Source organism: Durio zibethinus, chromosome 2, assembly GCF_047325235.1.
Source record: "Durio zibethinus cultivar Kanyao isolate XHJ-2024 chromosome 2, ASM4732523v1, whole genome shotgun sequence".
NCBI lineage: Eukaryota > Viridiplantae > Streptophyta > Magnoliopsida > Malvales > Malvaceae > Durio > Durio zibethinus.
Window position 1 is genome coordinate 12,767,200 of NC_143163.1, and position 71,886 is coordinate 12,839,085.

A 71,886-nucleotide genomic window follows, 5' to 3' on the forward strand; every position below is an offset into this window, starting at 1 on the left:
ATAACCAAATCAAAATGGCTTGGAAAGATATGGACAAAACCATATTTGTGATGATGTGGGATATATTTTGCTACAAAGCTATGCATTTTGGGCATAAAAATGCTAGCACCACATATCAAAAAGTGATGGTTACTCTTTTTCATAACATGATGCACAAAAAGATAGAGGTGTATGTTGATGATATGATGGCAAAGTCTAAGAAAGGAGAAAGTTACGTAGCTAACCTCAAAAAACTATTTTAAAGGTTGTAAAAGTATCAGCTCAAGCTGAATCTGACAAAATGTACATTTAGCACCAAATCGAAAAGATTGCTATGTTTCGTAAGGTATTAAAGTAGATCTTAATAAGATTCAAACCATTCAAAATTTAGCCACTCCTTACACATAAAAAAAGTTAAGATTTTTTAGGATGATTGAATTATATTTCTTGCTTTATATCCTAACTCATTTGGGTATGTGATCTAATCTTTAAGTTCTTATCTAAAAACAATCCTGTTAAGTGGGATGAAGAATGTCAAAAATGCTTTTTAAAAGATTAAGGTGTATTTGACAAATCCATCGATATTGGTACCATCCGTAACAATAAAGCCATTAATCTTGTATTTAACAATATAAGAGAATTTGATGAGGTGTTGATTGGGGCAAAAAGATGAAACTGGTAAGAAAAAATAGGCTATTTATTACTTGAGCAAGAAGTTTATAGAGTATGAAACTAAATACCCCTAGTTGGAAAAAATATACTGTGCATTGGTGTGGATTACTGGCAAACTTAGATAGTATATGCACTATCATACAATCTGACTTATATTGAAGTTAGATCCACTCAGGTAAATGTTTGAGAAGCCATCCCTTTCAAGTAGAATAGCTAGATGGCAAGTGATGCTTTCAAAATATGATATTGTGTATGTGTCATAAAAATCTATAAAAAGAGATGCGATAGCTAATTTTTTTATCAATAGGGCTACAAAAGATTATGAGCCCATAAAGTTTGACTTCCTAGATGAAGGTTTAATGCCAATCTTGTAAGATGAAGGTGAAAAGCCTATGAGAAAGTTGTGAATGATGTTTTTCACTTAGATATCCAATATAATAAGGCATGGCATTAGGGCAGTATTAATATCTTTATAAGGGAATTATTATCCTAGCACTGCAAGACTATATTTTAATTGTACAAATAAAGTAGCTGAATACAAAACATGTGCCATAGGATTACAAATGGCCATTAAAAAGAAGATTTATATATTAAAAGTATATGAAGACTCAGCCTCAGTAATTTGCCAACTGAAAGGTGAAATGGAAGACTAGAGACTCAAAATTGGTATTACATCAAAAGCATATAGTTGATTTGATTAAGCAATTTAAAGAGGCCCAGTTTCAACATGTTTCTTAAAAAGAAAATTAGATTGCTGATGCATTGGCTACTTTAGCTACAATGTTCAAATTAAATGCCAATATGGGAACTCAGCCCATTAGCATATAGATGTGGGATTCACTGGCTAATTGTTCAAATATTTAAGAAAAAGTAGATCATTGACCCTAGTATCATAACATTGTACATTATATTAAATATTGAGAATATCCTAAGTTAACTTCAGATAATGATAAGAGATTATTTGAAGATTGGCAACAGGGTTTGTGCTCGATGAAAAAATCTTATACAAGAAAGGTCAAGATCAAATATTGTTGAGATGTGTAGACATTGTTAAAGCAAGAAAGACACTAGAAGAAATCCATGAAGGGATTTGTGAAATACATGCCAATGGTTATATAATGGCTAGACAGATAATAAGGGTAGGTTATGACTAGTCTACATTGAAAAATGATTGCATCAATTATGCCAGAAAGTGCCATAAGTGTCAAATTTATGTAGATAAAAGTCATTTCCCTCAAGTCCTACTACATATATTGGCACCTATATGGCTACTTTTTTATGTGGGGAATGGATGTGATAGGGCTGATAACCCCGAAAGCTTCAAATGGTCATTATTTCATCTTTATGGTAATTTATTACTTCACCGAATGGGTGAAAGTAGCAAAGTTGTTAATATCATACTGGATAACATTTTGATTTTTCAAAAAAAATATGATATACACCAGTAGTAGTTGTTTTAGTATATTATTTCAAATTTTTTGATTTAGTACAATTATATTTATAAACATGCATGAACTTGTACATTATAATAGTATTAATAAGCCACAAAATAAATATGTGATATATTCAAATCAAATAAAAAAGTTTAAAAACATGAGAAATGATATCATAAATTTTTAGTGATATTTTTAAATATTTAATTTGATCATATGATATTTAAATAAGTATTTTTTTCATATAAATATTAAGATAAAAACAAAAAAGATGAAAAAAATTAATGAAAGCTTTATAATTTTTAAACTTTATAAAAATAGTATAATTGTTTTATTAAAAAAAACTGAAATACATATAAACTTTGGTTTAAAAAAAATAAAATATAAAATTATAAACTTTGGTTTGAAAAAATAAAGTATAAAAAAAAATAAAGAAACTCAAGTTTTAAGGATTATTTTTTCAAATAATTTTATTTTTATTATGTTAAAAATAGTTAAATAACAAAAGATAAATATAAATTATAAATTATATTTCACATTCATGTACTAGTTGAAACATGCTATTCCACCAAAATTCACCAAAACAAGTCGAAAATAATGAAAACAACTAGTATTACTTAGTACCAAATTTAGTACAAAAAATCATCCTTAGGTTTACTATATTTTGATATAACTAGAGCGTATCGATTGGTACGATCGGTACCAAAATGAAATTAACAACTATGGGAAGTAGCCTATGCTAGTGTTTCATGGTCAGTGGTATGCAAATTTATAAAAAAAAGAGATAATATGTCAGCGTGAACTCCTAGAAAGAATTATCTCTAATAACACTAGCAACTTGAATAGTACAATGATGAAAGAGGTGTGTTCACAATTCAAAATAAAACATCATTATTCAGCACCATATCATCCAAAAATGAATGGTGTGGTAAAGACTAAAAACAAAAATATAAAAAGAATATTGAAAAAGATGATTGACACATACAAGGATTGGCATGAGAAATTACCTTTTGCCTTGCTCACTTATAGAACATCAGTCCAAACTTCAATAGGGGTCATCCCGTTTTCACTAGTATCACCGATTGAGATAAAAATTCTTTCCTTAAGGGTACTAATGAAAATGAAATTGGATGAGGCAAATTAGGTTCGAGATTGCTTCAAACAATTAAACCTTATAAAAGAGAAGAGGCTCTTGGCACTTTATCACAGACAAATATACCAAACGAGGATGATGCAGACGCATGACAAAAAGTTATAGCCCCAATATTTTCATGAAAGAGAAATAGTTTTAAAAAAGATATTACCAAATCAAAAAAATGGTAAGGAAAAGTGGGCACCTAATTAGGAAGACCTACATGTGATAAAGAAGACACTTTTCTGATGGAGCCCTAATCTTAGCAGAAATGGATAGTGATGAATTGCCAATTCTAGTAAATTCTGATACTGCAAAGAAATATTTTGCTTAAAGAAAAAGAAAAGAAAATTTTGAAAAAAATAAGAGAAAAGAAAAAAAGAAAAAAAGAAAAAAATAAGAGAAAAATAAAAAGAGGATTTGAATTGAAAACCCAAAAATGGTAATTTGAACCAAAAAGGGGTTATTTAAGTTGGAAACCTAAAAAGGTGGCTTCAACGAAAGAGAAGTTAAGGGAAAATCTTATAAAGACAAAGCAAAATAGCATAAAGTTGGATAGATTAGAGACAAGGCCAAAGGAATAAGTCTGGGGCAAGTTTCTATCAGTTATAAGTCGTGAGGCAAAGATTGGTTATAATAGTTTAAACCTAGAAAGATTGCAAGTGTAGTTTTTTTAGAAAAGATCTTATCTGAATGGGCTTAGGTTGTTAAGTGTTCATTATGTAAATAAATGATATTTGATTTCCCTAAATACTTTTTTAAATTTTCTAATCCTCTGTGTTGTATTCCTTTCTAAACCAAAATAAATTTTCCATCATTGATTAAAGTTCATATCCAACTTTGAACTTTGAAATCATTGCATTTGTTACTAAAAGTTGGAATAATTATCAATAATGCTCATAATAGACCTATGTGTTGCTCAAAAGGAATACTAAAAGATAACAGCACAAGAAAGCAAAAATCAATTGACTGGTAAAAAGGATGACAAAGAAAGAATTTGAAGGAAGCTTCTAGATAAGTAAGGTTCACAAAAGGCATTTGTTAAAAAAAAAGAAAAAAAAGAGAAAGAAACAAGATGGAAAATATTAAGGTAGCCTCTAGGATTTAAAAAAGCTAAACTAATCTTAAACTTTGAGTTAATATGATAAAAAAAAAGCATGATATAAATCATTGATTGCATTTCTATCATTCAGATTCATATAGTAGTCACATGTATTACATACATTCTTTTGATAAACTATAATGAAGGTCTTTTATGAGATGATATTAAATGGAATCAAAATATTTTTCAAAACAATGTTGCATTAACCTTGGAAAGAAAATTTATCCCTAGTCATTTTTATTTCCTAATTCGTGGTTCAATCATGGTCATTTTTATTTTTTGACTCATGAAGCAATTTTAAGTTATTATTATTTTTTGACTTGTGGTTCAATCCAGGTCGTTATTTATTTCTTGACTTACAGCTTAATCCTAGTCATTCTTTACCTTTAGACTTACAACTCAATCTCGGTCATTCGTATTTCTTGACTTACAACTTAGTCCTGATCATCTTTATTTTTTAACTTGCAGTTCAATCTCGATCATTTTTATTTCTCAACTTGTGGCTCAGTCCTAGTCATTTTTTTTTATTTTTTAACTTGTAGTTCAATCTTGGTTATCTTTATTTTTTAACTTGCTATTCAGTCTCGGTTGCCTGATTTACGTTTCAGTCTCGATCGCCTTTATTCCTTGACTCACAGTTTAGTTCTTGTCTCGCAGTTTAGTCCCTATCATCCCTATTTTACTTGCGGCTTAGTTACGGTCATCCTTATTCTACTTGTGGCTTACTCCTAGTTATCTTTATTTTTCGACTTATGCTCAGTCCTGATCGTTTTTATTTTTTAACTTGTCGGATAATCCTGATGTCTTGTATTTTTTGACTTACAGTTTAATCTCAGTTTTTTTATTTTCAATTTGTGACTTAGTCTTGATCATTTTTGTTCTCTAATATGTATCAATCTTAAAAACAAAAGAAATAAAAACAAAAAAACCTTAGGAAGTACATTAGGAAATAGTATCCAAACAAAATTGGTGTCTACGTCTTTACATTATTCCTGATCTTCAAAAATATGTAAAGAGAGATAGCTATAAACACTTAATTTTTTTTTTAGATATTTTATTGTTTTAATATGGGCTCATTATACAGTTCATTTTAAATGCTTCAATATGAGACCCAATATAGGACCCTTAATAAGGCTCATTGCATAGGCCGATTAATACCTAAAATGGCCCAACAAGTGGTCGATCAACAATTTCTTTTTAAAGCCCATTAATGGTCTATTTTTTATCATTAAACGAAAATCCAAATAAATAAAAAATATTAAAAAATATCAAATAAAAAAATAAAAAATATAATAGTAATATAATAATAAAATAGTAAATAAATAATAAATAACAAAAATAAAAAATAAAAAAAGAAATGGGCTTGGCCCAAAATTAATTAAAAAGCTAAATGGCACAAGTCTAGGCCCAAACAATAAAAATTTAAGGCCCAAACAATAAAAAAGAAAATAAAATGAAGAAGGCCCAATATATGGCCATAAATAGATAGGCCTATTTGGTCGTAGGAGAAGATTTGGCATAAAAAAAAATTGAAATGAAAGTGCCTTGAAGCCATACACAAAAAAGGGGAAAAACATGCAAGAGACGTACAGAAAATGGCAAAGTGAAGATGCTAGAACTAATGGACATGGAAAGAGCAAAAACTAAAAGGATATGTTTAGTTGCAAGAGGAGTTTTTAAAGAGAAAAAAATGGGGGAAGAGAGATTTAACAAAAAAAGAAGGTAAAAAATAAAATAAAATAGGGAAAGAAGAGAACCAAGAAAAAGAGAAAAGACATGGGAGGAGAAGCAGACAATAGCATTAAAAAAAAAATGGCAGCACCAAAAAAATAAAATTGGTAGCAAATAAGAAAAAAAGAACAAAAAAAAAGAACTTGTAAAAGACAGTAGCAGAAAAACTAAAAAAAATTATAAAGTAGAAAGCAGTGAGAAACGCACAAAAAAAAGGTAAAATAGAAAAATGAAGAAGAATAAGAAGGCATTTTGGGTGAGCTAGAAAATTGGAAAAAAAAAGTATTGGGTGTGTAAAGAAAGAGAAGATAGCAGCCAAAACAAAAAAGGAAAGGAAAGTAGAAATTAAAAAACAACAACCAAATGAGGAAAAGGCAAAAGTGAAAAGATGCAGAACTAGAAAAAAAGGGAGTGGTAAGAAGCATTAGCAGAAAAAAATAAAAAAAAATGGTAGCAGACGTTCGTAAGGAATGCAAGAACAGAAAAAAGAAAAAAAATCAAGAAAAAGAATGAGGAAAGGTAATCATTTTTCATCATCTTCAGGCATCTCACATGTATTGGACAACCTTTATGCACATTCTTTCTACATGAATTTTGTCTGCAAAAGAAAACCAATGAATAGTTTAGTTCAATCGTGTGTTACTCTTTCTTCACTTCCCTTTGCATGTGGTTTGTGCTTAAGGGATTATAACCTCCTCACTGACATGCACTATTATTGTTTTTTCTTTTTTTTATTTTGTCTACATATTGGTCGACTAGGTTGTAAATAATATTGCTAGTAGTATATGATATATGTTGCATCATCCATTCATGAAAGCTTAAGGATTCACACATTTCATGGCTGCCAGGTATATTTTTGGAAAGCTTAAGACTGTAGTTTCTTTTGCTCATATTTTTTAGTACTAACAATTTAGGTAGCTTAGGTTTCATGCTCTTTAGAGGATTAAAAAAAAAAAAACAAACCCCTCCAAATGCTTTCGAGTCTCACTATGAAAAAGGGAATGTTTTGTTCTAGGGGCAAGGGACCCACGAAAGCTAAGAATAGGGTTCTTTGTTTTGCTTGTTGATTTAAAGTAAAGGAGAAATCATCATACCAAGAAGAAAACAAATGCTTTGCTAAAAGAGTGTGGAGAGTAAGGCTAAAAAGTGGTCTATTTTTAACAAGGTTTATTTTGATGCATGTTTCATGTCATTAATGTTCATGCGAAGTTTTATCATGTTGCTTAAGTTTAATTGCAATCTAAATTTCATGCATGCTAAATTTTCTTATTGGTTAAGTTTATATGCTTATTTCAATTCAATTTCTAATGTTTTAATATACTTTTGGTGCAATTCATTTTTCATAAACTTTAAATTTATTAATTCTATAATGTTTTAATAAAAATAGAAAAAAAAAAAAAAGGTAATCAAAATCTCAAGATTTCTGCCCAGAAGTTGAAGGAAATAAAAAATCATGTTTTAAAAATAATAATAAATAATAATAATAATTTTACCTAGATGTTAAGAAATTATTAAAAATAAAAGTAAAATTAATAAAAGATAAGTAAATAATAATAATAATAATAATAATAATAATAAATAATTTTAATGAAAAAAAAATTAAAATCCTAAATCATAAAAGAAACCTTAAAATTAAAACCCTAAATAAAATCCTAAAATTAAATTCGAAACCCTAAGTCTTAGGTGAAGCCCATAGCCCTAGGCCTTAGTTGAAATCCTAAATAAAACTTTGAAACCCTAAACCTACCAAAAACCCTAAAATTATCTTAAATTGTTAAGGACTTGTATAAAATTTTTTTTGAAATAATATGTTCCCGAATGCTGCCTAGATAATGGGGTATTTAGAAAATTTTATTTTATTAAGAATTTTCATATAATTTCATATTTTAAAATAAAAATAAGATTAAATAAAGAATAAAAATAAAAAGGAGATCTTAAATATAAATAGTTGCACCCAAATTTTACTTAGAGGTTGGAGAGTCTAGGTGATCTTTTTATATATTTAAGAATCACATCTTAAATTCACATCTCATCATCATTTAGGACACACATTTACATCTATATTTGCATTTATTACTTATATATATATGTTTAGTTTTAATTATTGATATTTATGGTTGCCAATTTTATTTAATTATTGTTTAAAAAAAAGTTTAATTTCAAAAGTAAATAAATAAATAATTTAAAAAATATTTCGAAGAATATAATTTTTAGTATTTTGCCTAAATATTAGAGAGTCATTAATAATTATCTTTTTTAAATAATATTATTTTTATTTTTAAGGAAATATTGTGATAAATCTTAGTAGCAAAGGATTATCTTCAAATTTTATTCTTATGTTTGAGAATTTTAAGGTATTATTTTAATTTAAAGATTTTCACAACATTTCAAAATAAAAATTTTTAAATAATTTTATTTTTTAAAACTGAAAGAAATATTAATTAAATTTTATATAAAAATCCTTTTTGTTCAAAATTATAAATAATGCATGATTAATTGGTATCAATTTTTATGGATGCTATGGGTGCTAATCCTGCTTTACATAGAATCGACTTTTGAATTCAATCATGTTTTCGTAAACCAAAACTATCTTTTTAATAAATTTTAAATATGTTTTATTGTTTTATTAAAGAGGTAAAATTTTTTTGTGACCAATCACATTTTAAAAAAAGATTGGTGGCAATTTCTTGTGTTTTTCATAATTTTAAAATTTTATATCTAGTGATCGAGTCTTCGAACTGATATATTATGACAAAGAGTGGAAAGGAAAAGAAATTATTCATTATAATATTTTTTTCAATTATAAAATGAAATGTTTCATTTATCATAAAAATAATTTAGAAATTATTTGTTTTAAGTAAAAGAGAAAGAAAAAATTCAATAACAGAGATTAATTTTTATTAATTTATAAAATAATGTAGGTTTGAAATCATTTCTATACAATTATATTTTTTAGAATTAATTTCAATAAGAAAATTAAAAAATTTAAATATGTCTTAGCAAATAAAATTAGATATAAATTTGTATTAATGTTTTCTTACAAGTTTAATGAGCTTTATGTTATTAGGCATAATTTCTCCAATTGTATGTATTTTTTTCAAGTCAATATTTCTTTTCCTTTTCTTTTTATCTAAATTTATGAAATAATAATAAAATATAAAATGATATAAGACCCAACATTAATTAAAAAATAACTTATATGATTATTTTTTCTTTATGGATGATGATAAGTTATTTAAACCAATAATAACTTAAAAGTATATTTTCATATAAAATAGAGAAAATATACCAAAAAAGAATAAAACAAAAAAAATATACATACAAAAGTCTACAAAAACTTGAAAATAATAATATAAAAAGTTGATGAAAGTTAAAAAAAGCAAAATAAAGAATAAGGATATGGGGTTTAAGTTTGATAAAAAAAAAGTAATAAATGCTATGTATTTTGAAATGTATTTTTGAAAATAAAAATAATAATAAGATGTATAAATGCAATTTAATATTTAAAAATTTATTGACTCCTTTTTAATTTTGAGTAATATAAAAATTGGGCTTTTAAGGGAAAGGGAAAAGGTTCTCAACCCTTTTTCCATCTCTTTATTTTAATTTAAATTAATAAAAGCCAATCAACGAAAATATCCTTGTTTCCCTTTCTTTTTTTTTCTTCATTTCCTCTCAATTCAAATATAAACTTTAATTACTTAAAAAAAAGACTTCAATTGCTTAAGGGATAACTTTATAATTTTGAAATACAATAAATAAAAATTATGAAAAAAATATTTAATTGCATCTTTTATTAAAGATTAATCAGTCACATCTTCAATACATGGTTATGTTGATGAGAATAACTTGTGAAAGTTGGTAGGCCTTATTTGGGTGCAGTTTTTAGCGAGCTCCTACCTTTATCACTACTCACTCCTTGTTAGCTACTTTTATTTTTTGGACAGTTTGACTTGATAATTAAATTTTCATAAGTTGGACTTGTTTGTCTTTTGTGAGAGATAATTATCATATGTGATGCTGGTGCATGCTTGCTCACAACAACATATCATTTTATTTTTGCCAACCGGTTAATTGTTTTAACATGTTAACGTTGGATAATTTAAAGTGTGCAACACTCATTATAAGTTTGCATGTTCTATGGTCAATAAATCCAATGTTTGTTCTAACTTTTTTTTAATCCAAACCATATCCTCACGGATTCAACTTCAGTCATTTTAAAAAATAAAGTTATGTTACGATTGATTTCAAATTATAATAAAATATTTAATATGATATTTTATTTAATTCAAAAATGAATCGGATTAGACTTCTATAAAAAAAATTAAAGGTAAGGAACAAAGATCAGAGATTATTTTGATATTTGTATTTTGATGCATAAAGTAAAAAAATGGTTGAATAGGAAAAAAAGAGAGTGAGATCAAGAAAATAGAAAAGGAAGGATTACTTACCTCCTCGTGAGGGAATGAGAGGTATTTATACCTGCGGTAAGGTGACTAGTGGCATTTGACCTGGTGTGATTCATGCCCACGTGGCCTTAGGTATTCATTAACTTCCCAACACATTAGCAGTCCCATTTGAGTGCCCCTAGGTCACAACATGGATCTACATTAATGATAAGTAGTGAGAGTTTGACGGTGTCAATTACGTGCTTTCATTGGTGACCTGTTCATGTCAATTTTACCTCTTACTTGTTTTTTAAGAATGTCAAGTCAGTGAAAAGATGCAACTACCCCAAGTTGGCTAAAAAACTAAAATGCCTCTGGTCAAGAAATGCTATTCCAAATGTCCATTAGAATGAATAATGCCACATCATTTTGTCTCCCTAATAGCTAGTCTGATAGATCAGACTAGGCTAATATAATTTTTCAATAGTTGCATATCTTAGAAAAATGGATGTCCTTTGCTAATTAAAGGTTTTTAGGTTGAAGCAACAGGTTGGCAATAGGGATCAGCTGGGTTGTTCAAACAATTTTGGGTTTGATGCTGAGATAAGCCAATTATGGTATGTTGGAGTTTAGTTTTCAAAAAATAGATTTAGCTTAAGCAATCTTTTAAGTTATTCCCATTGGTCTATTGGTGGAGTTGTTCAAGCCATGCTCAATAGATATTCTTGATAACTTGTAAAATTTTGGACTTCTTGAGCCAACGTTAAGATCGAAACGCATTTTTTGACTCCATTTATTATTATTATTATTATTATTATTATTATTATTATTATCGAAAAGTCAAAAGGTTGTCTTTTTTTTTCTATATATATGGTCTTTCTCAAAGAAAATACTTTTAAATCCCTTGGCAAACTCTTGCTCTAAGAGGATTTGAGCTATTCTTTGGCATTCTAAGTATTTTTTAGGTGTTTAGTTATTCAAGTTATTTTTTAGGCATTTTGTTAGGTTTTTGGGTATTCTAACTTTTATTTGGTTTTTGTAAGTTCAGGCATTCTTGGTGTCTTCCTCTTTTTTGAATTTTTTACTTATTCTGCAAACCTTGGTATATCTTCCAACATGTCTCATTTTGATTCATCTCTAGGATCTTTAGGTGTCGAGGTATATCTTAAGGCTGAGATTTGAACCAAAGCGACTATAGTGGATGCCACCTTGTCATCATATTTAGACAAATCTCTTTACACATTTTCAATGCTTAGAGTGAAAAGCTAACGGGGCATAAGTGGTTTTGGCCTTTGTCCAAATACAAGAAAAATGCTTTATATGAGAGTAAAGCAGCCAATGCTACTATGGAGCTAAACTGAGGTGTCATTCCTAACAAAAAAGTCATTCTTATTAATGTTTTTCATTCCTAACCTAAGGATGAGAGTGGTTATTAACTTGAAGATGAAGTTTGAGATTACTTACCTTGGGTCAGTAACATCTTCCTAGGTAATAAGCTTCTAAAGACAATAAAATCTTTGAAAGGTTAGGCTTTTCTTAAGAATTGCTCCAACCTTTGTATAGATGGTCATATAAACGAGCTTAGGAATGTTTTTAACCTTTCAAAAGATTACAAGGTCAAGTTTTTTTATCCTTCTGATAAAAGGTAGAAATAATTTATGGGTGTATAGAAAAGCAATGGTGGTTGGACTAAAGTTTCCTTTACATCCTTTCATAGTGGCTATACTAAATTTTTTATGGTCTAGTTAGCTCATTTTTAGCTTGTGCCCAACTCTTGGCATAGCATTATTAGGTTTATAGTGTTGGTCGAAGGTTTAGGTTAGCACTTAACCCTTAACCCTTTTAGGATTTTTTTTCAGTAAAAGTTTATCCTTATAATTGTAGCTGGTATTACGTCACAGCTTAGTGTAATAAGAAGTTATTTGATAAAATTCCCACCTCGATAAAAACTTGGAAACTAATCTTTTATTCCATTATCATACCCAATAAAAAATAGGAGGTTGAAATTATTTCAAGTCAATTCATCAGCCATCCTGATGGCCATAACTCATTTTTTGTGGAAGACGTCCATGTTTTCCAAGATATCAATAAAACTAAAAAGTATGGGACTTGATTGATGTGAATCCTTAGACTCGGTGAATGCTCTTCGTCATTTTAAAAATAAAGGTAGTTAGGAATAGGTAATTGTTCAAAGGTTCATGAAACTTGAGAATTGTAAATGTCTTCTTTTTTTTAGACATGGTAGGTACTAAGGATCAAGCATGATCTCAGGCTGCCAAAGGGAAAAAAAAGGCAAGATTTTACCTTCAACATTTTTTACTTTGTTAAACCTTTTGAAAGGCAAGTTCGGAGTAAAAGGAAGAAAAAAAGCTCAGTAAGTTGGATGCCATTAAGTTCAAGCATCCAAGTCCATCCTTCTCTCAACAAACTTTAACACTCTTATCCCTTTACTGAGGTTGAAGTTGTAGAGGTCTAACCTCCACATCTCGCTGTAAAACATCATCGTCTAGCCGAGATGACATATGTGTTTGAATTTCTTTCATCTTGAATCGAGATTTCAGTAAAGACCATTCCTCGTGTAGTCATTTTGTCTATGTAAATCGATGCAAATAAGAGTGCCTACGACTTCACCAAGTTTTCTCACAAGATCACGTAATTCATGATACCCCATACAGGTCAGTTTGGTAAATTTAATATTTTTCCTGACATCTTTTAATATCTACATTAATTGGTTCTTAACACTTTCATTATCATTTTTAGACAAGAAAAAATTCAACATTCCATTGGTCAACAATATCAATGTTGCTTTGCCTATGTCGTTCTAGCTCATGCCAGCTGAGTTGAAATGTATGCCAAAGAGTATGAAGCTTGGGTAAAGGCTAAGAAGTAGGCTCAAAAAAAGAGGTTTGTAGGCATTCTTCTACCATTCATTTCTGGGGTTTGTCAACCTTTTTTGTTTTCATTCTTTTGCTCACCTAGAATGATTGTCTGCTTCTAGCCAAACTCTAACACTAATCTTGGTTGGACTTTTGTTGCCTTTTCCTTTCCTTTTAATTTTAGTGTGGTCACGTAACATTGTCTGGCCACAGACTAGTCACCCCACATCTTTTATATTCTATAAGGAGTTAGGAATTTCACCTGAGGTGTTTACCCATTATCTTTAGAGTTGTTTGGCTAAGTCTTCCCATGATGATATTATAGGCTAAAGGAATATCAATAACTATAAACTCAATCATAGCTGTAATGGTTATTGGCTTAGTTTTAAGGGTGATGGGTAGCCTTATAGTTCCCAACATGGAGAAATCCTCATTTCCAAACCCAATTAAGGTAATTTGATATGGCTTGAGTTAGTCATTAGGTATTCATATCTTTCTCATCATATTGTAGTATAACACATCACTTGAGCTAACGCTATCAAAGTAAATCCTTTTAACCAAATGGTTGTAAACCACAACACTAATAACTATTCCATCATCATGTAATAATTGAATGCCATTCAGTTCTTTCGTTGAGAAAGAGATTGACTCATTTTTCCAAGTTTTACCTTCTTGATTGAAGAGCTAATGGCCAGAATTACCCCTTATCAACCTTCTTTTTAGTCGAGGTTGAAGTTTCTTTAATGATGATGTTGATGACCCCAGTTATAGGGTGGTTCACATTTTATTCTCTTTACTCTTCAGTTTGATCAAATCTTTCCTTCTTATCTCTCCAATGTTGTTAGGTTTGATTATCATAGTTCCTTCTTGGTTATTTTTCTAAATCGCTTCCTTGGTTTTCCATGAATTGATGCAGCTTACCCCTTCTAATGAGGTTTTCAATTTTGTTTATCAAATTCATGCATTTTTCAGTTGTGTAGCTGTGGTCTTTGTGAAAAGCATACCTTTTCATTCGATCTCTTAGTTGCTTTACCTCATGAATTTGGGCCATCGCAATTGTGGATCTTTTTATATTTTTATTAATATCTACTCACGGGAAGTATTCAAAGGGATACATTGATTATATCTCCTACCCAGGCTTCTAGCCCTCTTGTATCCCTCTGTGCATGTTTTCTTTCTTTTTGGGAGCTTTCTATCTCTTTACCTTATGTCTTGCTAATGTGATTAAGAATTTCTCCTATTATGTCACTTTTAAAAGCCATAGTTTTAATAGCATTGATACGTTGTTCAGTTCTCTTCAAAAGCTCTTTCATTCTCCTTGGAGGTTAAAAATAGAGGGAATATTTGAACTTGTATTCCTTATCATCAAGGCCCTGTAAAAAGGTTAACCATTGTAATTGACTACTCTTGGTTCTTGACCTGTAGAGCTTTTGCATTAAAATGCATCACATATTCCCATAGGGATTCATCTGGCTTTTGTTGTATAGCTATTAGACTTAGAATAGTTTTCCTAGTATGGCAGCTACTTATAAAGTGGCTTAAAAATAAATATCCGAGGTCTTTGAATGATGTGATAAACCTTACCTAAGGCTGGAATACCAAGCCCTTATAGCTATCTTTAGCTAGCCAAAAATGCCTTGTACATAAAAAGATTGTTTGCACCATGTGTCAACATATTTGTCTGAAATAACTACAAATAATAAAAAGGATCCGAGGTACCATCATATGGTTCGATAGTTAGCATTTTGAACCCTGTGAAGGGTTTTGATTAGTCGATCTCCTTAATAAAAGATGAGGTTTTGAAGAATTTGAGCTCTTCCTCGAAAATTGAGGTTTTTTCCCTTATCTATTTTTCCATTGCTTTTATATGGGCCTCGAGCTCCTTGTTCACCCATAACATGCTTATTGGTATCGCTAAAACTTTGGTCGAAGTGATTTACTTGGATTGACTAGTTTGACTTAAAAGGGGTTTAAGTTCTTATTGCTTTTCTCGACATGGAGGAGCCAACATCGATATCTTGCTCAGTTACATCATGATGGGTTTGAGGGTGGTTTGATACTAGGAACATGTCTTTCAAGGTTGGGGGTACTAGGTTGTTTACAAGAGGTTGGTGAGGCTTTAGAGTTGGATGACCAAAGCATTGAACTACATAGCCATAGGTAATGTCTAGGGTAAAAGTGTGGGTTGGTTGGCATTAGTCTACAATTTTTTAGCCATCGTTATTTGGTTTTTTTCCCTTGACAACTATTCTTTTTAAGTGCCACTGTTAGGGGGCCCTTTAACTAGAGCATCAAAAGACTATGGTAGACTCTTGTCAAAGAAGAACAAAGTTTAGGAACAAAAGCTGGAGGTTATTCCGACATTTGTATTCCAATGCATAAGTAAGAAAAGTGGTTGAATAAGGAAGAATGAGAGTAAGAATAATAGAATAGAAAAGAAAGGGTTACTTATCTTTCTGTGAAAGGATAAGAGGTATTTATACTTGAGATGAGCGATAGGTGACATCTAGAGTGGGTCATGCCAACATGACCTTAGGTGTTTTTTATAGCTTTCCAACATATCAGCTTGCCTATCTAGGGGCACCTAGGTCATGACAGGGATCTACGTTAGTGATTAGTAATAAGAGTCTGACGGTGTCAGTTACACGCCTCCATTGGTGACCTAGTTGTGTCAAGTCTCATTCTCACTAACTATTCAAAAATGTCTGATCGACGAAAAGTTGAAAGTATGTTATATTGATCGAAAGACCAAAATACCCCTGGTTGAGAAGTGCTACCCCAAATGTCTATTTTGCTTATAAAGTGAATAATATCCACATCATTTCAAACCCTATCGTATCCCTTATGTACTTTTAACATGTTAACATTAGACAATTTAAAATGTGCAACACTCATTATAAGTTTTCATGTTCTTTCATCCAATAAATCCAATGTTTGTTCTTATTTGTTTTAATCCAAAAGGTATTTTTACTTATTCAACTTTAGTCATTTTTAAAAATAAGGTTATCTCATAATTGATTTTGAATTATAATAAAATATTTAATATGATATTTGAATTTTTAAAAAAATTTAATATGATATTTGAATTATAAATTTATTAATTGATGTGATACTCATTTTTTAATATGAATAACTCTAAGTGATGACATGTATCAAATAAAAAGTCTTTCAAATATTATATTATTTAATATATTCATTATTCATATATCATATTAAAAATTTTTAAAATTCAAGTATCACATTACCCCATTTTATTATAATTTTGAGTCATTTCTAACATTAGCTTACAAATACTAATATAATTTTTTTTTATTTTTAGTAAAAGGATTAATATTATGAATAGTTTTTAAATTATAGTAAAATATTTGATATGATACTTAAATTTTAAAAATCTTTAATGAAATATTTAAACTATTAATATGTTAACTAATATATTACTTAAAGGTTTATTTATCAATCATATACCATTATTCGAAATTAATTATATTAAAAATAAATAATATATTAATTAATAAATTCATAATTTATATATAATATTAAAATTTTTTAAAATTTAAATACTATATTAAATATAATTTGTAACGTAACCCTTAACAAAAAATTGCCAACAAAAGATGGGGTTCAATGCGCCCAACCCAACGAATTTGAAAAGCGAAGATTTCCCTCTAATTTTAATCTTTGCTCGTTCCCAATCCTAATCCCACACTGAAAGCGGAGAAAAAAAGAAAAAAACAATGGGTGTGATTCTGACACAGACGAAAGGTTCCTCCTCTGCCTACGACCCTCTCTTCCCATGGCTCCTGTATTCTTCTCTCTTTCGTTTTCTTAAAATTTAAGTTTCTCTGAATTGTTTGCTGTGAATTCGTTTTTTTTATCCTAACCAGCTGCAAATCCAGGTCGATAAAGAAGGCGTTGGACGAATGGTACTCAGGGAACCGCACTGGCGTAGATCTCGACAAACTTTTATTGGATTGTATCTCTGCTTTCAAGCACAGTGCCCAGTACCGAAACGACCTCAGATTTCTCAAGATTTGGTTCATTTATGTAATTATATCTCTTGTGGTTTACTTTTGCTTTTGAAAATTTTAAAATGTTTGAATTGGGTTAAGGATGTTGCTATAATTGATTGAGGTAGATGGTCAATTATTTGATGGGTTTGATTTGCTTGTTCGTGTTCTGTATAATTTTATGTAGTTTGAGCTTATATGTCCTAATAGAGAGAGAGAGAGTATTGGAATTTTTTCAATTTGTGGAATAATGTTTGTAGTGGATATTTTTGAGGGTTCAGATCACTTAAATGGGTTATTGCTTTTGCATTTTAGCATTGCTTGAATTTTACATACATTTAAAATTTTTTACTTATAAGTAGTGCTTCAATTTTTCTGTGGATTTGGTACCTTTGATGCATAAGTTTATTGGGGTCTAAATATTTGCATTAACTAAATTTGATGGTTTTTTTTTTTATTTTTTATTTTTAGAGAAGTGTAGGAGAATGAGATATGTATTGGACATTCTCTACTTTATGAGTGGTATGCATATTTCCTTGAAGCCAAAGGGAAATGGAATGGTTTATCAGATTGGCATTTCAAGGTTTTTTCTCTTTATTTTCTTTTAAGTTTTTTGTTCGTTGCAATTCATCTTTTATGTTTTGATACTTTTATTATGTTTGGAGACTAGGAAAGCTGAGCCACTTGAGAAGCTGAAGGGGGCACAATCCTTATTTGTTAAAAGAATGTCTGAAAGGCTTAATATTTCCTCATTTGGGAAGGTAATTGAAGCTTAACCAGGAAAAGAAAATCTTGTGGTTTCTAAATGTTTTCCCTGAATATTCCAAGCACATTCGATATGGCTGTAAGTGCTTGTGTGAATATACAGGAGGCTGCACAAGTTGACATCTATTTATTAATTTATACACATTTCAAATATTTCTGATGAGAGTTCAATATGCATCACCTTGTATACTTTTTCAGGAAATATCAGGCTATTGCAAAAGAATTTTCCTCCTCTGCATGGGAATTTTGAAGTTTTTCTTCATAAGTATGCAGCTATAGATTTTGAAGTTTCAGGGATTCAAATTTGGTCTTCAGTCTTTTGACTTTTTTCTATATGAATGACTAAGGCTTCACCATCAGCTATTTCTTTTTTATCCTTTTACAAATGCCTAACTAGGTATCATTGATGACCATTTCACAAATAAAGAGTCTTACATAATGCTGCTGTTTGTTTGAGTTTAGAAAATGTGGTTAAAAAGTCTGGCTGGGTATACCCTTGTATTCCTTCCATTTCTTTGTTATTTAAGCTTGTTCACTTACATGTGCTGCAGATTGATGGAGGTGAACTGGTTGAGTTTGGCAAAATATTTATTAATCCATGGTCTGCCTTTACCACAGAAAAGCTTTCCAAGAAGATTCATCCTCAAATTATAAAATATGATGTGAGAGAGTTTGCTTCTATTTGTAGCATGTTTCTCCACTTTTCAGTCTTGTTCCTGGTTAGTCTTATTCTAGCCTTTTGACATTTATTTCAGGGATACCTCCTGAGTAAGAAAGTTTACTCTGGAAAAGTGGCCTTATGTTCTTTGAAGAAATCGTCAAGGAATAAAATTATTGAGATAGGTAATTTTTGTGATTCTGCGATATGAATCTAGCTCGATGCTTTGAAACCTTTGTGTCGCTGTATGAAAGTTTTCTAACTAAATTTTAAAAATTCACCAGATCTATTTCAATAATTAGTAAGATTAAAAGGTGAGGATGAGGTTTACAACTAACCTGTGAGATCTAAATTTGCTGCCAAAACTAATATAAGGTTTTGCTTGACACTGTCATTAAGTGACTATATTTGCAGGCAACTTCTTTCACCTTGTCTTGGATCTCTTAGCTTCACATGGTCACCAATTTTATGGACTCTATTCCTTGGTCTTTACCATACCCATCCTACAAATTGATGAAAACTGTGAAATATTGAAGATAATCCACATTCATAGTGATGAAGCAAGCTTTTTTTTTTTTTGGAAAATTAATATACCCCTTGTTTATGACTATCCTTGAAGGCCTTTCTTTATATCAGGTATTCATACCTTCCACTGCACATGAAAGTTTACACCTCATTTTGTAAGCGTACAGAAGGGCTATACAGCTTGTTAGGTTGGATCCTGCTTGGGTAAAAATGACAAAGTGTTTGAAAAAAAATACGAAGACAGAGCTAAGAAGAGAGAACAGAAATTGTGTAAGAAGAATATAGTGGTGTTTTCTCCCCCTTGGTGGATAAAGAATCTTTGAGAACCTAGTTGTGTGCAAATATCTATATCTTTCAATCTTGAGAAGTATTCTCCCATCTGTAAACCTTTTACTGTGTGCTTCATCATTGAGTTCAACGGAGATACCGATGCTTTTTCTTGTCTTAATCGACAAATTTTTCTTGTCTTAATCGACAAATCTCTTTACAATATCTCAGGAGTTTAGAGAGCCAAGAATTGTAGTAATAAGCTACCATAATTTTTCTGTGAATTCTAAATTTTTAGAAACATATAAATTCATTATAGGGAACTAACTTTGGTTTTTTTTTTTTTAATTGCCTTTATTTTCAAAAGGTGGAAAGAAGTATCAGATCAAGGGGTGTGCTGGTCAGGGTGGCTTTACTCAAGTATTTAAAGTATACATTGATAGTAATCCTGATGACATTGTTGCATTAAGGTTACTGTTGACCTTGATCTCCTTCCTTTGTAAAGATCACAGTTTCACACATTGGAATGTGTCCTAACAATACAAAATCCTCCTGCAGATACAAAAGCCTGCTTTCCCTTGGGAATTCTACATGTATCGTCAACTTGATGAACGCATCTCAGATGAACAGGTATAACAGTTCTAGGTGTTTATGATTTTACATCATTATCAGTATATTCTGGTCTGATGAGCTTTTCTGATTTCTCTTATTTCATGGCATCAGAGATCAAGCTTTGGTTTTGCTCATAAAATTCATATCTATTCAGACTGTGGCATACTCATATCTGACTATCTATCTCATGGGACACTGCAGGTAGGTCTATGACCCTGCTACAGCTCCATCCAAATATAAGTAAAGGGAGAAAAGAGCCTTCTGTCACATTTGCCATTGTGTTGTATAGGATGCCATTAATTCTTATGTAGTTACTGGCAAGTTCATGGAAGAGGTATTGTGTATTTATTACACTACAGAGATGCTTTACATGTTGGAAACTTTGCATAGTGTTGGCATCATTCATGGTGATTTCAAGTACCATAATCTTCTCATTCGCTATTCTAAGTATCGTTTTCCTTTTCGCCACTATAGATCTTGACTGTTTGATTCACATGACTTTCATGTAACTGTAGCATGGTACTTGATGTGTTAATTATCAAACATCAGTATAGAAACAAAATAATGATGTTTATAAAAGAAACACTAATGACCCTAATGACAATGTATGAGCTGTTCTACTTCTACTCTGAGTTTTAACTCGACCGCATTAAACACCACACTCCTAATGGTTTAATTTGAATGACACTGCACTTCATTTTTTAAGAAGCGTTAAGCAGGAGTAGCATCACATGTAGGTGGACCAGCTCACCAATGTATGAGCCATCTGTAACTGTTCACAAAAATTATGAAGATTGAGAGTCATTGTTAACATATATTTAGGTATAATATGAATTTCGTTTGAGTCTTTTTATTTTATTTTAGTTGTTACAGTTGATTTTGGAGTTTGGCATGCAATACGTAGATTTCTGACATTTTGCTGGGATGACCTCTGAGAAGAAGGGTTCAAATATCAAACAGGCCCTTGGCTTGATCAGGTTAACTCTGTTTGAATAGAAACTATGAATTTTAAGGTTGACATTTGACAATTAGACTCTGTACTTAAGAATTATATTTAGCAGGGTCTTTACCTTGTTGACTGGGGTAGGGGGATTGATCTGCGTCTTTTTCCTGACAGCACAGAATTTACATGTGATTGTCGAACTTCTGGGTTTCATTGCATTGAAATGCAAGAGAAAAAACCATGGACCTTGCAGGCAAGTCTCTATTTCATGAACCGTTGCAAATTGGCGTCTTTAATTTCATCAGAATGATTACCTTGACCCTGCTGTGTCATTTATCACCAGGTGGACACATATGGCCTATGTGTTGTCCATATGCTGCTGCATAATACTTACATGGAGATTGAAAAAAAAGCCTCAAATGGTGGGTACATTTATCTGCCAAAATCATCTTTTAAACGGTAATTTTCTTTTATTACTGCATATTCACAAACAATTCCATAGTTGCTCAGTTCAGGTGCCAAGTTGTTAATTAACTTGTTTTGAGCCATTGGCAAGGGTAGTTTAAAATTTAAAAATTCACACATAAGTGGAGCAATGTCTTAACTAATAACTTCGATTATGTTTGGCACAATTGGTTTCGAATATTGGAATGTTGAACTTTGGAAGGATCTGTTCACAAAGCTGCTTAATGTTAGCCCAGGCAATAATAACACAGTTGTTGCATAGCTTGAGGAAGTCATTCCTAGACTACATGCATGATAACCCCCTGCTCATAAAGAAACTAAAGGAGATGCTAGATGCTAGTGAGACAACGGGCTACCTTGTGTTCTGCTTAATGCATTCCTGCAGGAATTTCGCAACTGTCTTGTAATTTTGACCGCAAACAGTTTTAAATGGTGAAAGCTTTTGATTTCACAATAAGTATATGTAAATTCATAAATTCTACTATCAGTTTAATGTTTAATTGCTGTATTTTGTTAGTATGCTAGTACAATTTACAGTCGACGGAACAGTCTATCAGTAGAATTGATTCAATGATTCATGAATGCACCAAATGGCTAAAATACTTGAGTAGTACTTTAAATCATAGTGTACACATTTTGCCAAGCAATTCAATTGATTAACTGATAGACTTATAAGCAAATATTTTAAAAAGATAAAAAGGTAAAAAATAGTGGAATATTAAGCTAAAGTAGTGATTATTTTGGGGCTTAGTTCCTTCCAACTTTCAATCTGAACAAATTTGAACAAGAGCGAGACCTAATCTTCAGTGGACTCCTGAGTCAGCCATTGCCTCCGTGGTGGCACAAGGACAAATTCAAAGCGCAAAGCGAGGTCAAATCCGTCATTATGGAGAGTAACAAAAACCCTAAACCTAAATCAAGGTGTATCCGGACATATAAATATGCTCGTCGCTTTCATTTCTCGTTACAGTCAGGAAGTAGTAGTAGTATTAGTATTAGAGCTTCCTCGGCGGCCTCAGAGGTTACTTTTTCCATTTCTCTTTCATCAATTTACCCTTTTTCATCACTCGCAATTTCTCGTATGATCTCTGTTTTCTTCCACTTCCTTTGATTTTTCATTTTTCTCCGCTGTTTGTTTGCTTAGAAATTGAGTGAAAAAAGTCACTCGAAATAAGCTCTTGAACTTGTTTTAGCATGTATTTTGTTTGTTGTTTTGGTTAATTTGGTTTACGATGAGTTGGTTTAGGATTGTGTTATTTTTGCATCAGTAGCCGCCAAAAACTGAGTTAGATATGCTGTGGTTTAGTTTTAAGTAATGTTGATTAGATTTTCAGTAAAATGCAGATCTGTTATTTTTGTTTAGAATTGCTTTATCTATTTTACCAAGTTCATTTTGCTGTATGGAAATATGTGGTATAATTTTGAATTTGTGGCTTTTTTAAAAAGAAATGTTAAAAAATTTGCTTAGAATGATCCATTATTGATGTAGTTCAGGGTTTTCCCTTCTTTTCATGTTGTGTATAAAATCATTTCAGCTTTTCAGCCCCTTAGTTTCAAAATTTAACTTGCCTGTTCTTCCTTTTAAGGTTGAAGTATGCATCTCATATTTAGAATAAGAGCCCATTCTGTCTTCCCTTTAATTCTTGTCAATTTTTTTCTAAGTTGTTTCTGTTAACTTACAGGTCACCATCTTGAGTTTTAAGCATGGCAGATGGATCAAGGCGTCCATCAGTATTTCAAAAAATACATGGGCAGTCCTATTTCATTTCCAGGCTTTCTCCTAACTTGCCTGCCCGGAATTATAATGTGACTGGTCCGTATGCCAATGGAGGAATTGATGTTGCTTTACAGCCATCGCATCAGGCCACTTGGTTGGCACTTGTGTCCCCTGTTTCTCCCATTTTTGTACAAGCTCCATCAGAGAAAGGTGGTTATGGTTTTTTGGTGGATTTCCTCATGGGAGGAGTTTCCGCAGCTGTTTCCAAGACAGCAGCTGCTCCGATTGAGCGGGTTAAACTTCTAATCCAAAATCAGGATGAAATGATCAAAGCTGGGCGGTTGTCTGAACCATACAAGGGAATTACTGACTGCTTTGCCAGGACTATTAAGGATGAAGGTGTCCTTTCTCTTTGGAGAGGCAACACTGCTAATGTTATCAGATACTTCCCCACCCAGGTTGATTTTCTTTCCCATTTATATTTTAGTGCTTTCTTTTCTGCCTTAACTTTTTAGGTGCTTTTGTTTACTGAGTTTGTCTGTTATGTCCCTGGGGCTTCACTGTCTCAGCGTGCCTCTTCTTGGGAAAGAAGCAGACAAAAAACCCCAAAAATGAGGCTTTTGATGCACGTGTAACATGTGTGATCTAGTATTGACTGTCAGTTTGGTCAAAGGACTTGCTTAACTTTGTTTTTGTTCTCCTTCCCCCTCATTTTATTTTTTCTGCTTAAAGCTTAACTCATTTGTATGTGCCAGGCCCTGAACTTTGCCTTCAAGGATTACTTCAAGAGGATGTTCAACTTCAAGAAGGACAAAGATGGCTACTGGAAATGGTTTGCAGGGAACTTGGCATCTGGTGGTGCTGCTGGTGCTTCATCTCTTCTGTTTGTTTACTCTCTGGATTATGCTCGGACACGTTTGGCTAACGATAATAAGGCTGCTAAAAAGGGTGGTCAGAGGCAGTTTAATGGTTTAGTTGATGTCTACAAGAAGACCATCCAATCTGATGGCCTTGCTGGTCTCTACCGTGGATTCAATATCTCATGTGTTGGAATTATTGTTTATCGTGGACTCTACTTTGGAATGTATGATTCTCTCAAGCCCGTTGTTTTGGTTGGTGGATTGCATGTATGTGAGCGTAATGGATCTGTTTTCTTCCCCTTAAAACTATGTCTAATCGGTAACATTACTTAGAGTTTTGTGGTTGACTTCAACTAGAGCCTGATTCTCTGTGTATTTGGTATTCTCAGGATAGTTTCTTGGCAAGTTTCTTGTTGGGTTGGGGTATCACGATTGGGGCCGGACTGGCATCTTATCCAATTGATACAGTTCGGAGAAGAATGATGATGACCTCTGGAGAAGCAGTCAAATACAAGAGCTCACTGGATGCATTTTCTCAAATTGTTAAGAATGAAGGTACTAAATCACTGTTCAAGGGTGCTGGTGCAAACATTCTACGTGCTGTTGCAGGTGCTGGTGTGCTTGCTGGCTATGACAAGATGCAAGTCATTTTCTTTGGCAAGAAATATGGATCTGGCGGTGGTGGCTAATGTTTTCACATAACAGTGGAAGGTGATATTGCTGTCTTGAAGAATGATTTAGAATCCCAAGATCGAATAATATGGGATGGATATGCTGCTTTTGATAGTTCCCAGTATTTAGGGATTTAATGTCAGTGATGAAAAAGGTACTTGAATTTTGAGTGTTAAATGTGTTTAGTTCCAGGACCATGTAGTTTTTGCTTGTTCTTTTTGGTGAGAATAATTAAACAATGCTCTGCTTTCACGTATGTGCTTGATCTGTAGCATATTAATCGATTTTATTCAATATTCTTGGCGTGATGTTACGGTGTCTGTTTGGCATTCACCTGTTGGATATTGACATAATAGTCTCACGAAGCTCCTAGTTTTCATGGTGGTACCCGTTCCAGGCGCAAGTTGTGGCCTATTAGAATTCTCCATGGTGGTAAACAGGAAGATAATAGAAGGGAAGTGGCAGATTCTAATTCATGTTTCTGTTTCTTTATTTAGAAATTATACTAGGGAACTGGTAGTGGAGCGTGTGCAATGAAAAACAGAGTACGTTTTTTTATTTATTTTTGAAAGGAAACCAGAGAATGTAGAATGTAGAATGTAGATTAGGGTCTCGAGGCATTTTGATAAACGTCAACGTTATTATTAATGTATGTTGCATGTCACATGAAACCAGAGTATATAGAATGTAGATTATTATTATTAATGTATGTTACATGAAACCAGAGTACATGCCTATAATTGCTTTTACATTTGAAAAACCTGTTTATCAACTATTTAAAGGCTTATGAAACTTTAAAAAAAAAAAAAGAAATTAAATTTAGCAATGCTAGTTGATTGACTTTTGGATTAACTGGCATGTTATTAGAACTGGTGCTTAAATATTGCGGATCTGAAAAAAAAAGATGAAAGTAATATATTTTTCAGTTAAGTAAATATTAAGGTATGAATTTTTTCACCAAACAAAAAAAAAAAAAAGAATTAAGATATGAAGGTTAAAGGTAGATTAAGATTTAAAAAATAACCATGTTTAATCTGGGAAAATAAATATAGAACAAAGTCTTCATTTGCCACTTGCTATATATGTTTGTGTGGATAGTAACAGTTTCTCTACTATGACGCTATTTTAATGAATCGGAACTTCTCTCTTTTCTTTTCTCTCTCTCTCCCTTCCCTGAATATTCTTTCATTCTCGAAATTTTAATGGTTGTTTGCCAGTAATTGCTAGTATTGTTATTAGTTGTGGTCATCTCTAGAGATTAATTGAAGACTGAGTCGAGAAGTGAGATGCGTATATCGGAAAATATAGGCGTCGTGCGTAAAATGTTTGAACAAATGATGCTGAGGACGGATAGGTCTTCCAGAGGGATTGAAGCTGATAACTCTTTGGAGATTGGATCTTCAGATGCTAAACATAATAAATCAGTGCTGGGAACTGTTAGCCAGAACCAAAGTAGGGTGATACCAGAACAGAACCCAGTTAACTCGTATGGAAACAAGGGAAATTCCTAGAGTTATACCAAATATTCAAAGATTCGACCAAAGGTGCATACGATGATGATGATGATGACGACTCCCCAACAACAACGCTCCGTGAAAAACTAGGGGAAGCCTACTGAGGTAATCTGGAGTTCTTTGAAAATTAATGAATCCATATTATGGATATATGTTTGTTTTAAACAAACTAACACAGTGGAGGAATATTACAATAGGGTTTAAAGTCTGTTGCAATTGTCTAATAAGCGTGCATGTTCTTAGCATTTTCATTAATAATGTGAAACCAAAAATTTCAAAACCAATCCAAAAACCATAACTCGTCACTTTAATCTGACCAAAAAAAAAAAAAAAAGGAATCCCTTATTTAATCTAACCAGAAAACCCTTTGTTGGAAAATAATGTGGCCCACATATATATATATATATATGTATAGTTAACCAAGACAATAAATAATTAATTATCTAATTGTTATTTAAGTGATATTATCTCATTAAATTCTATTCAAGTTAAACTACTTTAGTGATAACGGAGATAAAGAATTGTCTGCTATATATCTCAGTAACCGATAAAAGAGAACATACACATAAAAAATTTCGTACAAATTTTAACGACATGTTAATGGATGCGTGAATTTGAATCATATTTAAAAGATTCTATTTAAAAACAATTAACATTTTAAATTACAAAGGAAAATAAAAAATTGTAAAAAAATCATAAACTAATTATTTAATTTATTCATGAAAGATAATGTACTAATACAATGATATAATCATATATCAAATATGTAAAACTTATATGATTTATAAAGACACAACAAAAATATTGTTGTGGAAGTATTGCTAAAATGAAATCGATTTAATTAATCAATGAAAGATAAGATAACGCATTTAAAATTATTTATTTTTTATAGTATAAAATTTTTACCACCAATACAAGAAATTTATCAAAAGATTTCTTTTCTTATGTCAATATTTTTTTATTTTTTATTTTTTATGTGACTTATCGTATAATTTAATATGAATGAGATTTATTTCATATTTTATTTAAATTAACATATTCATTCTTTTTTGTCTCATCGTGGAGAATTATTCACCATATCTCATCGAAAAAGAAAGAGACCACCGCTAAAACCTTTTTCATCTTCTCCATGGCCTAATTAATGCGATTTCTAGTTTTGCTATGGCCAGTTGCCATATTAAAGGAATTGGGGATTAAAATGGCAATTTGTATTCATGATTTTAATTAAAAAAAACCAATGCACATTAATTGCCTATGACAGTTTTCTTTTTTGGGTTCAAACCAAGAATATAACTGATACATGTAAACATTAGTTAAGTAGGATCTATTCACCCATTTGGGACAACCATTCCTATGATTCACCTTTTTTTTTTTTCCTTGGCAATAAGGAATTCAAAAACTAATTTCACACGAAAAACAATGCAGTTTTGGCTTTATTTAGGTCAAGGACCAAATTTACCATTTTATTTAATTTAATGGTCAAGATTTTACCAAATATTATGTTGTCAATAATACATTTTGATCGATTTTTTCTCAAATTGAAATATTTGAAATAATTTAAATTCGAAATTATTGAAACACTAAAACAATTCGATTTTTTTTTAACACAAATAACTTGTCTAGATGCTATGCAATGTAAACTCTCTATCCTACCTGTCCAATTAGTTTTATCTATCATGTACTATTCCTAATAAAACAATAAAGTAATATATTTGATATAAATCAATGTTGATTTCCTTGCCTAGCTAAGACTTTATCCCACTCTCTTTTAAATATTTTTAAAACAAATAATAGAGAAAAAATTATTTTAATTGAATTAGGAACAAAATAGTGGGTTTATATGTGAGAAGAGATATATTTCTATACACAACAGTAATATTATAGAATTTTTAAATTTCAAGTGGATTTAAATAATTAATACAAATTCATTCAAATTATTATGTTAATTTAATAAACAATTTTACTTAAAATATTAAAAAATAGATTTCATGTAATTTAATAAATTTTAAAATTTATTATAATAATTTAAATTTAATTTTAAGAATGTCAATATATCTTATAAAATGTAGTATAAATTAAATTTAAATGAAATTTATTAGTAATAGAATAAAAAAAAACTATTTTTAACTTTTGATTTTTATAAATAGGTAAAAGGGTAGAAGAATAAAAAAGTCTTTAGACTTTATCATTTTATTTAAATAACTCTTATATTTTTATTATACCCAAATAAATTTTTAATCTTCAATTTGCATCCAAATAAACTTTTAATTTTTAATTTGTATCTAAATAAGTACTTAATCTTTAATTTGTTCTTAAATAAACTCTTAATATAACCAACTTTTTATTTAAAGTAAAGGTTTAAATGAATAAAAATGAAAGGATAAGGTTTATTTGGGTATAATAAAAATATAAAGGTCTATTTAAATATAGTTGAATAATTCAAGAGTTTTTTTTTTAAAGTATTTTTAATAAAATATAAAGCTTATTTCAATAAAATTGAATAATTCAAAGATTTTTTTTTTACTATTTTAGTTGAACTTAGGTAAAATTACACACGGCATCCTTATAATAGTAAGATTATTAGAAATATAAGGATTTCTATCTCTTACAATTTCTTTTAGTATAATATTATAATTAGTTAATCATTTAAAAATATAAATTTTACATATATCTTTTTTATAGATCTCACACGATACTGAATTATAATAAATTAATTGAACTGTGGATATAGCTCATAAGTATACAAGACAAAAGATTTTTGATTGTTGACATAATATTGAAAACTTGAATGGGTGAACCAAGATCCACCACTCCAACGAATCGATTTTCTATGGGTCCTTAGCCAAGCCAAGGCGCAATAAGACGGGATATATTTAAAGTATATAATTAATGTGTATGAAACAGGTTCGAAGGCAAGGACCAGGGTGTGCGGTAGTCCGAAATAACATCTTAAGTATCCCTTGAGTTCTAAGGCATCTTTCCCCGCGCTGCTCTGAAGCCGTGTTTCTCCTGCGAAAACAACGTGGAAGGAGATAAGTCCTTATCGTGTAGTTGGACCGTCTTCAACCGATTTCATCTATATACTTGCTCAAAACATCATTATATATATATATGTCAGAATCCATGCTTTTTTGGTCAGGTATTAGCATAACTACCAGTCTTCTTAATTAGCCTACAAAAACCCAACATTTCCTCAACTTATCCAATTGAAGCATGTGAAGCAAACATGCTAGTATATATTTCTTTAAGGCCAAATGTAATTTAATGGTTAACTGTCCCTATAAAGAGGGTTGCTTGGATATCATCATCTAGAAAAGAAATCTGTATTCCTATTGGACGTGAAGTTGAACAGCATGATTTAACAGAAGACTGAAGCATTTCTCTTCTACATAAAAGCAAGCTAACTCTCAACAAAGCATCCACACCAAAGAAATGGCTTCAACTTTGTGTTCTTCATTCATTTCCCGAGCCATGATCATCTTGCTAGTCTACCTATCTGCCTCATCCAACAATCTGGCAGCAAAACACACCTACTCATCCTCTAATCACCACCGCCACCACAACCGTTCACCGTTTCCAAACCCAAAACTCCAGCAAGCTAGCTTATAATGCCCTTCAGGCTTGGAAAAGAGTCATCTACTCAGACCCCTACAACTTCACTTCTAACTGGGTTGGTCCTGAGGTATGCAACCATACAGCCGTGTTTTGTGCAGCTCCCCCTTATGACAAGAAAATCAAAGTAGTTGCTGGCATTGATCTTAACGGTGCAGATATAGCCGGTTTTCTTCCTGATGAATTAGGCATACTCTCAGACCTTGCACTCATCCATCTCAATAGCAATCGCTTCTGTGGCATCCTGCCACAGACTTTAGCCAATCTCTGACTTCTCTATGAGCTTGATCTTTGTAACAATAGGTTTGTAGGCCCTTTTCCATATGTTGTTCTGTCTTTCCCTTCTTTACAGAATCTTGACTTTCGATATAATGAGTTTGAAGGGTCATTGCCTCCTCAACTATTCAGTAAAAATCTCGATGCCATATTTGTTAACAACAGCCTATTCTCTAATATGATACCATCCAATTTCGTTGGAAGTTCACCTTCTGTTGTGGTATATGCCAACCACAAACTTGGAGGCAGCCAGCTGCCGTCGAGTATTTTCAACTTTGCAGATACTTTGGAGGAGCTGATATTAACTAACACTAGCTTGTGAGGGTGTTTGCCGCCAGAAGTAGGTTACCTTTACAAACTAAAGGTGTTAGATTTGAGCTATAATAATATAGTTGGTCCAATTCCTTACAGCATTGCAGGGCTAGCTCATTTGGAGCAACTAAACTTGGCGCGTAACATGATGAACGGGATTATACCCATGGGAGTATGTATTCTACCAAACCTGGAAAATTTTACCTTCTCTTATAACTTTTTCTGCGACGAGGAATGGATTTACCAGAACTTGACATCAAATGGTATATCTTTTGATCATCACAGGAACTCTTTGCCAGAGAAGTCAGAAGTAATGTGAAGCTGCGCTTGAACATCCAGTGGACTGCTTGCACTACCACTGTGGTGGTGGGAGTGGCGGTGGCGTTCTTGGTAGTTCAACTACAATTCCCCCAGTCATGATGCCCGCACCTACACCTCTTTTATCACCTTCTATGGCCCCTGGCTATGTGTAAATAGGCATGTAAGATAGTTTCGCAATAATAGTAAAAGCAAGAATAAGTCATAATTAAGATGGATATTGTAAACACTTAATGCTGAAAATTTTAAATTTGAAGTTGGTAAAAATGTATGTAGATGAAGAATTTATGTTTCTAAATTTAAAAAACAAATTTAGTGTAGGGTTTTTTTCAATTTCTTAATGATAAATAATACTTTGTATTTCATATAGTCGTTCTTTAATCCTCTTAAGAAAGGTGACAGCCGCTGAGTTAAACCTGAATCGATGTACCTTGAATTTAAATTTAAAGGGTAACACTAACAGCATGGCAGGCAGCTGGTCTAGGATCATCATAATCATCATAAATATTGTCATAACGTCTAGATCCGAGGATCTATCGCTAGACATTGACTTTTAGGGAGTCGCCACCAATCTTTTTTATCTAGGTGCGATTGGCCACCTATGGAATCTGTCATTCAAGGGAACACCTAAGTTTAAGGGTCCCTAGAAGAATAGGTTCAGGTCTACAAACCAGAACAGGGTTCGGGAGTTCGATTACGTGTGAGGAAGGTTATAGCACCCTCACAACGCCCATCAAAAGATGGTACCAGCTTAAATTTGTGTTATCCAAAAGCCTTAAAATTTTACCAAGTAATTAATTATTGGAAGTTATTCTCAATTGACTCTAATACTTTTAGCAGAAAATTGAGAAAATTCCCTCACCTCAAGAGTATGCAAGAAAAACTACTGTTTCACTTACAGAGGCTCCGTCGTCGGATTATTTAAAGAAAAAAAAATAAAATCAAAATTAAGATAGAAAGGAAGAAAAGAATGATTTTTCTTTTTTAGGGAAAATTGATACTTTCAACTTTTCCCCAAAAATATTTTTTGGAAATTTCGATTTTCAAGGAAAATTAATACTTTCAACTTTTCCTCAAAAACCCTTTTTTTTGAAAATTTATTTCTAAGGAAAATTGATACTTTCAACTTTTCCCCAAAAATATTTTTTTTGAAATTTTGATTTTCAAGGAAAATTGATACTTTCAACTTTTCCCCAAAAATATTTTTTTTTGGAAATTTATTTTTCTTTTAAGGAAAATTGATACTTTCAACTTTTCCCTAAAAATATTTTTTGGAAATTTATTCTTAAGGAAAATTGATACTTTCAACTTTTCCCTAAAAATATTTTTTTTAGAAATTTATTTCTAAGGAAAATTGATACTCTGAGAAAAATTGATACTTTCAACTTTTCCCAAAAATATTTTTTGGAAATTTATTTCTAAGGAAAATTGATACTTTCAACTTTTCCCTAAAAATATATATTTTTAGAATTTTTTTATTTTTATTTAAAGAAAATAAAATAATAAAAAATAAATAAAAAGAATATTACATAAACCTAATCTAATAAATAAAAAATAAAAAATAAAATAAACAAATAAACAAAGAAATAAAAAAAAAACCTGGAGCGGCTCGGATCGCGGCTCGGCTCGGCTCGGCTCAAGGAAGAGAAAACGGCTCGGGGGAGCGGCTTGGAGGCTTGGCTCGGCTCGGCTCGGAGGGGGGCTGGCACGCGCGGGTCAGAAAGCCGGTCGACGCCCGGGTCGGGTCGGGTTCGGCAAAACACGCGGATCCTCTGGGTTACTTAAGGCCAAAACGACGTCGTTTTGGGAGGGTATAAAAGGCACCTTCCTCCGTTTTTCGGCAGAACGCTTCTCCCCCTCTCTCTCTCTTCTTCCTTTTTCTCTCCCTTCTCTCTAGAAACTGAAGAACACCGGTGCCGGATTCTGGAAATTTTCGTCGGAATCTGGAAATTTCGCCGGAAGTTGGCCGGAAGATCGCCGGTTTCTGGGATTCTTCGCCGGAAACTGGACTGGTCGCCGGAAACTTCAATGTTCGCCAGAATTGTTGCCGAAAAATTCAAATTTTGCCAGAATTTTCGCCGGAATCTGGAAATTTCCCAGAAATTTCCAGAAAAAATTTTCGCCAAAAAATCTCTAAAAAATTTTTTCTCACTCCCAGAACACTCCTAAACTTTTCCTAGCTTCCTATACGCCTCCTTTTCTCTCAAATCAGTAGCTTTGCTTACTGTTTTCTCTGTTTTTCTCTGTTCCAGGGGGATCCCTTTTATAGGGGTTGATCAGGAGTTCCTGATCAATCCCAATTCCTCCTTGGACGGGAATTCAGTCTTTGAATCCAACTGGACTCTTCTGATTGAATTCCCCTCCAGAGTGGGATTCTTCAACTTTGAATCTTAGCCATCCAGAATTAAAATCAAAATAAATAAAAAAAATACTAGATAATCAAAAGATATGATAGTATAAAAATAAAAAAATAATATCAGATAATTCGAAAAAAAAAATCAGATAAAATTAACAGATAATAAAAAAAATAACATAAGATAAACCCAAAAATATATTAAAAAAAAAGATAATAATAATAATAAATATATAACTATATACATACAATACATATAAATCTAATCTAAATAAAAATAAATACACAAAGATATACATAATAATAATAATAATAAAATACATAAAATACAAAAGAAGAAAAAGAAAAGAAAAAAAAATACAAGATTGAAATGGGCCTTACCCATTTGGGCCAGGCCCAATTGATCTGGGCTCGGACCCAATTGGGTGTCTACAGCTGCCCCTCTTTGCACATTTTTTGTGAAACAGAAATTGCGCAAAGACGTAGACACCCAATCAAGACTCAACTCAACATTTTTATTTTTTGATTTTTTTTTTTTTAAAAAATTTTTGTTTTTTGTTTTTTTGTTTTTTTTTGCCGAAGTTCCTCTAAACAGAGGCACCACGACTTTGGAAAAATAAATTGCTCCTCTCAACAGAGGCACAGAGGTACCACGACTTTGGAAAGTAAATTGCTCCTCTAAACAGAGGCAACGAACTTGGAAAAGTAAATTGCTCCTCTAAACAGAGGCAACGAACTTTGAAAAAGTAAATTGCTCCTCTAAACAGAGGCAACGAACTTTGAAGAAGTAAATACTCCTAGACAATCATGTCCGAAGGAGTTGAAAGTTGTGTTTGAAGGGATTTCAGGAGATTATGCCCAAAGGTCTTATAAATCAACCCTGATACCAAGAGACATCCTATTTCAAAGATTAGGAACTTACCTGATAAGTTTCTTCTCAAACTTGCAAAGTCTTTTCATATCTGTCTTTTCCATGTGAGATGTTGGAACACCCCTGCTTCTTGAATTTGTACACTATACTTTCTTGAAAGTAGTGTATGCTATGCAAATGCATATGAATTTCAATGCATGCTATGCAAATGTTGGCCAATTAATTCCTGTTTAATGTATGGTACTCAAGTTTCTCAAGCTCTTTTCTTGGGCATCAAGCCCTTTGATTCCTCAAAGATCCAATGACACTGTTCTTCTAAGATCGAACCAGTGTGACTCTTAATTATTTTTTCCATTCATATTCTTCCTGTAACAAAAATCTCTTCCCAAATTCAATGTCCTAATCAGGAGCTGAACATCTCGATTCTGCCTTTATCACTCTCGATTTATTCAATGTAATGTAAAAATCTTTTTATGTTGTTATTCATTCATCAATCATTATTTTCAACTCAGAAAGGGAGAATGCATTTACACATTCCTTCCATGATGGGGTATTAAGAAGAAAGGGATATGAATGGTAGGGAAACAGTCATCAGAAAAAGGAGCAAAGAATGAAATAAAATGTTTCTTTATTAGCAAATGTCGGTAAACTTTGGCCAAGAAAGAATTACAAGGATAGGTATGGGGACAAAGCCCAAAATGAACAATAAGATAATCATGATAACATATCTCAAAGTTTTTTCTGAAAACTCAACCCTCTGATGTATTTAACAACTTGGAACTCTTCTGAATTTGCTAACCTTCATCTCAGCAGACTTTCAGATTCGATGCTGTATTCTCCTTATCTAAGTCACCTTTTCAGGTTTTCAACTTAGACAAACTCCCTATGACTCAAACCGCCCTTTTGGGGTTTTCGCCTTGAGTCCTCCTTGTTCACTTTTTCTTTTTTTCATTTTTTATTTTTTCATTTTTCTATTTTATTATTTTTTTCAAGCATAGTATTTCTTCACAGCATCAGAATTTACAGGATGGGGTAAATCATTTCCATCCATCTCAGTCAGTATCAACGCTCCACCCGAAAAGGCCCGTTTCACCACATACGGCCCTTCCCAATTCGGAGCCCATTTTCCTTTACTATCGTGCTGGATTGGGAGAATTCTTTTTAAAACCAACTCTCCTTCTCGAAAGCAACGAGGCCGAGTTTTCTTATCATGAGCCCTCATCATTCTTCTTTGGTATAGCTGACCATGGCACAGTGCAGTCAATCTTTTTTCTTCTATGAAATTTAACTGCTCATAACGTTCTCGAATCCATTCAGCCTCTTCTAACTCAACTTCTTTTAAGACTCTCAAAGAGGGGATCTCTACTTCCACTGGTAGTACAGCCTCCATCCCATAAACCAACGAAAATGGGGTTGCCCCAGTAGAGGTGCGAACTGACGTTCGATATGCATGCAATGCGAATGGCAACTTCTCATGCCAATCTTTGTAAGTCTCGGTCATTTTTTCCAAAATCCTCTTTATGTTCTTATTGGCTGCCTCAACTGCCCCATTCATTTTTGGACGGTATGGTGCCGAGTTATGATGCTTGATCTTATATTGAGCACATATTTCTTGCATCATCTTGCTATTTAGATTCTTGGCATTGTCTGAAATAATTTTCTCCGGAAGTCCATATCTACAGATGATCTCTTTTTTTATGAACTTGCAAATCACAGAGTGTGTCACATTTGCATATGAAGCTGCTTCTACCCATTTTGTGAAGTAATCTATCATCACAAAAATGAATCTGTGCCTGTTAGAAGCCTTTGGGGTGATTGGACCAATGACATCCATGCCCCACATTGAAAATGGCCATGGTGGTGCCATAACATGTAAAGCAGACGGCGGAGCATGAATCTTATCAGCATATATCTGGCATTTATGGCATTTACGAGCATAGTCAATGCAATCATTCTCCATCGTCAACCAGTAATATCCTGCTCTCATAATCTGTCTTGCCATCATATGTCCACTAGTATGTGCCCCACATATTCCATCATGCACCTCTTCAATGATTTTTTTCGCTTCAGTCTCATTTACACACCTCAATAGTACTTGATCCTTGCTTCTTTTGTAAAGGATATCCCCGTCCAGGAAAAAGCTCATAGCCAATCTTCGGATGACCCTTTTATCATTTTCTGTTGCATGAACTGGATATTACTGATCCTTGACATACTGTAAGATGTCATAATACCAGGGTTTTCTATCTTCTTCCCCCTCTACATTAGAACAATACGCTGGTATATCCTTAACATCTAACTTTATAGGCTGAATGTCAGTGTCATCATTAATTCGAATCATTGCAGCCAGAGTAGCCAATGCATCAGCAATCACATTTTCTTCTCGAGGTAAGTGATCGAACTGGACATCTTCAAATTGTTTCGTCAACTCTAGAATATACTTATGATATGGAACGAGTTTTGAGTCTCTCGTCTCTCATTCTCCTTTCAACTGGTATATAACTAGAGCTGAGTCTCCAAACACTTTCAGTGCTTTCACTCTTCTTTCTATAGCAGCTTGCAAGCCCATAACACATGCCTCATACTCTGCGATGTTATTTGTGCAATTAAAATTTAACCTCGCTGTTACAAGGTAGTACTGTTCTTCTGGAGAAATCAAAATTACCCCAATTCCATGCCCCAAGGCATTGGCAGCTCCATCAAAGTACATTCTCCAACATTTTTCTCCATGCTTCCTTTCTTCCAGTTGAGAAATAGTCATCAAGTCTTCATCAGGAAATTCTAGCTTTATCGGCTCATACTCTTCAGTAGCACGATCTGCAAGAAATTCTGCTATAGCACCCCCTTTTATTGCTTTTTGGCTCACGTATATAATGTCGTATTTCGAGAGCATTACTTGCCATCTAGCGATTCTCCCAGACAAAGAAGGCTTCTCGAAGATGTACTTAATGGGATCCAATTTCGCTATGAGCCATGTAGTGTGATAAAGCATGTACTGTCTAAGTCTTTTGGTAGTCCACGCCAATGCACAACACATTTTCTCCAGTGAAGAATACTTGGATTCGTATTCAGTGAACTTTTTACTCAGATAATAAATAGCTTTCTCCTTCCGGCCAGCCTCATCTTGCTGCCCCAGCACACATCCCATTGAATTTTCACATACAGTTAGGTACAAAATTAAAGGTTTTCCTGAAACAGGTGGCACCAATACTGGAGGTTCGATAAATATTGCTTGATTTTATCGAACGCCTTTTGACATTCTTCATTCCATTTTCCAGGATTATCTTTACGAAGAAGCTTAAAGATGGGATCGCATTTATAGGTAAGCTGAGAGATGAACCGAGAAATGTAGTTCAATCTACCCAAAAAACCTCAAACTTCTTTTAGTGTGCTGGGAGGTGACAAATTCTGGATGACTCTTATCTTATCGGGATCGACTTCAATTCCTCTTTCATTGACTACGAAGCCTAGCAACTTCCCTGACTTTACCCCAAAGGTGCACTTGGTTGGGTTTAATTTTAGCTGAAATTTTCTCAACCTCTCAAATAACTTTCTGAGGCTGGTGACATGATCTTCATCCCCACAAGACTTTGCAATCATATCATCTACATACACTTCGATCTCTTTGTGCATCATGTCATGGAAGAGTGTTACCATGGCCCTTTGATATGTTGCCCCAGCATTCTTTAACCCAAAAGGCATGACTTTGTAGCAGAAAGTTCCCCACATGGTCACAAAAGTAGTCTTTTCCATATCATCTGCAGCCATCTTTATCTGATTATACCCCGAGAAACCATCCATAAAGGAAAAAATCGAATGCTTAGCCGTGTTATCTATTAGTGTGTCAATATGAGGTAAAGGAAAGTTATCCTTTGGGCTAGCCTTATTCAAATCTCGATAGTCCACACACATTCATACTTTTCCATCTTTCTTAGGAACTGGGACTATATTGGCTACCCATTCTGGGTACTTAGCCACTTGTAGAAAACCTGCATCAAATTGTTTCTTCACCTCCTCTTTAATTTTTAGTAGCATTTCGGGCTTCATCCGTCTCAGTTTCTGTTGAACTGGCTTACATTCTGGCCTTAGAGGCAATCTGTGCTCCACTATCTCTGTGCTCAGCCCTGGCATATCCTGATAAGACCAAGCGAATATATTTACAAATTCTCGGAGTAGGTCTGTCAGTCGTTGTCTATCTTCAAATGAAAGTGAAGTGCCCATTCTGACCTCTTTCTTATTTTTTACATCTCTCAGATTCACTAAGTCCACTAACTCTTGATGGGGCTCAATCGATTTATTTTCTTGTTCAATCATCCTCATTAGGTCCGGAGGAATAACATATTCTTCAGAATTCTCTTCATTATCAAATTCATCAGTGTTAATTGAATTCTCAAAGCTAACCTCTTGATTGTTATCATGATTATCCTCATGTTCATTTAAAGACCTGCAATTGAATGAAATGGGATATGTTGGCAAGATGTGCTTGGGAAGATGGAAATAATGAAAACACAAGAAGAAATGAATGAAAATGCATACTTCCTAATTTTATTAAAAATAATAAATGATGAATGGCCCGAACAAAAAGATAATCCCAATGCTTTGGGCAATAGCTATTGGGATGCTATAATTACATTGCATCTAAATCAAAAGTCGAAGGCATCTCGATAGCACTCCAATTGTTCAGCTCATAATCTGGTGGACAGAGACGAACCCACCCTTCTTGATTTACCCTCACCTCATCTTCAACAGCATTAATGGCTAACTGGGCAAAATCATCTTCCACACTTTTTCTAGCATCTGGGTTCATGAATCCTCCAGGTCTGAAGGTTTCATACAAGTATGGGATGAACATCAGTCTTGGTGTCTTTCTTGATGGCCTCCTTTTGACTTCCCACTCTGCCATCTCATAGCCTAAGCCTGCCCTATCGCTATTGTCTGCTATTGTTGGAGGTTCTTTAATTCTCTGTAAATTTTTGCCTAGCCCTAGTCCTGGACACCAGCCTTTATTGATGACTTGGCTCACCACTATCTTTGAAAAAGGCTGACTTTGAAATCCTTCACCTACAGTATTGACCAATTCAAAAGATCGATAGGAGCATTCCAATGCTTCTTCAGTAGCCTCTACATATGGAGTGTTCAATGGTTGAGTCACCAGCATGTCTTCCTCCCCAACTACTACTACCAATTGACCTTCTACATTGAACTTGATCTTTTGATGTAAAGTAGAGGGCACAGCTCCTGCCATGTGAATCCATGGTCTTCCTAATAAACAGCTGTAGGACGGAGAGATGTCCATCACTTGAAATTTTACATTGAAGGTGCATGGCCCAATTTGTAAGGGCATCTCAATATCTCTCAAGACTTCTTTTTTGGTCCCATCAAAGGCTCTCACAATCATCTGACTATCTCGCATATGAGAATAGTCGATGGGTAGCCTTGCCAAAGTTGACATAGGCATGACATTGATGGCAGAACCATTATCGATAAGGACTTTAGCTATGATATGGCTCTGGCACTTTACTGTGATATGCAAGGCCTTAGCATTTCTCTTTCCCTCCAAAAAAATCTCATCATCACTGAATGAAATGTGATTTGGCATGACTAAGTTTCCAGCCAAGTGATTCACATATTCGACAGACACGTTATGTGCCACATATGCCTGATTCAACACTTTCAGCAAGGCATTTCGGTGTAGCTCTGAGTTCAGCAACAGTGATAACAATGAGATTCGAGCTGGCATTTTATTCAACTGTTCCACAACTGAATATTCGCTGTGTTTTACCAGCTTCAGGAATTCACAAACCTCTCTTTCTGATACTGGCTTTGGCTGATCTTCTTCAAGCTCTATCTCTGGATTATTTCATCTTTCTCTTTCTTTAGCTTTCTCCCTTCTAGCCTTCTCTAGCATTTCTGGGGTGTAACATCTCCCACTTCGAGTAATGCCTCCTACACCAGTGATATTGGAAGCATCAGCTTTAGAGACCTCTTTTTTTTGCCCCTGCACTACAGTGTCACATTCATATCTCCAGGGCACAGCTTTATCATCTTTGTATGGAAAAGGAGTCGGGACTTTAAAAGTTACCGGCCTAGGAAGGAGCTTGTCTATGATTGATTTTGGTTTGTTTCCACACCGAATTATCACTGGTTTGGGAAACAGCTTTTCAGGCCTATCAGTCATGCACACCTCAGCATTTTTCAAGCTTTCTTTTTCTTCGTAGACCTCCATCTGATGTGAATTCAAAAGTTTTTGTACCTCTCGGTGAAACTGTTTACAGGTCTCAATGGAGTGGCCTCTTGCCCCACTATGATACTTACAACTAGTACCAGCTATATATGCTCCATGATAGCTGTGTGGACTTACCAGTTGTATCATGTCTGCTTTTCGTAAGACATCAAACAATTGATCAAGAGGTGTCTTAATATCTACCACTTCTTTCTTCACATGGCGCTCATGCTCTTCACCTATAACATTCACATTATGATTTGGCAAAGAATTGCCACTAACATTTGGTGCAGTCATCCCTCCAGTGTCAAAGCAGATCATCCCATCCTTGATCAACCGTTGCACTTTATATTTCAGAGTAGTGCAATTTTCGGTGGAGTGACCAGCAATCCCATAATGGTAGTCACAGTGGGCAGTGGGATCATACCACTTGGGGTAAGGTGGCTTGAGGGGTTTCAATTTACTTGGAGCAATCAAATGATTGTTGTAGAGCTCCTTGTATAATTCCGTATAGGTCATGGGAATAGGGTCAAAAATAGGTCTTTCGCGAGTGGTTCGTTGCTCCCGCGAGCCACCAGCAGGGTTAGTTGGGCGAATTTGTGGTTTTGGGGTAGGTTGAATGTTAGAACTGTACATGGTGTTTTGGGGTCTATGAGAGGTTTGATAGGTTTGGGGGTATGGTGGTTGGTATGGGTGAAAAGAAGTGTTATTTACAGTGGGGTGATAGGGTAGATATTCTGGTGGGGGGTAGGGTGAATAACCCCTAAGTTGCTGTCTATCAAAGCTCACAGCCTGAGCTTCAGTTTCTTTTTTCTTCGGGATTCTTTTGCCAGATGCTTCATTCCCTTCTAGCTTGCCATTCTTGATGGCGCTCTCAATGATTTCTCCCGAAATTACCATATCGGCAAAATTCTTTGTTGCATTCCCTATCATCTTTTCATAATATGGAGGTTTTAAAGTGCTAACAAATAGCACTGTAGTTTCTTTCTCGGTCAGAGGAGGCTGTACCTGAGAAGCAATATCTCTCAACCTCTGGGCATACTCTTTAAAAGATTCGTTTGCCTTTTTTTCTAGATTCTGCAAAGACAAACGATCTGGGGCCAAATCGATGATATGTCGGTATTGACTGATAAAGTCATGTGCCATATCGCTCCACGAGCGAATGCGAGTCCTGTCCAGCTGAACATACCATCTGGCCGCAGAGCCAGTAAGACTGTCTTGGAAAACATGCATCAAGAGTTTCTCATCCTGTGCATGAGCTGCCATCTTCCTGCAATACATGGTGATGTGGGTTTTGGGGCACTTTGTACCATCATATTTTTCAAATTTTGGTACCTTGAACTTATGGGGGATAACCACATCAGGAACTAAGCAGAGCCCAGCGGTATCTACTGACCCATAGAAGCTAAATCCTTCCACAGCCCTTAGCCTTTGCTCTAGCATGCTAATCTTGGAACTTTCCTCAGCCTCTACTCTTATCTTTTCCTTCTCCTTCTCTTTTAAATCATCTAGATCAGGAATTGGTTCTACTGCCTTTTCAGTGAAGACATGATTTATATAGCTGTTATACTGCCCGGGGTTGAAAGTCGATGGCATTCCAGGATATGTTGGATATGCGAAGTGTTGTGGTGAGACCTCTTGAGCAGACTGAGCTTGAGGTGGGCCAAAACCTGGAGGGTACAGGGGGTCAGCTATTTCTTATAATGGGGGAATTTGCTGGCTTGTACTTCCTTCAACTTCTTTTCCTTTGTTCATGTTATTAAGAGCCTCCAGAATCTTGCTTAGCTCACCCTCAATCTTCTCCTGGGCTTTCTCTATCTTTTCAAATCTTTGAGAATTTTCCTGCTCCATTTGCCTTACTCTGAATCTTGTGTTGAATCGATGGGCAGGATTTTCGCTAGACGGAGCTATCCTGGAACCTTGAGTACCATATCTTAGAATCAGTAAATTGGCATGATCATCACATGGTTATTTTGTAAGTGTAATGCAATGAATGAGAATGTAATGAATGAGAAATGCATGTATGCAAAGAACATTTGCCTCAAAACGGTATTCAACTAAAAAATTTCATTTATTCCAAAAAAACTTTGGTCTACATTGAGTTTATCATCCTAGTATTATAGCCATAAAATTGTTTGATCTGTTCATACTGGGCCTTGGCTTCTTCTATGAAGTTCAAGAGACGTTGTCCATGTTCTCCCACTGGGGGCACCACTTGTCTTAATGCCTCTGCCTCTTCCACCATCTCTCTTGCCTTACGCACCCTTTTATGAATTTGGGCTGTTAAGTGCTCAATGTATTTCTGCCTCCCTAGGTTCTCTCTTTTACCACACCAGACTTGGTATGATAATTCTCTATGTTCTCTAACCAATGCAGCAATGTGGTCTCCTTGTTCATCCAACCTTTGACTTAGCCCGCTCAAATAACTGTTTAGCATGTTAATTTCTGCCTGTGCTTCAGTACTTTCTTCTTCCAATTCGGCATACTCTTGCTTCAGTCTTGTGTTTTCCTCAGTCAGCTCGACAATGGTTATCCCTTTGGCCCTTTCTCTCACACATAGCCTCTTATGCTCCTGGTGTAACCTTGCTAGATCTTCAGTAGCTGCATCACGTTCTCTAGCAATCTTATGAACTTTAACTTCATACTTTTCAGCTCTACCTTTCCACTGGGCTTTTTCTTCTTGAAGTTCTTGAATCTCTTTCTTTAACTTGATCTTTTCAAATTCAAATTCTTTTGTTGCCAGCTCTAACTCTGATGGTATCTCTTCAAGCTTTTCTTCTGTCGGTGGTTGAGGGACTTCATAAGTGAATACCATTTCTTGTCTTCTCTTTGTTCTCCAAATCAAGTAACCTGGAGTGACTTTTTCAGTGAATGGTCCAGGACTCACTCTTTGGGGATTTTTCCATGCTTTGATAATCCCATTCATCCTCTGAAATGCTTTAGGCTCACTATAAGAGAAATCTAACTGATGAAGCCCATAAGTCATAGGAATAAACTGTTCTCCCCCCAATTGTCTCCTCACTAAGAGCGGTGCATAATTCGTCACTCCCCATAAACCCAGAAGTGGAACCACTGCACTATCTCCACATTGGTATAACATAGGCTCTCAATTCATCCATGGGACTAACCATCTCACTCTGGCACCTTCCAACTTTTGCAAGAAAGTTATCCATTCTTGTTTAGACTTCTGCTTTGACCACCCACTTTCACAGAACTCTTTGATCGAAAAGCGATTACGGATATAAATCTTCGAGAAAGCCCCATTTCCTTGTTCAAAATGGCTTTTCATCCATACGTACAATAGCTGTATGCATCCTATGAAGCGCCCTCCATTTCGACGACAATAACTCAAAGATCTGATAGTCTCTGCTAATATTACCGTTGAAGGATTACAGCCATTGATCACACTCTCAAAGAAATCAATCACTGCTATCTCAATATGTCCCAAAATTTTTGGGAAGATCACCAGTCCGTATATAGCCAAGGCAAATATGTCTAACCCCCGTTCTTCGTTGACGTGTTGCATCAGAAACTCATGAACAAACTTCCAAGGTAGGCAAACCTGTTCTTGTTTCTTTTTTGTATGAGAATCCACAACTTCCTTGTCTATCCCCATGAGTTGAGCCAGACTTTTACGAAATCCTGACTTATGTTTTTTGACATATATCTTGTCAAGAGTCTTTAGATGCAAACCCAATAAGATCGAATATTCTTCTATGGTGGGAGTCATATCAGCTTCGTTAAAGATAAAACATCTGTATGTAGGATCCCAGAATTGTGTTGCAACTCTAATTAGTTGATCATCAACAGCCACTGCTAGAAGGTGTGCTATATGCCCATGCTTCTGACAAAACTGCCCTTGTCTTGATAGACTCATTTTTTTCCAGATGTCAACCAAATCTTCTAAATTGTTCTGTTTGAGGAGGACAGATGTTTCTTGAGATAGAGTAGACTCATACCCAATTGGCAAGCAATCTCCCATCTTCAATTGAGTCTTTTCTGATAGGGCCCTTACTTCATTAGGTGTCCCACAGGGTGCTAATACTGATGAAGAGCAAACTAGGCGTTCATTGGTGTCCATGAAAAAAATTTGTTGAAGACCGTTTTTCAAGCAAATGTTCTTTTATGCAACCTTATGATATGCGTATGAACCAATGCAAAAGAAATAAGAAAAAGGTTAGTATACCCAGAAAAAGAACAAATAACTAAGTAATTTTACACATCACACATCACACAAAATAAAAGGGATGAATCCTATGCTTTTGGTCAATTCTAAAAAGGAAGAGTGATAGCTCTATCTATAGGTTAGGCATTCTTAAGGTTCACTATATGTGGTTTTAGGGTCAAAGTCTAAAGGTCCTCAAATTGTTCCTTACTCCATCACAGACTAGTAAGGCACCCTAATCCTCACCCATTACAGGCTACAAGCGAAAAAGGTTCAATTTGAATGGGAGTATTTCGCTAGCCATTGCGGAGGTATTAGACCTCACGAAAGCAATAGGTACTTTACTCCCTCCTAGAGGGACGGAGCTCGGGTGTAGAGCTTATGTTATGCACATGCACATGAATGACATAATTAACAAGATAAATAAACAGGAATGAATAATAACACATATATACAAAAATGGTTCAATTTTATTAGGCTTTTGGATAACACAAATTATTTGCTGGCCTGACTCTCAAAGTCCCCAGTGGAGTCGCCAAGCTGTCATAACGTCTAGATCCGAGGATCTATCGCTAGACATTGACTTAAGGGAGTCGCCAACAATCTTTTTTATCTAGGTGCGATTGGCCACCTATGGAATCTGTCCTTCAAGGGAACACCTAAGTTTAAGGGTCCCTAGAAGAATAGGTTCAGGTCTACAAACCAGAACAGGGTTCGGGAGTTCGATTACGTGTGAGGAAGGTTATAGCACCCTCACAACGCCCATCAAAAGATGGTACCAGCTTAAATTTGTGTTATCCAAAAGCCTTAAAATTTTACCAAGTAATTAATTATTGGAAGTTATTCTCAATTGACTCTAATACTTTTAGCAGAAAATTGAGAAAATTCCCTCACCTCAAGAGTATGCAAGAAAAACTACTGTTTCACTTACAGAGGCTCCGTCGTCGGATTATTTAAAGAAAAAAAAACAAAATCAAAATTAAGATAGAAAGGAAGAAAAGAATGATTTTTTTTTTTTAGGGAAAATTGATACTTTCAACTTTTCCCCAAAAATATTTTTTGGAAATTTCGATTTTCAAGGAAAATTAATACTTTCAACTTTTCCCCAAAAATATTTTTTTTTGAAAATTTATTTTTCTTTTAAGGAAAATTGATACTTTCAACTTTTCCCTAAAAATATTTTTTAGAAATTTATTCTTAAGAAAAATTGATACTTTCAACTTTTCCCTAAAAATATTTTTTTTTGAAATTTATTTCTGAGGAAAATTGATACTTTCAACTTTTCCCCAAAAATATTTTTTGGAAATTTATTTCTAAGGAAAATTGATACTTTCAACTTTTCCCTAAAAATATTTTATTTTGGAAATTTATTTTTCTTTTAAGGAAAATTGATACTTTCAACTTTTCCCTAAAAATATATTTTTTTAGAATTTTTTTATTTTTATTTAAAGAAAATAAAATAATAAAAAATAAATAAAAAGAATATTACATAAACCTAATCTAATAAATAAAAAATAAAAAATAAAATAAACAAATAAACAAAGAAATAAAAAAAATTCAAAAAAAAAAAAAAAACCTGGAGCGGCTCGGATCGCGGCTCGGCTCGGCTCGGCTCAAGGAAGAGAAAACGGCTCGGGGGAGAGGCTTGGAGGCTTGGCTCGGCTCGGCTCGGAGGGGGGCTGGCACGCGCGGGTCAGAAAGCGGGTCGACGCCCGGGTCGGGTTGGGTTCGGCAAAACGCGCGGATCCTCTGGGTTACTTAAGGCCAAAACGACGTCGTTTTGGGAAGGTATAAAAGGCACCTTCCTCCGTTTTTCGGCAGAACGCTCCTCCCCCTCTCTCTCTCTTCTTCCTTTTTCTCTCCCTTCTCTCTAGAAATTGAAGAACACCGGTGCCGGATTCTGAAAATTTTCGCCGGAATCTGGAAATTTCACCGGAAGATCGTCGGTTTCTGGGATTCTTCGCCGAAAACTGGACTGGTCGCCGAAAACTTCAATGTTCGCCGGAATTGTTGCCGGAAAATTCAAATTTCGCCGGAATTTTCCCCGGAATCTGGAAATTTCCCAGAAATTTCCAAAAAAAATTTTCGCCAAAAAATCTCTAAAAAATTTTTTCTCACTCCCAGAACACTCCTAAACTTTTCCTAGCTTCCTATACGCCTTCTTTTCTCTCAAATCAGTAGCTTTGCTTACTGTTTTCTCTGTTTTTCTCTGTTCCAGGGGGATCCCTTTTATAGGGGTTGATCAGGAGTTCCTGATCAATCCCAATTCCTCCTTGGACGGGAATTCAGTCTTTGAATCCAACTGGACTCTTCTGATTGAATTCTCCTCCAGAGTGGGATTCTTCAACTTTGAATCTTAGCCATCCAAAATTAAAATCAAAATAAATTAAAAAAAATACTAGATAATCAAAAGATATGATAGTATAAAAATAAAAAAATAATATCAGATAATTCGAAAAAAAAATCAGATAAAATTAATAGATAATAAAAAAAATAACATAAGATAAACCCAAAAATATATTAAAAAAAAAAGATAATAATAATAATAAATATATAACTATATACATACAATACATATAAATCTAATCTAAATAAAAATAAATACACAAAGATATACATAATAATAATAATAATAATAAAATACATAAAATACAAAAGAAAAAAAAGAAAAAAAAATACAGGATTGAAATGGGCCTTACCCATTTGGGCCAGGCCCAATTGATCTGAGCTCGGACCAATTGGATGTCTACAAATATATATATATATATATATATATATATATATTATTGTACTTAGCCCTCCGGGCAACAAGCAGCAGGTTCGATCCTCTTTTAAGGTTTAACTTTCTGATTAACCAATTTGCAAATATTCAGAAATTGTGTAGGGGTACGAGCTCTCTAGCTTTCAGTAATGCCTCAATTTTAATTTACAAGAAAAAAAAAATTTTACACCTTAATTGATCATCGTTTGGTCTGCTGGAGTATGCTCATAACCATAAGTATAAGCCTATCCGCTACGGAATTTTAGGCTTGGTTTGGATGGAATTGCATCTCGCACTTAGCAATCAAAAAACCACTTTTATTTTCTAATACGTTATCCATGAGGTGAGATTGAACCAAATTTATCGTGTCATACCTCCAAATTACCATTGGATTTTTAGATCCAGTAAAAAATTTTCTTCCAACTGTAGTTTTGTCTTGCTTTTTATTTATTTATTTGTTTTACCCTCATATATTGCATGAACTTTCAGCCACTTGCTTTTCTCTTTTATATTTTTCATTTTATTTTTTATTTAAAAATTTTTAAATAACTTTGTTAATTCAATGTAATAAATAAATTTTATTATAATAAATTAATAAATAGATAGATATCTTCATAATTAAATAATAAATTAAATAAATATTATTAATTTTTAATTTGAATAAATAACTTTAACCAAAATTATTATATTCAAACTTTAAATAAATTCATTATATTTAAATTTTAATTTAATGTTCTTAATGATAATTTTTTTACTATATTTACGTGATCACCATCGTTGATTTTACATCTAAACATACATTTTACCATTAATTTTACTCTTATCGTTATAATAACAAATCTTACCGTTATAATAATCAATTTCACCTCCATCATTAATTTTAATTTTATCAAAATCAATTTCATTACTCATTTAAATAGGCTCTAATTCTTTCTCGTAAAATTGAATTGAAGATCCTCTCTTACTAAAAAAAAAATTATATGAAATAGTTATTATAAGTTACCATATGATCCTTTCATATTCATTCAAATTATGAATAAATCACTATTTAGTTATCAAATGCAATACATGATGAATAACTAATTTTTTAATAGTGATTATATAACTTGATTTAAATCACCATTTAATTATCATATGTAATACACGATGAGTAAATAATTTTTTTAATAGTGTGATTATATAATATGATTTGAATGTAATAAACATATGCTAACATGAAGTACTTATTTCTTAAATTTTTTTCTCTCAATTAATACTAATACAGATAATACAGTTAACTGAAAACAACAACAACAACGTTGGAGTAATGGATGTGATGAAATCAATTTGCACTCTTTTTTTCCAAGGCAATTTGTTCTTGGTAAGAGAAATCTTAAAAGTGTATCAGATTTATACAATTATACAATGAAAACAAGAACAGCCTACAAACTGTTACAGTGTCGGTAGTGATAAATTTTAAATTGCTTATGCTGTATCTCAGTAATCTTCTGAAAATGGACCCAGCCAAAAAGTAGGCACTGCAATATTTTCTCCACCTGAAGCAAAATATAGAAGCAACTCGGATGAAACATTTAAGGATTGCGCTTTACTTGTCCGAGATAAGCAAAGCAAACTAAGAGCAACTCACCAAGAAAACTTGGAAAGGAAGACAAGTTTTGATGTTCAGAATTTACTAGATTACAAATGAAGAATCAAATTATAAATCCCTCACAAGAAGCAACAAAGACACCTCTTCTCAATGGTACTAGTCAAGCATTCTATATTTTGTTAGGTGGTTGACATCTGAAAACAAAAATGTCAAACTTCAAGATTGGCATTGAGTCATTACCGCAATGAATAAGTTGGGGCTTGTCAATGGATCCCATGTTGTATACATAAAGTGGAAAGTTTTCTTTAAGCTGGTGGTAATGATCGCCGGCAAGTTGGACATTCCATCTTTATGTCCATCCACCTTTGTAAACAACCAGAATGAAAGAAATGATCGCATGGTGTTACCTGTTAGACAAATGCTGTAAATCAAGTTCACAATTGAAGAAAATGACCCTAAATAAAGATAAAAATCACAACAGTATACCATGCAATCACTTGAACGCTGTGTGAGATCAATAGCAGTCATACAAATGACACAGTCAGTGGCTCGATTTGTATCTTGATCAAATCTTCTATAGTAGCTATATTTCTCAGGTAGGATCTGCAAACCAAAAAATCAAAGTAAAGTCGCATTAGAAATTTTTGGAAGCTTCAGGCAAATCCTAACACATATTGGAGACAATGAACATTAAAAATGCCCAGCAGAAGGAAGCACATTTCACTACGAAACAAGCCAGTTGTAAAACAAACGAAATAGGATTCACTGAATGATACAGGGTTGGAAAAAAAAAAAAAAAGACTCCCTATGGGAAAAATATTGGGTGGGGGGGGGGGGGGGGCGGGCACAAATAAAATGAATTTGTTAACACAAGGATTTTTTGTAATAGCAGTCCTAGTTTGAGTGCAACAACCCCTTCCCCATGAAATTTCCCCAAGGTGCCTTCAGTCCAGTAGTATTAGAGGCACACATACTCGCACTTGAATACATGTATATGATGACTGCTCAAGGTTTAATGAGTTAGCAAAAAGAATGGAATAAATGGAAACAGAAAAGCTTATACATGAAGAGAATACCAAAATTGTATCTGACCTGACGAGGAATAAACCATCGAGATCCAAGATAGTGCTGAAGAAGAAGAATAGATGCTTGAAGTCCAATGAATACACCCAAACAGATACACCAGCTCTTGTCAGGCTCAATACGCATGAAGTTGTGAGGGCATCCGAATATATATAATGGGATTGCTAGCCGAGTAATAGTCATGCCCATAATGTAATGAGGATGTAAAGGTTTTCTTGAATCACGAATAACATTGGTGATTATTTGAGGTATCCAAAAGGAGTAGAAAAGGAGAAGTATTGGCCGCAAGAAATTATGAAACTCGTACATGACCAAAATACCTCCTAAAAGGATCCCATCTGCAAATGTTTGTACCAGTTAGATCATATTAACTCAACAACTTGACATAAGTTCCATAATCTAAGAAAGTAATTGATTACAAAAGCAATCAATTGGATACAGTTTCATTGGAAAGGTTAGCACATTGAGAAGCTAGGATTGAAGACTATTTAGAACAAATAGGGGAAGTAACAATTGCACTTCCTTGATCACTTTTCCACAGCATTTCTCCAACATCTTTTACCTCTAGATGATATAATTTCCTTTTACTATGTGACAACCAAAATCCACATTAGCCTGCCTAGCATAATTTCCTATGCCAGAAAAGCAGCACCTATGCCTCCCACAACCCCTTTTTAGTTTCTCTCAAGAACTTACAACTTTCCACATAGTGGGTCAAATGTGTCACTTTTATTCTCGCCTTTAGATTGGGATAACTCAAGGTTTTCATTTTTCCTGTCTGTAACGTTCACTTTTGAATATGGAATGATGTTCCTGCTACTACAACAGTAAAGATGATCTAATTTGTTTACATTGCTATTAGCTTTTCGATGAAACCATCTTTTGGCTTTTGCTATCACTAGCCTTCCTATCAATTTACACTGGTTTAGTTCTTTGTTGTCATCCTGCAAGTTCACAGCTCTTCTAGAATCTGTAATCATGGATATCATGTAAAGAATTAAGAGACCTTGTGTTATTATCTTAGATACTAAAGCAAAGATTTATATCAGGATATTTGATTCAAAGAGATATATTAGGTTTGCTTGCTTTAAAAACCTTTTAATTAGGGACGCAAACAAGGAAAAGATGGAGGTATAATCTTTTTCCACGTACATCCTGTTGATAGAATATGGTGTCTGAATAGTTGTAACTATAGCAGCAAAAAAAAAAAAAAAAAAAAAAAAAAATCGGTTACATCATCAGAGATTAGACTAGGTAACAAAGCCAAAGGGTAAAGAGTTAGGAAAATCACATTCATAATTTAAGGCTTTGCTAATTAGAATCTGATCTTACCAGCAGTCTTTTAGAGGCAAAACTTATGAATGTGGATGGTAGGTAAGTTTATGCAAGAGAGACAAGAATTATTTGTCTTTACATCACTTTCAGCAAATCATCATACATATGAAATTTCTATCCACAAATGTAAAAGCTTTTCTAGCACTTACAGAAACGGCTATATAGAACTGATAGCTCACGCCTCATTGTCTCCCAACCTTCGCCATTATTCATAGGCCTACTTGCCTTCCATATTGCGAGAAGGTACCTCATCTCAAAAATTGAAAAGACTACAAACTTGAAGAATGCCGCAGTTGCAAAAGCATTAAATAAGGATTCTGTATACAGAAAAGCAACATAAACTTAGGAGAGATAGACCATTAAACAGAGTGTGGTAAAAGAAGAAATCCACTCTTGAGCATTAAGCTGTTAACCTATATTACGGTTGCAGAGCAGATTTAGTGTTTTCTTTCAAATGAAACCATTCTCATTTGATATTGGACAAGACTTGCTCACAAGTACAAAGAATAATCTTTGAAGCTCCTAGAAATTATTTAAACACTGAGTACTACAGTGCCCATCAAGGTCTTGTTTCACATCCTTAAGGTTGCAAATAAAATACAACCACTTGAGGGAGTGGAAATGATTGAAAAAGAAGGTGAAAGAGACCCTAAGTCCTCTATGAAATTATATTACAGCATTTCTTTGGGAGTGTTAATCAATAAACTTACCAACCAGTATTCCTGCAGTGAGATGTAAGAGGCAAAGATAAGCATCCATGATAGCCTGTTGGCCAATCATTAAAATTGAAACTTTAGCAGCTCCCTGATAAGTAACAGTCAAAAGAACTTTCATTAATCACAAAGCAGTAAGTTTCTGATTGATGCTATATCAAAATATAACACCTAGCAAAATATGCTTGTCCGCCTTGTCCTTTACAACATATATACTTTAAAACTCTTACCGATTGCGTGTTGCTGTGTTCCATTTGCCGAATTAACAAAAGAACTTGGAGGAAAGAGACCTGACAAAAGACAATTAAGGAATCCATCTAAAACATGCCAGAGACATTGCATGGAAAATGGAAGGGAACAATGTATTAAGGATACAAAGGTGACCATTAAGGTATAGTTGACTGCTTTGTTGTAGTAGACTTCAATGTTGACAGAAGTTGCATTTAATAGTAAAGGTGAGAAACAATCTCCATCATCATCCACTGCAGGACTCTCCATCAATCCTTCGATGTGATAACGATCATGATCTCCATCTATTAAAAAGTTCAAACAACTTTTGAATTCCAATACTTATATTGTCATAGATATTTCCATCTATCTGTTCTGGCAGATATTTCTGATCAAAATAAAAATCTTGCAGCTGTGAGAGGTGACCCATACTTAACTCACCAAGCTAACTTGGCCTTTCAGCTGCAAATACTATCCATAAATAGCTTCCACTTGATGCCACACTCCAATAACATTTTTGAGATGTATGTTGTCCAAAAGGAAGACAACAGGGGAGAAGATAGATAATAAAAGACCATTTTTCCCAAACTGATAGAACTTTCTTAAATCTTAGGTAGTCTACCCATACTCCATCCAGGTAGGAGAAGACATCCCAATTGTTTGAAATGCCAATTTAGAGATTTAAGTCTACGAAGATTAATAAGTTAATATTTCTTCAGCAATTGCTTAAATAAAGAGATTTGGTAAAAGAAAAAAAAAAAGCTTCCTAAACATATGTTTTTCAAGAAACTGATCAGAGAAGAATGTAAAAGTACAAGAAAGGGATGAGCAGTGATGAATGAACAAGAAGCTGAGACAACTTGAGTACCATTTTGGACGGATGAAATGCGCACAATTTGGGCTGCAATTTCTATATTGCAATGTTTCTCCATCTTATAAATTGGTGCTGCAATAAGAGAAAAAAACATTCACTATAACACAAACTTAACTTGAACTTAAGCAAAGGGAAGTAGTTAAAACTTACAATTTTTTCTTCTCCACATTTTGTTTCTTGGAGATTCTTGGAACACCTGAGATGAGAAAACTCCAAGCTGTTCAAAGATACTGCAAGTTAGTAACCACAACCAAAATAAACAAACATTTATAAACAAGATACCTAAAACTGTGTTGGCGAAACACATCCCTAACTCAAACATTAATTAAAAAAGCAACGCTTTTGGAAAAGTCATCCAGAGCCTGCTGCAGCAGTCAGAGCCATGCCCATAACTCAGAAATACAGATTCAAATATCTTGCAACACCAAACCAAACTCAGGCAGACGTAAAACTTGAAAGGAAATTAACTTCTTTTTACTAGGTATCAACTTGGCTTAAGTAAAAAAAAAAAAGCCAGCTCCAAAATCCAATATAGAGGCTTAGCAGACCCAGCCTGAGAGTGGAATTATATGAATAAGCTAAAGCACTTGACCGTTTTATCCTGTTGACCCAATAGTCCAGATTATAACATTACTCTATAAAGAAACTTTTGGAAAAAAAGAAAAAGAAAAAAAAAACCAAGAAAATCACCATTAAATGCTAGTAAACTAAAACGAGAATGATATGAAGTGTTACCAAATGATAGGGGTTAGACAAAATATAATCTTCCTCCTGACTCAACTCACCCTCCTTTCCACTGCAATAGTGCACCATTAGAATATGTCAGCATTGAAATGCAATCAGTAAACCGGATTCACAAAATGTGTCATCACAAAAGAGCACAGAAATGGTAAGGAGAAAGTTAACAACTATAATGCAATTGCCCTTTCTCATGGTGATAACTGGTTGGATTTGAGTCCAGATACCCCCGTCTCCCAAAAGTTTCCCAAGTCAAATATAATCATTAAAAATTAGGTAATGATGGTTTGAAATACTTTTATCCACACCCTTTATTGCAGCCAGTCAACTAGGATGCATTTCTTGGTCAAGCAATATCCAATCAAGCTGAAAGAACTTTTAAAAAGCAACCAATATTTCTCCAGGTTTACCTGTTAGCTACCATTCGAAGCTGTCTAAAAGGCCATATATATACACCCTCTACTCTTATTTGAGTACCACCAACATTGTGTTTGTTATCAAACACATCATGGAAAATAATTACACCCTGTTGTCACCACCATGAACGAGAAATAAAAGTCAGACAGTAGTTCACAATGATAACATGCAGCCTAAAGCAGTTAGAAGCTATGTTCTTTAAAACGAGAGTTCTTAGTACACAAGAATGGAAAAAAATTTGATTAGGCATACAAATAAAGAGGATGGAACAAAATCAAACTCCCTAACAAAGTCAGTCTATCATGAGAAGTTTCTTGTAGAATTTCTCATCATTAAAAACCAATTCATGTCTTAAGGCCAACCATAGAAAACATAGTTCTTTTTATTTTCCTTTGTTTTTGTTTTCTAGGAATGTGGTTCAATTGCTCTAACAATTTCACTAAACGCTTTAGCAAAAATTTGAGAAACGTATATTAATTAATCAAAAAGAGTTAATTCCTTTCATACAATCCAAAACCCCCTTACCTGAACATAATGTACACCAGTTATTTTTGTTGGTGTGCTAACTAATTCAATAACTGAATCACCAGCCGATTTCCTGAAATCAGGAAATTTGGAAGAGCTATTCCTAGACTCCAGAAATTTCCAAGTCCCTGCAATGTCCAAGGATACATCAGTCAGATCAACAAACAATTGTCAAAACAAATAAACATGCTTAATGAACTCAAGGATTGAATTAAATCCATCTATTTGGCAGTGCTGTTAAATTCAATATCTCAGAAAAGTACTTTTAGAAGCCAAAAGTTCATTAATTTTCTCAATAGGTTTCTTTTTTATATCATAAACTGTTCATAGGTTAAAAAGACTTCTGATCCATGTGCCATCCCAAATACCACCTGTCTATACATCCAAAATAATTTTACATGAATTGAGTATCAGTAATTTAGAAGAGGCCTACACAAGTTTGGTACAAACAATTCCTATTCTATTTTATTTTGATTGTTCATGGATTGTGGGCTTTGAGCCTTAGACCAAAGATATTCTCCCAATATTTTCCAGTACTTGGTGGTAGCAACTTCCCTAATGCAATAACTCTAATATGCAGATGATTGAATTTAAGAAAATTTACTTACCTCGATAAGTTCCTGTTATGTTCCATGCTTGAAATGGACCCAATTCGCTTTCATCTTTTCTAACAAATAGCCACTACAAGAAGCATTAAAAAAAAAATCAAGAAATCTATAGCCCAAAAATTCCAACATGAAATCTTCCAAAAGCAATTATAGAACCCAAAACGAAGAGCACAAGGGGTGAAAAACTCGTGGAAAATGCAAATAACAGCATAAGACCCAATCCACCTTTTCTTAATAGTATGCTTCAGACAATCCACAAATGAAATCTTAGTCAAACAATTAGGTGATGTAGCAAAAGTGAACTAATCTTAAAAAAAAAACAAACATAAAACAATCATTCATCCCAAATTCCACATGAAAATTTCTTTATTTCTCTACATTTATTTTATTTACCTTGAATTTCTCAGCATAAAATGAAGGATTAACTAATTCATGGCAGTTAAGGAAACTTCGAGCTATCTCTATTTAGCTCTCTATTTTGAATATCTACCTATCAACATAACCTAATTCTCTGTTTTGACCACATATGTTTCCCTTTATATGAAGCTATTAGGGCAAGATTGTTCTATTGCACGATCAAACTTGACATTGGGAACTTCCATTTTGCAGCACTTCATTATATAACACCAAAACTTTAGCTAGTAAAAACCTATCAAATTGCAACGACTAAAGCACTAAAACTCAGAGGAAAAAAATAAAAATCTGAACTTGACAAATTCAGAAACACAGTAACCAACTACAACTACGACTACAAACTTTGACATCCAAAGTCAAACTATACCCACAAAATTTTCATTTTTGCAAAACCAAAATCATCAAATTTAACAGCAATTAAGCTCAATGAAGAAAAGGGTATAGAAAATTAAGAAGTACCAACCTCATCGCCCCATGACCGAGCCTTCTCTCTTATCGGTCTCAATCCAGCCACTGGCTTTAACAGAACAATACCTAACCATAATCCAAAAACAACCCTAAACACAAAACCTAATCTCCTCCTCCTTGAGATCCATAAAGAACCCAAATATTCCCTGGTGATCATGTCAAAACCCCAGCATCCCATTTCACAAATAATAGAAAATTAAAAAAAAAAAAAAAAGGGAAGACTTCAACTTCAATTCCCCTCCAAGAAAAAAGATATGTTTACAAGCTGATGTACAAGATAGATACAAGAAAATGATACAAACCCACTGCCCATTAGGGGGAAAGAGAAAGAGAGATTGCTTCAACTAGAGTCAAACATATGGGAACTAACAAACAAACCAAGCAAAGGGATCAAACAATTGAAAATGAGAGCTCAACAAACTAATTCTCTCTCACTCTCTCTAGGAGAAATTTAATTCTTATTTTGGTCTGATATAAGCAAACAAAATTATTACAAAACGTGGAGTAAGCGTGGAAAATTTTTAATCTGAAACTCTAGGGGAAGTGGTGTCGTTCATGTTGTTGACATGTCTGCGGAGTTTTGGTAAATCAAGGTCAGAGAAAGAGAGTCTCTGCCCTCTGGGTTTCGCTGGTTAGTACACGCGCTGCTTAGGGATTTGGGATCACGTACCAATTAAGGAGGCAGCCAACTAAGTTTTGGTCTTTTACTCTATTTTTGTCGTGTTATTAAATGATTCAATGTTGTTGGTTAGTGCAATTAAAATATTTGATACGGATGAATAATTAAATAAATATTGTAAGTTTAATCATAACAAGATAGTATATGAAAATAAAATAATTTAAAATTAATAAAAGTTATATATAAATTTAATAAAAATAAAAATTATATTTTATATTTTATATAAAAACATAAATTATAACATTGTAACTTTCATATATTTATATGTGTTAGACACAAAATAAAAATGATACTATTATAAAAATTATTATTTATATATATTACCATATTTTATGGAATATATTTAGCTGCCGAACTCTGTTTTTTTTTTCTTTCGTTAGAAAACGTAGAGAAATCTTGTGTAATGCTATGAGCTTTCTAGTACATTTCTATGTTATATCCTAAGATTCTGATTCATCTTTCGTGATGTTTATGTTGTCCGAAATAAGTGATGAAAAACATATGAAAAAGTTTTGAATCATTGCATACTTATTTTTTAACCCATTTTAAACTTATTTTTAGATTTAATTTAATGCGTAAAGTAGGCATCGTCTTTTAAGAAAACTAGAATAATTTTTTTACAGTTTTTAATTCTCAAAACTATGAAATAATGGTCTATGGAAATAGATAAAAAATGAATTCGTCAATAATTCTCAATTCTAAAGGGGCAACTATAAAGACAGCCAGTGTTAAAAGCCCAAGGCCGTCAACTTTTTTATATCCACATTAATTAAAGATATATAACATTAAATAAAATACAACAATTATAATTAGTATTTAAAATATAAATGCATTATTTTTATAATTTAATTTTTATTGTATTTTTTATGTTGACTATTTATTGATTTTATTTAATAAAAAATATTTTTTTTTCTATATTCTCTCTATGGAATTTTAAAAATATCTGATAACCTAGAATTTTTTAAAAACAAAAAAATCTCATAAGCTAAGAATTTTTTTTAAAAAATTTATCATTTGCAGTTTTTTTAAATTATATCATGTCATTTGCATCATTGTTCGTTATTTGATTTATATTTTATCTTATTTAACATTTTTAATTTTAATTTCTTTTATATTTTTATTTATTAAAATTTTAAAATTAACTCATAAGCTGGAAGAATTCTTAGGTTTCTTAAAACTATATTATTCCTCACTTCATTTTTTTGAAAAATGTTACTATGAATTTCCTAAAATTTTCTATGATTAAGAAATTTTTAATTGTGATTATTTGTTTTGTTAATTTTCATTTTTATTTAGTAAATCCAATAAATTTTTTAATTTAAATTAATAGACACAATAAAACATAGTAAATAATAATCAAATAAAATTTAAAAGTATATATTTTAAATTTAATATTTAACAAATATTTTAAATTTAATGTTTAATAAATATTTATTTTAATATATTTTTTTTTAGAAATAACTTTTCTAATGTGACACAATATATATACATTTTTACGTGTGGAATATAGGAATATTAATGGGTAAAATACCCGCTATTTTTAAGATATCCATTCCTAAATCCAATTAAAATTTTCACTACCCAAATGATTCTTTTTTCAGCATTTGAATACCAAAAGACTCAAAAAGGTAAGCTAATGAGTCTTTTGAGAGCTGGTTCTCTCTAAGAAGTTAGTATGTCTTGTTTAGTATGCAAGTGAGTTCATTTCAGGATTTATCTAGTTAGGTGGTCTTTGAGTCTTTATGGGTAGGAGTTGAGGCAATAAGTTTTGTAAGGATGGAGGATGAACTGAAGGGTTTATGGAAGCATTTACAATTGACTGAAAAGGAAATAAAGGGGATCGAAGCAAATACCTTGGTGATGATAATGAAGGATAGAGCAAAAAATCATGGCTTGTAGGGAAAGTGATAACAATGAGGGTTTTTAGTAAACAGGTAGTGAAGAGCACGCTGAAGATAACATAGAAGTTGGCCAAATAGGTGGAAATTGTGGATCGAGATGATAATTTGTTTCTGTTTAAACTTTCAACAAGTTCAGATATGCGAAGAGTAATTAATGGATCACCATAGAGCTTTGATAAACAATTGATCCTGTTTAATGAATTTGATGGGAAGCTATAACTGGAGGACTATGTATTTTCAACTGTTTTATTCTAAATAAGGTTGTATGGCTTACCTTTAAGGAAGATGAACCAAATGAATGCAACTAGGATAGAGATGAAATAGGTGATCTCAAGTTGGTGGATACAACTCTAAAATAACAGGGATGGGTTTGATTTCTACGTATCAGAATCAAAGTTGATATTACAAAACCTTTGCGTAAGACAGTATTGTTCACTTATTAGGAATAAGGAAAGGAAATATGAGGAAGGCTATCCTACGAATGGTTACCAAGCTTTTATTATGCTTGTGGGATGTTAGGTCATGTTGAGGATGAATGTGAGGAAAAGAAAAGGGGAAGGGGATCATGATACTTTAGCGAGGCAATATGGTGCATAGCTTCGTGCTTTATCATTAAAGAACAAACCTTCAGTATGAAAGAAAGGGTAGGCTATTAACAAGTTTCAAGAAAATAACAAAGAGAGTAGCCACAGTAACAAATCTCCTAGATGACTGCTGGCGATGGAGTTACACAAAAATTGAACTTGGCATCCAGTTAAAGGAATTTGGATGAGCTTGAATCATAGGATTTGATAAATAATGAAGGAGTTATTTTAGGGGATAATGATGGGAATTTACAGAATATGAAATCCCATGGTTGAAGTTCAAAAAGGCATAAGTCCAAGTCTAAAAAAGTTAACCAGAAGTTTGAAAATATAATCAAATCGATGAATATACGTTTATAAAAAGAAGGTGAAAATGACAAAAACTCTAAATATGGGAATAATGGCCCAAATGTGCATAACCATGAGATCCCATGCAAGAGAATATATAATAAACTGATGGAGTAACTCTACCCGAACAAGAAAAGTATTATTACACAAAAAAAAATGAGGATGTACGAAGCATGCATGAGATAATGAGAAAAGTATGTAACAATAGGAACCAAAATAAGGAACAAAAAATAATCTCCAAATCAAAATAAAAAAGCTCGCCAAGATAAGTAAGGGATACATAAACAAGTGGATAGACTGAGACAGGGAAAAGGAAACATGAGGATAATGTACTAGAGGATATGGACATCAATGTGATATTGAAAAGAAACAAATGCGAGGAGAATGAGGTAAGGTAGGACTATAATGATGAAACGACAGTGATTGGCTTTTAGTTTTACTGAATGTAATAAAGGCGTCTAGCTTTGAACTACTATGGGCTTGAAAACCCATGTGCAATTTGTGACCTTCAGAATATTTTGAAAAAAAAATCTCGAGGTGGTTTTCCTATTAGAAACCATGTCTAATAAGGGAAAGATTGATAAGGTATGTAGAGCATGCCAATATAATAGATGTCTGTAGTAGATGAGTGGGAAAGAGTGAGGGGTTTAACTATGCTATAGCTAGAAAAAGTTAATATATCATTGAGAAGTTTTTCTAAATATCACATTGATATAGGGGTAGTGAATGTCGATGGCAAAGAATGAAAAATTATAGGGTTTTATGGAAAAATGACTACACAAGTTGGCACAATGCATGGGATATGCTTAAAAGATTGGGTTATCATAGCTTTCAAGGGTGGCTTTGTATGAGAAACTTTAACGAGATTTTATGGGACAAAAAGAAATTTGGGAAGGAGCCAAATCATTAGCACAAATGGAGGTATTTTGAAAGGTATTAAAAGATGTTGAGTTCTATGACTTAGGTAATATAGGATAGGATTTTACATGGTACAGAAGTAGAACAATGGAGAATAGGATCCAAGAAAGATTTGATCGTGCCATTAGGAATAAAGAATTGATGGATAGTTTCCTTGACTTCATTGTATGGCACCTAACATGTTTTACTTCAAATTATTATCCAATTTTAATGGGCTAAACAAAATAGATGAAACCAATCATTGAAGAGAAGAAAATACTTTAAAGCTACATGGCTTAATGAACCAATTGCATGGATATCATGGACAAAGAGTGGATTGCTAAGGAATTCACAAACTTAAAAGTAAGATGTGTAAGACTTAAGCCAAGCTTCATGATTGGTGCACAAACAAATTCTAAGCTTTAAAGAAATGTACATAAGAGTTACATGATTAGCTGAATGTGGCACAACAAAGAGCTATTGATGATGCCGGTTTGAATAAAAAGAATAAGCTTAAAGTGTGCCTTAATGATTTGCTTGAACAAGAAGAATTATTTTGGAAATAGACATCCCGAGTAAATTGGTTGAATGATGAAGACAAAAATACACGATTCTTTCATGTGTAGGCATCTCAGCATAAAAGAGTGAATATATTGACTACAGTAGAATATGTGAATGGGATTTGGCATGAAAGAGAACATGAAGTGGTTGAACAAGCAGTGAGATATTTTAAAAATATTTTTAAGTCTCAAAGACCACTAGCTCTAGATCATATCTTGGGATTAATTACTCTTTGTGTCACAAATGAGATGAATGAGTCTCTCCTATTAGAGTTCACAACTAAGGAGATTCAAGAAGCAGTTAAATCGATTCACCCTACCAAAGCTTTAGGACCTGATAGTATGAATGCATTATTTTTCCATAAATTTTGGCATATCGTAATACCTGAAATTATTAATTTTTATTTAGATTTTTTGAATGGAAATGGTAGTTTGGATAGTATTAATGAAACCAGTATTACCCTCATTCCCAAAATCAATAGCCCTAAGGAAAATGACCCAGTATAGACCAATCAACTTGTGCAATGTACTTTATAAAATTATTGTTAAAACTTTAGCTAATAGATTAAACTGGTGTTACCAACTTGTATTAGTGAAAACCAAAGCGCCTTTGTCCCAGGTAAGCTCATATCTGATAATGTCTTTATAGCTTATGAGTTGTTGCATACCATGGAATAGAAAATAAGAGGTAATGATGGTTGGGTTACGCTTAAATTGGATAAAAGTAAAGCATATGACTAGGTGGAATAGTAGTGTCTTAATGCTATCATGGGTGAACTAGGCTTTAATAGTAAATAGAGATCCATGATTATGCATTGTATTTCTTTTATTTCTTATAAGGTGGTGTAAATGATTTTGTGACTGACAATTTCTTTCCTAAGAAGAGTCTCTGATAAGGGGATCCACTTTTATCTTATTTGTTCTTAATATGTACAGAGGGAATGTCGACACTTTTAACTAGTCACCAGAGGAAAGGCTTGTTACATGAAGTTTAAGCAAGTGCCCGAGACCCAATAATCACTCATCTATTTTTTACAGATGACAGCTTGCTTTTTTTTAAGGTAAATAAAAGAGAATGCAATATGTTGAAGGACCTGCTAAAGGTGTATGAAAAAGGTTCTGGACAACTGATCAATTACAACAAATCAAAACTACTTTTAAGCTTAAATACAAGTGAAGATGCATTCAAAATGACAAAGAGTTTGTTTGGGATCCAGTCCACTTCTAACTTGGAGAGGTATCTAAAGTTGCTAATGCTTATTGAGAGAAGAAGAAAAAAGCCTTTTAGGGAGCTTTTGGAGAAAATGAATAGGAAAATAAAACATTGGAGTCACAGATGGCTTTCAACTAGAGGAAAAGAAATGTTTATTAAAGCGATTCTATAATCAATGTCCTCGTATGCTATATCCAATTTTTTATTCCTAAAAAGCCTATGCCGTGAGATCAACATAATTATTAGCAGGTTTTGGTGGTGGCATTCCATAAAAAAAGGGAATCCACTAGACTAGTTGGAGAAAATTATGTATAAGGAAGGATAAGGGTGGAATCGACTTTAAAGATAAAAGTTTGTTCAATAAGGCCCTTATTGTGAAACAAGGATGGAGACTCATGTAGAATCCTTTGTTACTTGTTCACAAGATGCCAAAAGCCAGGTATTTCCCTAAAACTAATTTTCTTAATGCAAAATTAGGGAGAGCACCTTCTTGTACTTGGAGAAGCATTTGATAGAGAAAAGCTATCCCAAACCTTGGCTTGAGGTGTTTCATGGGAAATGGGGAAAAAATCAAGATTTGGCATGACAAGTGGATTTAATAGTGTGCAACTTTAGTCTAACTCTTTAAACAAACCACATACCAAATGATGGTGGGGTAAAGGATTTGTTTCATGCAAACAGGGTACAATAGAATGATGAAAATCTAGATAGTATGTTTCATAAGAATACAACAAAAGAGATTAGAGCTATCCCTATTAGCTTAAGTATTCAATAGGATGTTTTGGTTTGGCACTAAACCAAAAGTGGAGTTTACTTTGTGAAGAGTGGATATCATAAATTAGTTTCAAATGAAATGAATATAGGCTAAGGGAAAATGATGATGGAGGCACTGGCAATAGTGTTATAAATCTATTTTGGAAGTAGGTTTATCATTTGTCAATCTTTACCAAGATTAGAATCTTTATATGAAGGTTGTGCAATGATATCTTACTAGTGTATGGAATGTTACAAAGCTAAAAAAATTATAAAAAATGTGTGGTGTCCAAGATGCAATGAGGAAAACAAGACACGATGCATGTTATAAGGGACTGTATATGGGCAAAAGAAAGTTGAAGACTTGCATACCCGAATGAAGACTAGTAAGATAGATAAATAAGGGATGTCAGACAGTGGTTAGCTTAGGCAACAAATGTTCTGAATGAGGATGAACTGGGTAGATTTGCAATGATGTGCTAAGCATTTTGAATGATGTTCGGATACAAATTGTGTTGTTATACATACCGCCAATGACATTTTTCTTGAAAATTTTATTTATTGATTTCTTTTATTGTAAATTATTCGACTAAAAAATAAAAAAATAAAAGGCAAAAAAGCGAAATAGAGTACCAGTTGTACACATCTATTAGTTTTTTGAAATAAAATTATCTAATTAAAAAAATAACAAAAATAAAAAAAGGAAAAAAATAACAAAAGTTAAAAGAAAAGACAACAAAAGGAAGAAAGTTGAGTTGTCACGTGAGATTAGCAATGATGAATTTTCCATAATATTATTTCCTTAAAAAAGTTATCAATTAAAAGAAGAAAAATAATTATTTTAATCAATAATATCAAATAGGCCCAAATTTAAAAAGTTAAAATATTTAAAAAGGAAAATAAAGAAAAATGTAAATAGAAAAATGATTAAAAAAGAAAAAGAGAAAAAAAAAAAGGAGGAAAGTAACTTGAATGTGACATACCCTTAGTATTAAGTTGGTAAGACAAAAAAGAGTTTAAAATCTTAAAAAATCTTTATTAAATATATAAAATATAAAATAATAGAAAAATAGCAAACAAATGCCATAACTTTAGTATCAAGTGGATCCTATTAAAAAATAAATTTAAAATCATAAAAAAAAGGAAAAAAAAGTATAGTATAAAGAGAGGCTCACCTTTAAATAATAAAATCTTTCAAAAAATATTTATTAAATATAAAAAAATTTAGCAAGGAAATAGTAAAGAAAAAAAAGTTAAAAAAAACTAAACAAGAATGATACGTGGATACCTCAATTGCCTTCTTTTTTTCATAAATTTATCTAATGAAAAAAATAGCTACAACAAAAAATTTGAAAAAAATTGGAAGAGGGGAAAACAAAAAATTGACAAAAACCAAAAAAAATAAAAAATAAAAAAAATCTCATTAAAAGTTTTATATTAACATCTCATATTGAGTTTAAAAATTAATTTTAAAATTAAGGCAAAAAATTTGTTAATATAATACATATATATGTACAAAATTAAATAAATAATAATATATATTTATATATATTTTAAAATTGGTCAAGACAAAATACCATAAATACGTTTCTAACCCGTGCTTGTTTCTTTTTAAAAAACTCAACTCATCTCATGTCAATATCAATTGAAAAAAAATCAACATTTTTTAGATCAAGATGGAACAAAATTTGTTAGATATAGATTGTTTTTGCATCTTTATTAGTTAACATCTTTTGTTACAAAATTTATCTAATTAAAAAAATACCAAAAACAAAAGAGAAAAAAAGCAAAATGGAATGTAACATTGATACCTTTAATTTTTTTATAAAATTACTTAAATAAGTAACAAAAAGAAAATGAAAAAAAAAGCAAAAGCAAAAGAAAAAATAAAAATAAAGGAAAAGAAAGCTTATTGGGATATTACATGACACCCTAAATGAGTAAGACCCATCAAATCTGAATTGTTTTACAATTCGTATCCATTAGCTCTTTTCATTGTAAAATTTAGTTAATTAAAAAAAAAAGAAATGATAAAAAGCAAATAGGGGTTGCCATGTGGGCATCTACATATGTTTTTTCAAAAAAATTATTTAAATTAAAACAAAAAAAAGAAGAAAAAAATAAGATAGCATTTTGAGACCTTTAATAAGGATCAAATAAAAGTCAAAATTAGTTAAATTTATATAATGGATAAATGGATGGATTACATTTTAATTATGGATAAATATAATAGTTTTATTATATTAAGATATTAAATAGTATATTTATTAATATAATATATATAAATATAAGATTAAATAAATAATTTAAAATATAATTTAATATATATAGTCAAGTTATAACAGAACACTATAAAACCTATCTTTAACTTGATCTTGATTTTCAAAAAAAAAAAATATTGATTCAATTTCAAATAAAAAAATACATTTATAAGATCCGTACAAAATGAAACCCATTGGATAAGGGTTGTTTTGTTAACTGTGCTTTCATTGACATTTTTTAAAAAATTTATTTATCGATTTTTTTGTTATAAATTATCCAATTAGAAAAACAAAAAAAATCAAAAGGACAAAAAAAAAAAAGAAATAGAGTACCATGTGTACATATTTGTTGGTTTTTTTTCAATAAAATTATCTAATTAAAAAAAACAAAAATTAAAAAGAAAATATGAAAAAGAAAAAATAAAAAAGAAGAAATCGAGTTGCCATGTGATATTAGTAATTATGAGCTTTCTATAATTTTTTCTAAAATTATCAAACAAAAAAAAAATTTAACCAATAATTCAAATGGACCTAACATTAAAAAGTTAGAAGATTAATTTTTTTAAAATATTTAAAAAAGAATAAAAAGTAAATAGAAAAATGATAAAGAAAAAGAAAAACTATACTTTGACACGTGACATACTTTTGATATCAAATTGGTGAGACAATGAAGAATTTTAAATCTAAAAATATTTATCAAATTTATAAAAGAAAAATTTTATAGAAAATAAAAAAAAAACACGTGGCATACTCTTGTTATTAATTGAGTCCCATAACTTGTGATTTTCTTTTAATTTCATGATAAAAAAATTTTACACATTTTTCAAAAATATTAATTATATAATAATCACAATAATCATAAGAAATAATTTACAAATTTTAATTAACCCATATATTTTATTTGTATGTTATCAAACAATCTTAATTTATAAATTTAAATATGTAAAAAAATAAATAAATCAAATGAAATTAAACATAAAATTTTAAAAAACTAATCAAAGGGAATGGGTTGATTAGGTGGAAGGGTCTCGCCATATGTGAATTTTTTTTGTTTAAAATAGATGATGTTTTTGTTTTTTTTTTTTTTATTAATTCATTGTTTGTTTTTTTTCTTTAAATAGCCTATTTCTCAACCTTTCTCCTATCTCATTATTCAAATTAAAAATCGATAGCTGAAACTCAGATTTTAATGATTGGTTATTGTGCAAGCTGTCAGTTACCAATGTAAAAAAATTTCAAAAAATTCCCCACAAATTCCTTGTTTCCTTCTCTTTCTTTCTATGTTGATCAATTTTTAAAAATCTAATTCAAACTTTCTAAATCTAACTTTAAAGCCATGACCTAAAATCCTAAAAACATCATTTGTCATCGATTCAAACACCTCTAAATTTGAGTTTGTTTAGCTCATCTCGAAAGTCTTCCTCTCCTCTGAAAACAAAATCCCTAAATCTCTCTTTTTTTGTGAATTTGAAAATTTTTAGTTTAGTTTTTGGATATTGAGTGTTGTGTATTTTGTGATTTTGATTGTGATTGTGTATTTTTAGTTTTGATTTTGATTTTTTTCACTTGTGTATTTTCTTTTGATTGCTTGTTTTACTTCGGGTAGGAAGCGGGGTGAGATGTAGGTGGTGTTGAATAAAGAAAAAAATGGAAAAGGACAAAGAAAAAAGAAAAGTCAATAAAAAGATGACATGTGAATAACCTTAAGAAAGGTCAATGGTGGGTTAAAATGAGTAAAATTAATAGTATGGATGGATATATGGTTGAGATTTAATATGTTGGTTAATTTTAGGATTTTTGAGGTTGACTTTTTCATGATGAGCAAAAAATATTATTAGGGATTTTTTTTATTATCTAAGTGCTTGGTTTAATTTTTTCTACAAAAAATTTTGATTTTCTAATTACCAACAACATTTTTTCCTCTCTCTACTCACTTCCTATTATGATTTTTTTTAATTTTTAATTTTTATTATAATTATAATTAAGCAAATAAAAAAGCATTTAATTTTTTAAAATTAATAATGCCACTTGTTAATATACTTACTCTTAAGAGATTTTTAAAAAAGTTTTTTTGAAAAAAATAAATTTTTTCAATACATTGCTAAGTGTTTTACCACATGTCACCATACTATCTTTTAGGTGATAATGTTAATTATAGTTATAGATTGATATTATATTATATAAAATTGTCTTAATATTTATAAAAGGAATATATATAATATAATTCGGATCAAACTAGACCAAGTTCAAGTCTTGAAAATTAAAGTCAATGTTCAACTTGATTTTTATTTGGTTTTTAAACATGTTTTATTTTTTTGCTCAAACTCATTTTATGGGTTTAATATTTTTATTTAGATGCTAATTGACCTTTGAATTAATTGGCATGATATTGGAGCTGATTCTTAAAGGTTGTAGGTTCGAAAGAGTTTATGCGCGTAATGTTTTCTTTAACCAGATAAGCATAAGGGTGGGGGGTTAAATGGTAGATTAAGAAGTTCAAAAGAATATCGGATTGCACTTTAGATTGAAGCACATAATCTATCATTTTCACAATAAGATGCATACCAATAACAAAGGAAAAATTTGATGTAATTTCAAATGTATTCACTATTTCCAAATATTAAGGTTTCAATTGGATGTGTGATGAGATTGATTTTTGATTAGATTGAAAACATTAGTAATGATGAGATTAGGTGAGCTTGGGTACTTCAGCAATCAAAATAAAATTAATGGTGAGAATATGTATTTGGATGCAAGTATAACGGTGATGACAAGACTTTTTATTTTTACACTAAAGCAAATGACTACCTAAGGCTCCACTAATTAAAAGTAATTGCATCATGGGATGCTACCTAAATGCATTCTCAATGTAATTAGTGTAAAAAGGGCTAGATTTTGCTAGGGGTGTAGTTGCATCCAAACTAGCCCTAAAAGAAAAAGGTTAATGTTAAAACAATATGAAATCTCAATTGTTATGTGAACAAGAAAGATTCAAATGGCTAAATTTGTGAAGTCATCTTCTAAAAAACCCTATACTCTTTACTTTTAATCTAAAAAACTTAATAATAATAATAATAATAATAATAACTCAATTCATAATTGTTAGTTGCAAGTACACTCTTTTAACTCTCACATTTCACAAAATTAAAGAAAAAAATTATAAAAATGAAAAAAATTGAAGCAAAAGGAATGATAGTGAAATAGGCACAAAAGGCAAAAAAAACAAGTGGGGGGATGCTTTTAGAGAAGCTAAATGAGATGAATCAATTGAGAGAATTCATCATTGATAACACTTCCCTTATAAACCTTGTTCAAAAGCTCCCCAACAAACTCTACCATGATATGATGGTAAGTATATCCATTTAGAATAAATCAATTTTACTAGTGATAGCAATTTAAGAATTTCTTGAACACACTTAAATCATGAATAAAAAATGAAAGTAAGAAAAAATGAAATGATAATTGAGAGATTTGGTGTATAGGTGTATTAAATGAACATTAATGGAAGTATTTATGAGCTCTAATAAACCTTTTCATGAATGAACACATTTTAGGTGAAGAATTATCACTTTTGAAGTAAAGCAACATATCGAACATATAAAATTTTTTAATTTCTAACAAGGGTATATGAATGCTTGAGCCACGACATTTAAATGACATGGGCAAATTTTAACATAAAATGTGAAATCCAACAAGGCATTTAGATGCTTACCTTAGGGGATTCTGATGCCTTTGGTAAAATTTCAAATAGATTGTTTTTTAAGCTAAGTATTTGAATTCTTTTCAAATGACCGTTGAATCATTTTGCTTATTCTTCATTACAAATGGTATCTATCAACTTACAAACATCATTTCTTCAATAAAAATGCAAATGGCATAATTCCTAACCTTTGTATTTTGTAAAAGATGTCTAAAATATTTTTAAAAAAACATATATTTTGGTAATATATACAATAAAAGTGTCTATAGATTTAGTAAGGTTTAAACAAGATATTAATACCTTATGTGTTTGCCCAAATTTAACCAAGTATGATAATTTATATTTCAAATTCTATCCAAACCCATTCAAATTTATAAATGATATAGTAAGACCCGCACATCTAATTTTTTTTAAAAAAATGAAAACGTAGTATTTTCTTAATTCAATCTTTAAAAATTTTATCATTTTTATTAAATTTTAAAATATGAATAACTTATTTTATAATATTTACATTACAATATTATAATATATTTATGTTTTACATAAGATAAATTATATTAATATATAAATATAAATGATAATATAATTATATAATTTAAAGCAAATCAAACTATAATTGATATTAGAGTCAATGTCAACTTATTTTTTAAACTAACTTTTTTTTTGTCCTAATTAATTTAAAGAACTTAATATTTTTATTCAAATTCTCTCAAACTTTATATGGATCTTTGAACTTAAATGATGGTCTATATTTGTATAATCTAGAAAATGCATGGAAAAAAAAGATTTCACTATAATTTCAAATGTATTCACTACTATTCATTGAAAATTAAAAGAAAAAATGGGTTAGTGTTAAAATGGTGTGAAATCTCAATCATTTTGCCAACAAAAAGGATTCAAATGGTTGCGTTCAAGTAATTTGAGGTCATCTTCTAGAAAAATTCAAATGTTATAACATTAAAAGTTGTAATTGATGAGACGCTTTTAGAGAACTAGAATAAGATTAATCAATTAAAAGAATTCATCACCAATAACATTTCCTTTATAAACCTCATTAAAAAACTCCTCGATGAACACCACCACAATATCATAACAGGCATATCCATTTACAATCAATCAATTTTACTAGTAATATTCATGTTTTTCAAGAAAAAAAATGTTATTTTATCATGCAAATACAATTTCACATTCTGTTTGGGAAAGTGGCATTTTTTTCCTATTCTTTTTATACACACAAATGAGTTTTCGCTATCATTTTTTATTACACTAAATTAGGAGGTTAATTTTAAGTTAAAAAGTTTGGGCATTTTCTTTTAAGAATAGGAATTTCATTGCAGGTTCTCTTCATCATGATCAAAGATATTTAGAGGCAATGTTTAGACTTGATACTATTTACCTGTTTAATACAATTATACATTGAATGATTTCTCTTGTCACTTATTGAATAAGTGTTTCAATCAAGGAAACCACTATAAAAGTCAAAAGGTAAAGATTCAATGAATGAAGATGTGTCTAATAAATATCATAATCAAGATTTAATTAATCAATTAGCTGTAAGTGATTAAATCTTTATACATCTTTCTATTCTTTTAGCTATTTTGTTAATCATAGTCACTTGGTAATAATCAACATCCTAAATTAATTTTTGCTTGCACAAGGCATTGACTTTTTATATATTTTAAAATGCAGCATATGAGATTTACAATGAAACTTGTTAGCAAAGGTAAGTATATATTGATGGTTTATATTTTTTACTTATGCATTTAGTCAATCATGTAGGCTCAATAACAGAGAAAAATCTTATCATATTTACCAAAAAAATGTAAATGTCCATTTCAAGCTTGTTTTATAGATGGGATATTTCCATTATTTTATTTTATCCTATTCAGGTGAAATGTCACAGTCAAATTATACCTCAAGACATAAAGATGTTAAATCTTTTTGTTTGTGCTAAGTTCAGACTAGAGGGAAGAGCTCAAAGATAAGCTCAAAGATAAGAGTGAGATTTTAAGAGAATAGCTTAAAAGAAAGTATGAGAGAGTTAAAAGAAAAATTGGCTTTCCTTTTACTTAGAGGGAGTAGGTGTATTTATACAAGTTAGCTCAAACTAAATGACTAAAATACCCTTGATCCAATTATAAGCTACTTTCATAGGATAAAAGATAATTATACCCTTATGACCCAAAAATACCTTTAACATTATGTCTTCCCTAAAAACCAATCTGAAGATTCAAACGAGTGTTTAACCAAAATGTCTGACCTACTTTGGGTTTAGTAGATTTGTTGAAATTTAAGCATACATTTGAGTTTAGACTTTGAATATCGATTTTGTTGTCCAACCTTTTAGTGACATGAGTGGTTTGAGGTATTGACACGATGAGATGTTATTTTATGATTCATCTAATATGGATGACTATTAGGATCTCAATAGTTGTTTGACTTTATTTGCTAACTATTTAATTTTGGTTGGGGTTAATAGATAGTTGATCTGGGGTATTTAGGTTATTCTAAGTTAGTTACCCAATAATTGACGTGAAACTTAATAGATTTTATAATGAGATTCTAAATTCATTTGTGTTGAGAAACTTTATACTAAAGTGAATTTGTGCTGAGGTGATTTACACCAAGGTGAATATATGCCAATGTGATTTTTACTAAGGTGAATTTGGTGAATCTGAACTATTGCAAAAATAATTTTGTTGAACGGAGAATTATTGAAAGAAAATTTACCAAGGTTAGCTTTTTTGAAGGTAATTTTTGTTATAGTAAGCTCTTTTATCGAGCTAAGCA

At 32.2% G+C, this 71,886-nt stretch overlaps 4 protein-coding genes and 1 pseudogene across 11 annotated transcripts; 4 read left to right on the forward strand and 1 right to left on the reverse strand.

Annotated features, from left to right (window-relative positions):
• Window positions 1-16,921: 16,921 nt before the first annotated feature.
• On the forward strand, window positions 16,922-20,773 carry LOC111309308 (mitotic checkpoint serine/threonine-protein kinase BUB1-like). Its single transcript, XM_089750527.1, has 9 exons — window positions 16,922-17,115; window positions 17,210-17,357; window positions 17,797-17,903; window positions 17,991-18,081; window positions 18,637-18,747; window positions 18,841-18,928; window positions 19,903-20,005; window positions 20,094-20,165; window positions 20,349-20,773. The coding sequence occupies exons 1-9, from the start codon at window positions 17,048-17,050 to the stop codon at window positions 20,350-20,352; spliced, it is 792 nt and encodes a 263-aa protein (XP_089606653.1). The 5' UTR covers window positions 16,922-17,047; the 3' UTR covers window positions 20,353-20,773.
• On the forward strand, window positions 20,355-22,074 carry LOC149520010 (mitotic checkpoint serine/threonine-protein kinase BUB1-like). Of its 3 annotated transcripts, none has more exons than XM_089750532.1 (5): window positions 20,355-20,481; window positions 21,012-21,124; window positions 21,209-21,343; window positions 21,434-21,512; window positions 21,758-22,074. In XM_089750532.1, the coding sequence occupies exons 2-5, from the start codon at window positions 21,072-21,074 to the stop codon at window positions 21,815-21,817; spliced, it is 327 nt and encodes a 108-aa protein (XP_089606658.1). In that variant the 5' UTR covers window positions 20,355-20,481; window positions 21,012-21,071; the 3' UTR covers window positions 21,818-22,074. The 3 variants fall into 3 exon arrangements, with proteins under 3 accessions (XP_089606658.1, XP_089606661.1, XP_089606665.1); XM_089750535.1 differs by having other exon boundaries at window positions 21,265-21,343; window positions 21,434-21,549; window positions 21,792-22,074; XM_089750539.1 differs by having other exon boundaries at window positions 21,265-21,343.
• Window positions 22,075-22,521: 447 nt separating this feature from the next.
• Window positions 22,522-25,112, forward strand: LOC111309307 (ADP/ATP translocase 3, mitochondrial-like). Of its 2 annotated transcripts, none has more exons than XM_022908365.2 (4): window positions 22,522-22,634; window positions 23,238-23,730; window positions 24,028-24,399; window positions 24,522-25,112. In XM_022908365.2, the coding sequence occupies exons 2-4, from the start codon at window positions 23,260-23,262 to the stop codon at window positions 24,819-24,821; spliced, it is 1,143 nt and encodes a 380-aa protein (XP_022764100.1). In that variant the 5' UTR covers window positions 22,522-22,634; window positions 23,238-23,259; the 3' UTR covers window positions 24,822-25,112. The 2 variants fall into 2 exon arrangements, with proteins under 2 accessions (XP_022764100.1, XP_022764098.1); XM_022908363.2 differs by having other exon boundaries at window positions 22,522-22,576.
• A 4,353-nt stretch (window positions 25,113-29,465) lies between these two features.
• On the forward strand, window positions 29,466-31,346 carry LOC111308462 (leucine-rich repeat extensin-like protein 7 pseudogene; annotated as a pseudogene).
• A 17,161-nt stretch (window positions 31,347-48,507) lies between these two features.
• LOC111309309 (transmembrane E3 ubiquitin-protein ligase FLY1-like) lies at window positions 48,508-56,772 on the reverse strand. Of its 5 annotated transcripts, none has more exons than XR_016331381.1 (15): window positions 56,196-56,772; window positions 55,319-55,391; window positions 54,711-54,838; window positions 54,179-54,294; window positions 53,766-53,826; window positions 53,181-53,247; window positions 53,025-53,102; window positions 52,313-52,461; window positions 52,159-52,218; window positions 51,926-52,019; window positions 51,365-51,532; window positions 49,890-50,218; window positions 49,284-49,400; window positions 49,038-49,204; window positions 48,508-48,744 (listed from the first exon to the last, which is right to left on the reverse strand). XR_016331381.1 is itself a non-coding variant. In XM_022908368.2 (14 exons), exons 1-14 carry the CDS (start codon window positions 56,376-56,378, stop codon window positions 49,103-49,105), a joined length of 1,725 nt encoding a protein of 574 aa, XP_022764103.2. In that variant the 5' UTR covers window positions 56,379-56,772; the 3' UTR covers window positions 48,508-49,102. The 5 variants fall into 5 exon arrangements, 2 of the variants coding, with proteins under 2 accessions (XP_022764103.2, XP_022764102.2); XR_002692436.2 differs by having other exon boundaries at window positions 52,304-52,461; XR_002692435.2 differs by having other exon boundaries at window positions 48,837-49,204; window positions 52,304-52,461.
• Between the last annotated feature and the right edge of the window lie 15,114 nt (window positions 56,773-71,886).

Coding starts and splice junctions, on each gene's coding strand:
- LOC111309308 (XM_089750527.1), top strand. CDS start 17,048: ATGGGTGTGATTCTGACACAGACGAAAGGTTCCTCCTCTGCCTACGAC. Junction 18,748..18,840: donor CTCAAATTATAAAATATGAT/GTGAGAGAGTTT, acceptor CATTTATTTCAG/GGATACCTCCTGAGTAAGAA. Junction 20,006..20,093: donor GATGACATTGTTGCATTAAG/GTTACTGTTGAC, acceptor ATCCTCCTGCAG/ATACAAAAGCCTGCTTTCCC.
- LOC149520010 (XM_089750532.1), top strand. CDS start 21,072: ATGACCTCTGAGAAGAAGGGTTCAAATATCAAACAGGCCCTTGGCTTG. Junction 21,125..21,208: donor CAGGCCCTTGGCTTGATCAG/GTTAACTCTGTT, acceptor TATATTTAGCAG/GGTCTTTACCTTGTTGACTG. Junction 21,513..21,757: donor TGAAAAAAAAGCCTCAAATG/GTGGGTACATTT, acceptor GAACTTTGGAAG/GATCTGTTCACAAAGCTGCT.
- LOC111309307 (XM_022908365.2), top strand. CDS start 23,260: ATGGCAGATGGATCAAGGCGTCCATCAGTATTTCAAAAAATACATGGG. Junction 23,731..24,027: donor TCAGATACTTCCCCACCCAG/GTTGATTTTCTT, acceptor TGTATGTGCCAG/GCCCTGAACTTTGCCTTCAA. Junction 24,400..24,521: donor TTTTGGTTGGTGGATTGCAT/GTATGTGAGCGT, acceptor TGGTATTCTCAG/GATAGTTTCTTGGCAAGTTT.
- LOC111309309 (XM_022908367.2), bottom strand. CDS start 56,378: ATGGGATGCTGGGGTTTTGACATGATCACCAGGGAATATTTGGGTTCT. Junction 55,392..56,195: donor CTCGGTCATGGGGCGATGAG/GTTGGTACTTCT, acceptor TGCTTCTTGTAG/TGGCTATTTGTTAGAAAAGA. Junction 53,248..53,765: donor TGTCTAACCCCTATCATTTG/GTAACACTTCAT, acceptor ATCTTTGAACAG/CTTGGAGTTTTCTCATCTCA.